Genomic DNA, 64,925 nt, shown 5'->3' with positions numbered 1-64,925 from the left:
GGGGCGAGCTCAGTGCTCAGGGCCAGAGGCGTCTCTGATGCCTGATGCCACCGGGGGTTTGTGCAATGGCAGGCAAGAGGTTTAATCTCTGTGCCTGCAGGTGTCTTTCTGCAGAGCTGCGATAATGCTCCTCCCTGTGTCAGAGATGCTCTGAAATGTCAGAATGTTATATATGGTTATATAAATGGTTGTTACTGTGCAGTGCATGCATTAAAATCTGATGAGGCCATGGTATTAAGAGCGTTTTAAACTGCATTACAGTACTGATGAAGCTGAGGTAAAAGCCATGTTCCTAAGTGAAAGCAATCAAAACTCTCCACTGATGCTCAGTCGGGGGAGCTCTGCCTGCTCAGCACTGAAATTGGAGTGTCTGGGGCTTTTATATTTAACATATTGACCAGGAATGTGCAGAAGGAGCTCCTGGGACATGCATTGCTTATGGATTTTTGTAAGATAATGGAGCCAAAGCATTCCTGGAAAGCAGTGGTGTGCTGTAACTGCCTGACTTTCACTCTGGGCCTGCTTCTTTGTGTGGAAAACACGACTATTTGTTTTTAAGAAGGGCAAAGGAGGCAGTACTCAACAGGATAGGATAGAGGTATATATTCATGCTTAGGATGCCCTAAGAAAGTGCATAGTAGAACAGCAGGGAAAGTCCAGAACTGCTTAAGCTATGGCTGGGCTTTCACTGCTTATTAATTAGCCTAATGAGGATTTAAAAGGATCTCTTGGGGGTGAAAGCAGTGTTAGCCAAGAGGCTTAGAAACCGTGGGCAGTTTAGGGCCCCACCACAGTCTGGGCTAAAAGCAGCTGCAATAGGAGTAGTGGAGGCTGACAGCCTTGATGTGACTTTCCTCTCCACCACCCAGTGCTGAGCTTCCTTCATAAAGGGAGATAAAATGTGCCATGCTCTGCTTGATGGATGTGTGGAGCTCAAGTGTGACAGTGTGCAAACACAGTTTACTCCTGTGTGCAGAGCTGGGGCTGTTGTGTTAGTCAGTGAGAATGGTTGAGCACGTAGGCTGCTGGTAGGGTTTCTGTAGTAGGGCTTTGTGAAGGTTTTGCTCCTGTGAGGCTTGATTTGAGAGTGACTTGATGACAAGATTTTCTCTTTAATCCAGAAGAAGACAGTTTTCATAGGAAAGCCTTTGGCATAACTTGGCCTTAGCATGACTAGCAAAAATCATTAGTGTTAGTAACGCTGCTATTGCTAAACCCTCTAAATAGCATTGAATAATTTGGAGTCTGAATTGGCAGCTTGCATAATGATTGATTGCTTGTCATCTCCTCCTGGGCATGGTGTGTTTTGAAATGGATAGGCACTGTCAGGGCCCAGCTTAATCCTAAAGAATGCAAGACAAAGGGGAAGTTGTTTAAAAGAAGATACTTTCCCTCTGGAGCCTGTCAACTGGCTCCACCTATGGCTGTGATACTCATTTATTGCTTTGGAGCCTGAGTCTTCCAGCTGCATGGAGGAAACCTCTTCTGAAGGATATAGGGATTTTGATGTCTTAAAAACAGTCCTTTTAAAACAGCTCTTTTGATTGAAGCATCTCCTGAAAGGAAGCAGCAAAGTTGAATGGTTGGAGAACCCTGAAACACAGGCTGGATCCCCTCCCTGTGCAAGTGAGAGCAGTGTGAATCCTAGTGCAAAATGCTTGTGCAAATAATGGGACTATCAAATTGGGGAATCGCTGAATCTAAATGTTGGGTTCTTCTGTGTTGATCAGCAGCTTGCTAAGGTGAAACTGGTGATGAATCCTTTGTTTGACTTGAGACCTCCTTGTTCTGCAGGTGCCTGAGCAGTGAGCCATGCTGGGCCGGAAAACAGGACTCCCCCACGAGCTGAACAGCCACCGCCAGCTGAACCAGTCCTACCAGGAGGCTGTGCCCCTGCGGACCAGGGCATCCAAGGAGGCAGATGTCAGTTTGGAGGTGTTCAGTGGCTCTACACCTGAAATCAAACAGGGCCGCAGCAGAGCCCAGCAGATGCGGGATAGGAAAGGTCGCAAAGCTGATCTCAAAGACTCCAATGGGAGAGAGGCAGAAACGATTACCTTTATTTCTGGTACAGCAGAGGCTCCCCCAAACCAGAGCTTTTGCTGTTCCTCTCTGTCTCAGGCCTGGAACACATACAAGGCTGTTTTCTGTTGTATAGTGACCTGTGGGGGCTGCTTTCAAGACTGCAGTGTCTGTATCCCCTATCCAGGGCCCACCGAGACCTCCACTGATGATGGAAAGAATGGAGATTATAATGGGCGATTGCCAAACAGCCCTGCCAACGTCTCTCCCACTGAGAAAAATGGGAACCAGATCAAAAAGTCCAGCATGGGTAGCAGTTTCAGTTACCCAGATGTGAAACTGAAGGGCATTCCTGTCTATCAAAACAGGAGCCCCAGCCACCACCTGGAATCAGATTCGTGCTGCAAAGAGCTGCTGCCAGAGAAGCCCTTCAGGAACAGCATAGAAAAGCCACCCCTCCCCAGCAGCCACCGGAGTTCAGAGGAGTATTATTCCTTCCACGAGTCTGACCTGGACATCAGCGAGCTGAATGGCTCCATGTCCAGCAGGGAGATTGATGTCCTGATCTTCAAGAAGCTGACGGAGCTCTTCAGCGTCCACCAGATCGATGAGCTGGCCAAATGCACATCAGACACTGTCTTCCTGGAGAAGACCAACAAGATCTCAGACCTCATCAATAGCATAACTCAGGACTACAACCTGGATGAGCAGGATGCTGAATGCAGGCTGGTCCGAGGCATCATTCGCATCAGCACCCGGAAAAGCAGAGTCCGGCCCCATATCTCTATCCCAGCCAGCCAGAGCCATGAGGAGAAGTCCAGCAGAGGCAACGCACCAGACAGCGGGAATGAAACCATGCTGGAGTCCATGGTCATCAGCCAGGATGGTATGTGTGGCTTTCCTGGTGCTGCTGCTTCAGAACAAGAGGGTTATTTTCATGGAATCACAGAGTAGTTTGGGTTGGAAGGGACCTTAAAGCTCATCCAGTTCCAACCCCTGCCATGGGCAGGGACACCTTCCACTAGAGCAGCTTGCTCCAAGCCCCTGTGTCCAACCTGGCCTTGAACACTGCCAGGGATGGGGCAGCCACAGCTTCTCTGGGCACCCTGTGCCAGCGCCTCAGCACCCTCACAGGGAAGAGCTTCTGCCTAAGAGCTCATCTCAATCTCCCCTCTGGCAGGTTAAAGCCATTCCCCTTCTCCTGTCCTTACATTCCCTTGTAAGAAGTTCCTCTCCAGCTTTCTTGTTGGCCCCTGTAGATACTGGAAGGCTTTTCATTTTATCAAAGCCATGGAGATGTGACAGTGGAGCAGAAATGAAAGCCGGTGCCTGTCTTCAGGCTGGGCTTTTTTTCCTGGGATGTGTGAATGGAGCTCCTTCTGTATTACTGGAGACCTCTGCTTCTCACCAGTGATTGTGTTGGGGCTTTCTAGATAGTATCTTTCACTGTCAAGGAAGTTTGTGCTGAGCAATAGAAGTTCTGCTGCTACTGCAATGATTCTGCTTTCCTCCTCACCTCTAAGCTGGGCAGAAAGACTGAGTCAAACTTAACTGGTATGACCAGATGAGCTGGCTTGTGCCTGAGGATGTCCAGTTACTCAGCTGCCTCTTTCCCGTGAGCTACCAGTGCTCTTTGCTAATGCCACCCTTAGACTATACTGTGACTGGGAGCCTCCTTGGAGCTGGGACTTCCTCCACACAGTGGGTGAGGAGCTGACAGTAAATATCCCTGCAGAGAGGAGGGAAGGGCTGCTGCCACAGCGTAAGTGCTTCCTGGCTGTTTGAGGGATGCTTTCCTCCTGGTCTGGAGCACTGACCTCCAGAACAGCTTGTAAGAGAGACCTTGGAAAGCTCAGTGTGGGGGGTAAGGAGAGGTCCAGAAATAACGGAGGAGGAAACCCGGGTGGTTTAGCACTAAGGCTGCTGTTGCTTCCTGGTGTTTAAGAACTACAAAGCTCAGATTACCAAGACAATGGTGGAAGCAATCAACGGGACTTTACCTCTCCTATTACCTGAGGGTGGTGCCTTCCAAGCTGAGCCCTGTGTATTCCCTGGCTGGGATCAGTCTTGAGTCACAGCTGCCCATCCTTTCATATCTCAGCCCCTCTTGGCTTTCATTCCAGATCTGGACGTGCAGATATCTGAAGAAACATCAGCAGATGTGATAGCCAGGAACATGAGGCGACACAGCAGTGCAGGTAACATACCTGGCCAGGGTCTTCATTGCAGATATGCATCACAGGAGTGAGAGGAATGCCCTGGATCTCCCATGTTACACCATCCCTCCATTTTCACCCCCGAAGGCTGGGCTGACACCTGTCTCTTTAGGTTACCATAAGGAGAGTAGTTCTCTTGAGCTTTGGGCATGAAGGGAGCTCAGAAGACTGCTTGGGTCGGTGGGTGCTGGAAAAGAATGGAACCCAAGTCTGGAGTGATCTCTGTCCATGCACGATGCTTGGCCTGAGAGCTTTCTGTCTTGGGGTGTCTGTGGGGCTGTATTTGGGGTGTGACTGGCTAAGGTCACAGCTGGGTTACACTGGGAACAAAAGGAACTGTGCAAAAGAGAAGCAGGGCAGGGTGATGGGCTGTCCCCTGAGCTCTGATCCTCCCGGCATTACATGCTCCACTCCAAAGAGCAGCCCAGGGCTAAAAGACAAGTTTTCTCCTGCATAATAACAGATCTGTCCTAGGAGATGGCTACAATACAGGCAGGGTTGTTCCCTGCCTGTGGGCTTTGTGTGGCTTTCTCCTCCCTCATGATACACAAAGCCTTTGTGGCAGATGCTTGCCTAACTGCCAGGCTGCTATAGTTCACGCTCTCTAATGTCACCCTCTCTTCTCTTTCCTCTCCAAGGCTCTCCAACAAGCAGAGATTCCTCTTTCCAAGACACAGAGACTGACTCATCCGGGGCACCTCTGCTTCAGGTGTATTGTTAAGGAAAAGGACCCAAGCAGCAGGCAGGCATTCTGAGGCTCTGCTGCTATCAGTTTTCTCCTCTTTCAATATGGAGTGTGCTATGCCACTTACTTTTTCCCCCCAGTCCACCCTGATCCTTGGTTGAAGCCAAATTTCTCCTGCTCTCTAGATTTCACAGGATTTTTATGTTTTCTTGAACAATATAGAACATCAAGGAAGTGAACTGTGGAGCTAATGAACCTGGGAGGTGAAACATGTGCCCAGGGAAGAGATGACAGACAAGGAAGTATCAAATAACTTGTGCCTTTGTGATTTCCATACTTCATGTTTAGCTTCAACAACCTCTGTGGCCCAGCCCTTTTCCTCTGCTTTTGAGGATCTGTTGCCCAATTCTTGCTTTCTGGCATTGCAGAACTCAGTTTGGGTAGGGAAGAACTGGGTGATGACTCTGTGTTTGTGCTGATCCTGAGTTGAGGACCGAGCACTTGCTCTCCAGGGACCCAAATCTCTATTTAAAGTTGCTGGGTGAGTCCCAAAACCTTTTAAGTCCTTTATCCATGGTGCTTGCAGAAGCCAGGTCTGCCTTTTTCTCCACTGACCACCCTTAGTGGTGTCATCATCTGCTGCGCTTATGAGAAGGTTCAGGTAACGTGGTTCATTTAATCTCTGGCCTCTTGGGGTGTCTCCTGAGATAGTGCCAGTCACAGAGGGGTGGGATGCCCGCACAGGCATCCCCTTTCTCAAGGAGACCACGGGGGTCAGTGCTGCAGTCACTGCCAGGTATGGGTTGACCTGTCAGCTCTTCCTCACTCATCTGCCCAGCCCTCTGCCTGGCATTCACACTGGCTGCTGGGCCAGCCTTGCACTTGGGATATGGCAGCAGAGGGAAAGTTGGTTCATTTTGAATGGGTTTTGTAGTTAGGAATAGGGCTGTTTGCCTATTCTTGCTTTGAGAGGAAAGCATCCCCTCAGGGGGTCTCCAGGGGTCCGTGAGGACCTGCCCTTCTGTGCCTTCTCCTTCCCTTTGCTCCGCTCCAGCTGCTCAGAAGCAGGAGATGGGGCATTGCCACCCCGAGGGCACAGTGCCAGCTGGCCTTGAGGGCTGCGGCGTTGCAGCAGGAGGAAGCTCTATCTTACTGCTGTTACCACTTGGATGTTTATCAGAAAGCAAACAAGGTGAAGCCATGGGACTTGTTTGTCCGTTCAGGTGCCCTTGGACGTGAGCAGAAAACACTTCAGCTGTGTTTACCAGCCATGGCATAAACGCACCCACTGGTTTCTGGGGGAGAGGGAAACCAAAATAGCCCCCGTGCTTTGGTGTGGACCATGGTTTTGTGCCTGACTTGAACTGAACCGTGCCTTTATTTCCTAGCCTGTGACTACTTTTCAAATGGTTTGCTAGGTAGGGAAAGGATTTAATTCCTCCCATGAGCAGCCAGGCTTATTTAACCAGCCAGATCCCTTTGAAATGGTTCAAGTGCCTGTTGGAGCCTGGTTTTGTGACCTGCTCGTTCCTGAGCATGCCTTCCTAACTCATGGACATGACCAAGCCCACACCTGGGGACGCTGACGGAGAGAGCCTTTGAAAATAAAGGGGAGAGACTGAGACTTGGATTTGCCTTCCCCTCCCTGCTTTGTTGGGTTGTGAAGAACCCCATTGATGCAAGCAGGAGCCTTGAAGCCAGGCCAGGACTCCCAGAGGAGCTGTGTTTGGTCGCCTCCTTCCAAATGCTACTGAACGGACCCCTTTTGGCTTCCTGCTTCTGAATGGATTTGTACATCTGTGTTTGGACCAGTTTACTTCAACCTGTGCACTGAGGCATCAAGCATGGGTCACGCTGACATGCAGCTCTGTGCTCTGCGCTGAGCTGTGGAGACGAGGCCTGAGGATGGACTTGCAAAGAGCTGCCAATCACCATTACAGATGCAAGAGCACGTTTTTCATGTTTAGTCTTTGTATGAAGAGTGAATGTGGATGGATTAAGCTTGCAAACACACCCCCACCCCCCCCAAAACCCCACCAAGAGGAAGACTCTCAACTGGATGGTCCCTGAAGCTGGTGCCCCTGTGGTGTCTTATGGGATTCTTTTGCACTCCTTGGCCTTATATGTCTGATTTGGTCATTTTTATAAAGCAGAACGATGTGCTCTTTACCTGTGCTGTGTCTCTTGCATTCCTGCTGGCAGCAGGCCAGGGGAAGCCTGGGCCAGGCCAGGAGCATTGCCCAGAGCATTGCTGGTCCCTGCTTTCCCAGCAGCACATGGACAAAGGTAACTTTGTCCATTGGGCAGTGCGTGCCCAGGGGGATTGATTGTTCAGAGGCTGAACGTTGTGGGCTGGTGCACGCAGGGAAGCTGGGGGCAAATAAAGGAGCTGCTGGGAAGTGCCTGTTTGCACACAGGGAAACTTGGACCTTCCCTGAGAGGTGATGCTGGAACTGAGCTCAGGCATTAATAGAGGCTCTGGAGTGGCTGCTGGGCTGGATGGATCTGCTTGCAGGGGGGAGGTTGGCTCACTCACTGCCCCTGTGACCTGAAGGACCAGTTTTGCACTGATTTCACTGCAGGATCTCAGCTGATGACCTGCAGAGCCCCATTCCCTGGCACTGACCTTCTCTCCCCCTCCGTGGGCAGAGGACACAGGGAGGTGGTTGTGGTGGGTTTTTTCCCCTTGGTGTATAGGACATCTCCAGGCAGAAGAGGGTGGATGGGGTGAAGGATTGGCATTAATCCCTTCTTTTTGTTTTCCTTAAGTGTAGTCTGTTGAGGACTTCTTTGGTCCATGCAGACAGGCAGAAGACTTAACCCCAAACCTGAGTCCTGCACACTGTCCCTTGCCTGTTCTATCCTGCTTCTCCTAAACCAACCCACCCTTAGGCACAGCCCACTGCACTTGTGTGAGATGTGTTTCCTGGAAGGATTTCAAAGCCATAACCAGGTAAATGCTGCTTTCTCTCTGAGACAGGTCTCCAGAGGAGATACTGTGCCTGGAGCCCTTGAACCAGCTGCTTGGGGCCCCAGGGACATGGAGCAAAGGCTGCCGGCGGCAGCTTGCTGGTCCACCTCTAGCAGCCTGTGTGGGGATGTGGCCATGTCCCCATCTGCTCCTAAATTTCCCTGCTAGCTCCCTGGACAAGCCTGGGCCACACTTTCCTGCCCTCTGCCTGCCCTTCCTCTCTAACCCCCTCCAGTGCTTTTCCTGGAAGCAGGATGTCTGCCCTCAGCACTCATTGCAGTGACCAAAGTGACTGAGGAGCTGTAGCACACAGCATTGCTTCTGCTTCTCTCAGGCCCATCAAATCCTTGGGAAGAGGCTGTTCCTGAGGAATCCGAGTCCAATCCCTGCTCAGTGCAGCTCTGCTCTCAGCTCATCCCCTGCCCCAGAACACTGCTGCCAAACTGCTGCTATGGGATCGCTGCAGTTCCTGGTAACAGCGGCAAGCTTTGCGTTTCAAACTACAACGCTGTGGCCAGCTCTCCTGCTTCCGAGTTCACTGCGTGGACCGTGGGGTTTCTCGCTCACAGCCACACATGGAATGAACCCACAGCGGGGTTTTGTCTGCTGAAGGTTGTGTTTGTGGTGACCAAGCTGCCTGGGCTGCTGCTGTGGTGGGTTTTGCTCTGTTGAGTGTTCTGCAGGGACCTGGCAGGGGTTGGTTGCCCAAGTGGGGATCTTACAAACACAAGCGGGCTTTACCCAGCTGTGTGCATGTGAACGGGCGCTTTCCACCCCGGTACTTCCTTCTGGGAACCTGACTCAGCACCTTTCTTTTCCTGAAGACGTTGCTTGAGTTTTATTTGGCTTGGTTTTGCCAGCAGACTCTCCAGAGACTCGGTGTCCTCGCCATGCCATGGCTGTGCTGCTCTTTAGTGGCTTCAGTGAGACCCAATGTACTGAGCAGCCCAAGGAACCCCCCGTCAGGATCAGTAACTGCTGGGAACAGTTCTTTGAGTGCTAAAGAAATCAATCCATCTCCCCTTTACACTCTGCACTATTGATTTTAGTGTGTTTAGGAGTTAGAAAGTGGATGGATTGACACTGATTCTTTACAGCCTTGGCGGTAGCAGAGGAGCTGGGGCTTCTCCTCAAAGTGGTGATGCTCAATAGCCAGTGCCTCTGTTTCCCTCACTGGGGCTTTGCTGTTTCGTTGTTCTTTCCAAAGCAGTCTGGGCTGCTCCCCAGTCTGATCTGCAGTGGTCATTAAGAGAAGCTAAGCCAAGAGCTGCTGGAGAGCAAAAGGAAAGACTGGGAGAACCCTTGACCGCATGGAACATCCTCTGCAGAGCCTGCAGCCCTTCAAGGGATTGCTCTTACAGCAGGTGCGAAGGGGCCAGGCCACTGGAGGAGCTCTGGGCTGTGCTCTGCTGCGGCTCCGGCGGGTGGCAGCACCCAAACGGCTTCTCCAGGTGACTTGGGTGTAGGAAGGCAAAGGGACCTTCCCCACTCTGCTGGGCCTTAGGCAGGGAAGATGCCAGCAGAGATGAGGATGGATTTGCAGGGGTGCTCAGTGTTTCCCTGCTGTGGTCTCCAGTAACTCAGATTGAGATGGGGCTTGCCGTGCTTTAAACCACTTCTGCAGCTTCTCAGACCAGAGCTGTCCTGCCTGGCATGATTTATTCCAGGGAAAACTGTCCTTCGGAAGCAAAAGGGTGCTTTGGATTCCCCTTGGCCTGGGGGAAGGTCAGTGGCAGCTGGATGTTTGCAGACCACAAGGCCATCAGGAGAAACACCTTCTGTTCCGCTGGCTGGAAGGGTTGAAGTCCAGGGGTAGTGCTGGGATCAACCTGGGATCACAAACACAGCGCCGGGCATTCACCTGCAGCAGGTCTGGAGCCACAGTGAGGGCCCTGTTTGCCTTTCCCTTGGCCTGCCTGGAAGGCCAAATGACATTCCTTTACCCCCAAACCCTCCCTCTCTGCTTCCTCTGGGGCTCCTGCCACTGCTTCTTCCTTGTCTTCACTCTGTCTGCTCTCAGGTGCTTCCCAGCCTGCAGCCTGAAGGGGCAGATGTGGATTGTCACAGATCCATTACCCTGACCCCTGCTGAACACACCATGAGCCACGACCCTGCAGGGGCTGAGGACCTGAGGTTTTGGGTTTGGTGACACGGAATGAGCTCCACAAGCAGCACAGGCACCCCAAGGCCATGTACCTGCCACCCGCTGATTCATGCCAGCGAGCAGATCAGGTCAGGCTCAGGGTTTCTGGTGCTGGTTACAGGGCTGAGGTGGTGAAGAGGAAGTAACAAAGCTCAGGCTGGGCTCGGGGTGCTGCCATGAACTGGGAGAGTGTAGAACTGGCCCCGTTTAGTCCTGGATCCTGCTGCAGGGACAGAGCCCAGCCGGCTCCCCTGGATCTCCAGCTGCACAAGGGAGCAGCAACAGTGCTTTGACATAGCTGAGAACAGGGTGAAACTCATCACACCCCTGCCAGCCCACCCACACCCCAGTGCAGCCCAGACACTGCCAGGTACCCTCACCCCAGGCCAAAGCACCTCCAAGGCGCTGCTTTATCACGGCCAAAGCACAGGCAGCTGTAAGATGAACAGTCACAAGGATCCCAACGGCAGCCACCCCAGCCTGGGTCCTTCCTCACCCACAAGGTCACTACTCCACTGGGTGGGTGCCGTTTTGATCCCAAGAGGCTATAAAACTGGGAGATTAAACGCAGACAAGGTCCTATTGTGTAGAAAAAAGCCCTAAACCCGAACAGGCAGGTGCAGTGCCAGGCTGGACTTCGCCCAAGCTGGTTTTCCAGCCGTTTGTGCCCACTCCCTCTGGCTGGAGGTGGAAATGTTTCAGGGAGGCAGAGACAAGAACCACAGCAGCAGGGATCTGGGGTAGCCTGCAAAGGACTTTCCTTGTTAGCTCATCATAAAGGAGACCTGGGGCAAGGGTGGCTTCCTCAGCACAGTCATGTGCTGCTACGTGGAGAGTAGGGCTTAGAGCAATGGGCCTTGGTCAGCCTCGTGTTTAAGTGGAGCCTGGAGTTCATCAGCACTCAGGAGCAAGACACGAGGTTCCAACTGTCTCTCCTTGGCCAGGCAGGCACCACGGTCCAGAGCAGGGAGCCTGGAGACATTGCCCCCTCCCTGCTCACACCCCTGCAGGAGAAACCACAGGCTCTACTTGGAAATAAGCCACGTTTTTTCCTTTATGTTGCACTGCGGTTGAACACGGTAAGAACATGCAGAGAAATGCCACTCGGCAGCAGGAGCTCAGGGAACAGCAGTGCCTGTCAGCAGTCAGCAAGGGAAGAGGCTCTTAGGAAAGAGGAAGGAGACAGAGTCCCAGCAAGAACAGGCCCCCATCCTCTCCCCTGCCCACAGCCACAGGCTCCCCAGCCTTCCCTTACCATAAGGCAGCAGATCAACCCCTCCAGCCTAGAAGCAGCAGGAAAGGAGGAGCAGAGTGTGTCTCCACTGCAATAGCTGGTGGTTTTAGACCGGTGTTTTCCCTTCCCAAGGAGGCAGAAGGAGAATTTACAAACTAAACTGGCCCTTGTTTTTACAGAAAAGCAGGAAGCTGATGAGAAGGGAGTAAAAACTCAGGAGTACCTACTGCCAAACTGCAATGGCAAAGAGTGCATGAGCAGCTCGGAAGAGCCAGGAGACAAAGCTAAGTGATACATCAAGGGTATGTCCCAGAACCTCTCGACTCTGGCTCCTGTTGCTCTAACTCCCTTTTTGCTCTATCCCCTCCTTCTCTCTTAACTGCCCTTTGGGAAGTGTCTCAGATGGTTTCAGTTGGAGCTGCTGCAGCCTTGTGTTCTGCTCAACACAGGACAACTGAGGATGACTTTGTGAAGCTGCCTCCACTGCAAGCTCGGGTGGGGATGCTCAAGTGTCTACTCGCCCAAGGTAAGGGATGTCCAGCAATACAGATCCTGCCCCATTCAACGGGATGACTGAAAGAGGGGGGAGAAGGGGAGGGCTCAGTTGAATTTAGCTTTTGAAAAGTCCATTTCTGGATGCTGTTCCATGAACCTGCAAGGAAAACAAAGACAAGAGCATGAGTCAGCAGGAACCACAGAACAGTTTGGCTGCCGGGAGGACAAAAGGCATCCCTACTTCCTGCACTGTCAAGTTTGCTTTGTCCCCACACCCTGCAGGGCAGGGACTGTTCTGCTGAGCTCCTTAGGGGACAGTCCCACACTACAACCTTTTTCCTCAGGTCAATGGTATCACAAATCCTACCAGCCATTAAGGTCAGCAAGTCCAGACACAGGGAAGCTATTAATTATCAAACACATACTCTTTAGCTGTTACCTCTCAGACAGACACGTAGCAGGAACGAGAGATTGCAGGGCAGAGGGGAGATTGTGAGAGCAGATTATGATTTAAGATCAAACTTGTTAACTTAAGCATTCCTGGGGACACGGGGAGTATCTCCAGTGCTGTGACAGTGAAAACTCATGAAGGAAGAAACCAGAGAAACCTGGTTTCCAGCTAGGTGCAACCTGATTTCACATGTACTGCAATGCCAGCAGGCAGATAGGAGTATTTGGACTCAGGTTGCCACATTAGAAGGTTCTGAGAACAATTCACTGTGCCTCTGAGTGATCAGGAGTAAAGAGTGCACGGAGAAGCTCCTGGCTTTCTCCTCTGCTCTGCAGTTCACCAAGGGACACAACACAGGACCAGATGGAGATGCATAAAGTAAGGGCAGGCCTCTGTCTTCCTCCGTGCTCTCATCTCATGGTTTCCCCTGAAACACCACCACAGCATTTCCACCTTCCACTTCCATGGAAACAGGTGCTGCGAGAACAGTGTGTTTTTAGCAGCCAGATGGGCTTCACAGGCAGAGATTAGGACCCACCTGAGTGTCACTGAGTCTGCTTTGGCCTGAACAACGTCTAAATGTCCTCTCTGCTCTTTGCCAGCCAACCTGCCCAGCTCCAGAGCACTGAACGAGTGACCTTGCCAGCAAGGCATCCTGCATGTGGACTTCCCAGCAGGACAGGGCTACCTCCCACTCCACTAACAACACACAGGCACTAAGGAAGTGTGGCCTCTGCTCCAAAGCAGCTTCACCCTATGCTGTACTCAGGGCACTGATCAGAGCAAAGCTTCTGCCACTACAGATAAGCTAAGGAAGGAGAGGAGTCAGGCCTGCGACACCGATCCTCCTTCCAACCTAAGCTGTGGGTCTGTACTTGCTGAAGAAGTTGCTTGACCCAGAATTGCCTCCACACCTCCCCACACGGCCTTGGGAGCTCTGTAAGTAACCTCCCTGCCAAGGTGCATTTATGCCAAACAGGGCAATAAAGACATAAAAGTGCTATTGGCTTGGAGACAGCATTCTGGTGGCAAGTCTGCAGGGAGGGGAGATTATCTGGGCTATGGAGAAGAGGGAGATTAGAAAACAATCAAGATCATGTTAAAGTTCAGTAGAGATGGGACCTCCAGTCCCTAACATGCTTTCTGGACTTGAAAGCAGATTAGGGTAATTCCAGAGCTAGGCTATTCCCAGAATTTCCCGTTATGCTTTCTACCCCCAGGGGCTTTTATAGACACTGGTGGCTGGCCAATTCAATGCCTGTGTAACTGCAGATGTAAACACAGGTAGGATTGAAAGCCAACCTGCTTTCTGCTCATGTATTTGTGTCAAAGAGGAAGAGGAGAGGAGCTTGGGGAAGGGAAACCCCACAAATGAATGAGGTCTACTCACTTTTTCAAGATGTCTTGCTTCTTCTGTTCATCAGATGTGGGGAGGCCCATGGATTTCTGTCGCTGATCATACATCATTTTCTCCACCATACTGCGAGTTTCGCTGTCCAGGTCTGACAACTACAAGCAAGGGCTTTAATTAAAAGTGGAATAACTTTTCTCAACCTAAACATACACCCTGCTTGCAGAGAACCTGAATACACTGAGGTTACAAATACGGGTTGCCCAGAGAAGCTGTGGCTGCCCCATCCCTGGCAATGTTCAAGGCCAGATTGGACAGGGCTTGGAGCAAGCTGCTCTAGTGGAAGGTGTCCGTGCCTGTGGCACAGGGTTGGAACTTGATGGTCCTTGAAAATCCTGATGATCCTACACACTGACATTGTGCTTTGCTGTGAGCACAGGCTGCAGAAATACTTATACAGACACTAATTTATAAACTCAGCTTCATTCACTTGGAGTTTTGGAAGCACTTAAGTTCATGTAAGAGAGGGCTCCATTCAGTAGAACAAAGGGAGTTCTTACCTTTGAGTTCTCTGGATTAATCTTCTTGGTGTTAATTTCTGGGTCTGTGGACACGAGTTTGTTCCACCATTCCATCTTGTTGATCTGAAGGATGAAGTAGCAAAAGTATTTTATTTCTCCTGGGCTTGCTCTAGGAATTTTATGCCTCAGTCACAGGGAAAATCTGAACATGGATAAAGGGTACAGCTTTCATTCCGAACCACTTTAGGTAGCCTGAATTTCCACAACTGGGAAACTTGAGAGCATGTCAGATGTCACCTTTGGCATGACATAAATGGGATTACAACCAAATTGCCTGGAGAGGCCCAGAAGGGACACAATAATAATAGTGTCTGTCCTTGGGTTTTCATGTCACTAACAGATGTCAAAGCATGGCATTATTCCATTAAGGCACAACTTTAAAATGACTGATCTCCTTCCAGCTGAGCAATGTGATATCCTGGACTAGCATGATGTCAGGCTGAAGACAGGGGGAACCTGCAAAACCCCACTTCCAGCAGTAGCCCTGACCAGGTACCAAGGATAAGCATGGCTCTTGTTTCAGCTGACAAAGCCCAGGGCTTTCACAGGGTTTGTCAGACTCTAATTTCAGGGAAGAGGCAGCCAAGTCTGAATCCTCCCCAATTCATTCTGCTTTACCTTCTCCAGGTGCACAGTGACTGTTTTGCCATCTTCAATCAGCCAAGAGCTCTCCTCCACCTTCACTTCATTGAAAAGCTCTCCATCAATGACAGGCGAATGGCCCTTCAGGCCAACTTTGAGGCGCCGTCTCTGGATATCCACCACCATGTCCTTCCCCTTCAACCTGAAGTTCACCTTGAAAGGGATGGCCAGCTGGAAGAGACAAAGAGCAAATTTCAGGAGCTGAGCAGTAAAGTCTCTCCTCACCCTCTCACGCTACTGTTCTAAGACTTTCTGCCTTGGTTTCATCAGAGTAAGACAGAACATGGAATATTTTCCTCGGGGTACTGAGTGAGTGGGAGGTAAAAGAATGCAAGAGTAAGTTTGGCAACAAGATGGCCAATAATTCAAAGGAACCATAAAAGGGAAGCAGATTTTAATGTCTTGCTAAAACAATACCATGGTTTGGTAAAGTTAACTGCAGCTTCTGGGGAATCTGGTTTAGTTGCCAAGCTCTCTCCCAGCTACTGAAATGCTGCTAAGTACAACTAAGAGTGTCCCACAGATAGCTGAGATCCAGGGCATTGACTCCACTGTTCTTAGAGCACCTGCTCTTAGTCCCTATCTCAGATTCCTCAAATCCTGGGACTAAGGCAACACTTACATCGAGTTCTGAAAGGGTCTGTGTCCATCTGTAATTTGGAAGGTCAGCTCCATTGCCAGAATTGGGTTTAAGTTTTCCTTTGTCCTTCTCATCTTCCTCTTCATCATCTGTTTCCTAAGCAACAATTTAAGGTGTAAAGTGTGGAATTAAGTGTGTGATTCTTAAAGAATGCCAGACTGGGCACACCCCTCCCATTCAAAGAGGTTTCCAGGGTTGTCCAGAAACTTATTTCTCTCAGCCTAAAATAAAGCCCCTAAATGAGCTTTACCTGTTTGTTAGAATCTGAAGAGTCACCTTCTTCCTCCGAGGGTTTCACTGGGACACTGTTAACCTGTCCTTGTGCCTCTTTCTTCTGCTTAAAAAGAGAACAAACACCCTCAGCCAAACGTTGGCACCTTGTGTTACTTGCTGATCTGACACTAGGTGGCCTCAACCTCTTCAGCTGAAACCACAGAGCAGGACTCAAGACCTGCACTGAAGAAATTTTAGCCCTTAGAACAGTGTTACAGGAAAGCAGTGCTGCTAAGGGGAAGATTCCCTTGGTCCTCACAGCTTTGGATGACTGTAGCAGATGTTGTTGCTACAATGCAACAGTTGAGCCCAGGCTGACAGCTGACACTGCAACGGAACAAGTCTGAGCCATTTCAAGCCTTCACTGCTACCAGAACTACACGCAGGCCAGTGAAAATGACCCAAATGGTACCTGCAGGCACCAGACCTTGCTTTTACCTGGTTGATTTCCAGCTGCAGCCTTTCTGCTTCCTCATCTGTAAGTTCCTTAATCCTTGGCTCGTTTGCTTCTTGCTTTTCCTTAGCAAGCTTTGCAGCTCGCTCTGACTTTTCACGCCGCTCTGCCTCCTGACGAGCCTTCTTCTCCTTCCGTTCCTTCTGGGCCAGTTTGTTGTGATGGTTGAAGGTGTCTGTGATCAGCTGAAAGACAGGAACAGCACCAAAGGGGGTTAACCAACCGCTACTCTTTCAAACCTAAATGAAGCCAATTCACTGTTTACTGAGAACATCCGTAGATGTTGTGGCTTTTCCCTTCCTTTTCGCTCCAGTCTTTTGACTGAAAATCTAAAGTGGCAGAAAAAGTATTTCTGTGTAGCCCTTCCTAGTTCTTCCTTACACAGGGATTCTCATGGAGGTAAGAGGGAAATAACAGTTCTCCATTTCTCCTGCCCTTTGTGCAGTTCCAGGATGAGCAGATGCCTAAGCCAGCCATTTGACAGCTACTCCATCTAGGACAGCACAGCTGGAAGAACAGAGACACCAGATCCAAGTTTTTTACCTACTTCTCACCTTACCCATGACTGGGCTTTTCCAGATGGAGACTTGGTGCCATGTTTTAGAGGAGAAACATTTGAAAAGCTCAATGATTTACACTCAGGGGCAAGTTCCTACATAAATCCAGTCCCAATTCTCATGTTGTTGTGACTATGAAAAGCAAAATGTCAAGGTCTCTGATGCAAAAGGCTCTACTGCTCAGCAGGGAGGCTGAGTACATAGGCAGGAAGCCAGAGCAACTGCCCCATGGCTGATAACACCAGGGGCACTGTGCAAAGAAGCACGTATGAGAACTGAAGTTTGCTCCGGAAAACAATGTAGATAGAACCCAAGAAAAGGAACTGGAGAGATTTCTCAGCCGGGGCGGGGGGGTCAGGTGCTGGTTTATATATACCCTAGAAACTTTCAGGAGGGTTCACTTCTTTCCCAAATCAACTCGAAGTATCCACACCTTGGAGTTTTGTAACCAACACAAACTATTTCTGCTTCAGAGGAGCAATTTGTTCAATTCTTGGTGCAGTTCCTGTGGCGTCAGAGATACTGCATTGAGCACCTTTGCAGAAGACCACACAGCATTTTAACAGACACCAGCCAAGGCACAGACAGAGATTTCTATGGAGTTGGCAGCAACAGTAGCCAGGACCTCCAGAATCATGGGCCAGTGTCATCTCTCAAATGCTACTCTGGTTTCACCCCCTGGGAGCATGCCCAGGAATTCAGGGAAAATTGTTCTTTAGGCAAAGAAAAATGACAGCAGGCTTCATCTTTCTTACTTTACAACCATCCTCTTTTCCTTCCTTTTCCTGCTTTCATTTTGTCCCTTTAAATACGAGATACAGTAAGTTACACACTGTCTTAGCAACTAACATCTACCCGGACACCTTCAGCACAGCAGCAGCACCCCATTTGCTGGAGTTCCAGCAGTCCAGGGAGAACAACTGCTATATTGCTAAGTATAAGCAAGAAAGTTTGGCCAGTTCATGTCTGAATACTCTGAATCTTATTTCCCTGCAGGGAAACAATTGAGTTTTTCAGCTCTGGAGCTGGGTGAGGAGCTCAGGCTGCCAGTGCACGGACCCCCAGGCTTGCTCCCCAGCTCCATACAGACAAAGGTGCAGGCGCCTGTGCAGAGATGTGGACTTTGTGCTTTTTCTGAGATGAACAAACAACGTAACGTGGGGTTATCAACACCACGGTGTGTGTCACCGTTAAGTCAGTGTGTCTGGCAGATTTGCTTTCCAAACAAGCCTTTGGCCAGAGCGTGGCAAAAGAACCTGCCACACCATTGGTACCATTTGAAGGAGCAATCAGATAGAGGCAACTGGTTTTAGCTTGCTTCAGCAATGTGTTTCATCAGCATCACAGTGTCCCCAAGCACACCGCAATGCTCTGGGCTGTTCAGGCAGGGAAGGCTCAGTACGGCACAGACAGAAGTGGCATAAAGGATTTGGGGTTTTTTTTACCTTCTCTGCTACTCCGTCTTCTCCCCCGGTGAAGAAATCCGTTTTACGCCTCAGGAAACTAAAGAACGTGTTCACAAGCTGGGAGAAGAAACAGGGATGGGGGGTGGGAGAAGGGGAGGAGACAAAGAAAGAGCAATGAGACCAGATCACACCAAGCCACCTCTTGTCCCTTGAGCAGCCTCTGCTCTTCATCCTCCCTATCCATGTACCAGGATCGTACTTAAATCAGCCCTGCGGCTGTTTCCCAATCCAACAGCTTTTGTGGAAATCCAGCTCCGGGATTCCCAGTGTCCAGAAGAGGTATTTGTGTGGTTGACATGAGGAAAGGGCAAGCAGTTTATTGTCAGGTCACCTTGGAGACACAGCTACTCCAACACCCCAAGCTGTTATGTGAGGCAGGAATTCGGGTGGGTATGTGTATGTATGTGCATCTATACACGTACATAGACTGAAATACTCGGTAGTTTTCTGCTACTTTAGATTTTCAGTCAAAAGACTGGAGTGAAAAGGAAGGCACTGGAATGGGCTGCCCAGGGAAGTTGTGAATGCTCCATCCCTGGCCGTATTCAAGGTCAGGCTGGACAGAGCCTTGGGTGGCATGGTTTAGTGGGAGATGTCCCTGCCCATGGCAGGGGGGGTGGAACTGGATGATCTTAAGGTCCTTTCCAACCCAAACTATTCTACGATTCTATATACACATGTACTGTACTTTGCTTCTTTGCACACTTAAACCTTTAAATTGTGCAAACTCACCCTTCCCCAAGACCTCTTTATTTTTACACCTACCTGGCTGCCAGATACCTCATGGACTTGGCAGTTTTAAACTGGCACCCCCGAACACCCCTATGGACATCCATACTCTTGATGGACTTGGCTTATCTTTATTTCCAAAGCATTCCGTCCTCTCCATATTTCAACCAGAGGTTTCCTTGCAGCACAAGGAGCTGCTCTAAGGAGCTGCGTCCCTAAACGATTCTCATGCGTCCCAGACCTCCAGCAAAGCAGGCTCTGAACGCTGCAGGGGCACACTGGGAAGCATGAGGTGCTTCCCCAGAGCCCTGTCCCAGAGGAGGGCACCACATTCACGTTCAAGTGCACTTCATGGTCGAGTCCAGCCCCTCATCGGTTATCGGGGGGGGGGGCGCTAGGGACTGGGCACGTGGGGGGGCGGCAGGAACCGAGCCTCCTCTCGGGTGTTCTGCTTTGTTGTCGCCCTGCTTGCACTGTACCTCCGTTGGGGTGCGAGGGCGTAGGCCGAAGCTCCTCACCCCACTTATTAACCCCGTTAATTAACGGCCGGCTCTTCCGCGCTCCCCGGAGCTGGCGCTAGGCCCGGGCCGCTCTCGTAGGAGGAAGAGAGAGAAGCACACTTGCCTCCTGTGCACCGCTTGCACCTAGGAAAACCGGGCCCTCCACCCTCCCGCCCCTTCCCACTCTCTCCTCCCGGTCCGTCCTTCCCCCCCCCCCCGTCCCCGTTCCCCTTCGGGAACACGGGGAAGCTCCCGCCGCTGCCTCCCGGTGCCGGCGGCGCTACCTCGCGCACGCCGCCCTGGTGCTGCTGCGCCATGGCGAGCAGCATGCCGTCAAAGCGGTCCTCCTGCTCCGCCGCATCCTCCGCGCTCAGCCCCATGGCGCCCGCCTCAGCCCCTCACACCGGCGACCGGAACCGGAAGCGGCGCCAACGGAAGAGCAAACGCAACCGCGCGCTTCTTACGTCCACCAATCCCAAAGCGTCTCTCTGCTGATTGACAACAGCACGAACCAATCAGTGGGAGGAAGGGTGGGACGCGAGGCGCGGGGTTCGGTTGCTATAGCAACCGCCTGTCCAGGCCTTTCCAGAAAGCTCGGTGCAGGCCCCTGAGCCTGCCTTGGGCCTTGCGCTGCCCTCCCGGGGACGCCGGCTCTGCACCTTGGCCCCCGTCACCCGCGAGCCTGGGTCCGGCCTCACAACCAGCGTGGGGTGGTGGAGAATGATCCTGGCACACGGATAGGGTGAAGAGCAGAGGTTGCTCGAGGGACGGGAGGTGCCTTGGAGTGGTCTGATCCCATCGCTCTGGTTTCTCATCTCCCCGCGGGAGGAGATGGGGTAGCAGAGAAGGTAAAACCCCCAAATCCTCATGCTTTTATGTCTCCTGTTGCCCATGTGCTGGTGTGCCCTCATTGTCACGGGTTAGGCGTGGTCCTGGGGTAATGGCTGGACTCGATGGTCTTAAAGGTCTTTTCCAGGCTCATTGGTTCTATAGCTGTGCCATACTGAGCCTTCCCTGCCCAAACAACCCAGTTCTGGTGTGCTTGGGGGCTGGCAGCCCGTGGTGCCGATGAAACACATCTGAAAGCAAGGTAAAACGAGTTGCCCCTATCTGATTGAACCTTCAGATGGGGTATTTTTTGCCATCCCTCTGTGTGTGTGTTAGGATTGAGGGGGGGGTGTCTCCCTCTGTGCCCTCCTCTCTTCACACACCCACACACCCCCTCTGGAAACCCATGATTAGAAGCTGCTGCTTCCCTGCTTCAATTCCTGCTGCTCAATGACTAAAACCACTCAATAATTCCAGGTGAAAATCCAAGAATTTGCCCTTCTCCTGCCCTGCGCTTCCCCCGAGAGACCCGAACGGATCCCTGTGCCTCGCCTGGGGCTGACCGCCGCAGCCCATGGCTCGCCGCCTCTCTCTTCCTCCTCTCTAACAACCAGAGTCTCCTGAGCAAGGTCAGGCAAACAGGTGCTGCTAAAACAACTTCCAGGTTGGTTGTTCCAAGGCCGGAGCACGCGGGTCATGGAAGGGAGGCCCCAGACGAGTGCGTGTGACCCTGCCGGCAGCGACACCGCCGGCAGCGCGGGGGCCTTGGTGCCATGGTACAGGCTGGGTTAATGACTTTGTTTATACTGTTTGGGGAATGGTGATAAGGTCGCCCAACCCACTGGCCCCTTCCCTTGCTGCTTCATTGAGAAAACGGCCGTTGACACGGTGCACAAACTCCTTTGCCCCGGCCAATCAGCCCGGGTGACAGTGGGTGGTTGGGCTTTTATAATGACTGCTTAATCACAGCGCGGTCAAGGCTGTGGAGGGGTGTTTCACTCCTGGCCTGGCCTTATAAGAGCTGGTTTGAGCGGCTATGGGCTGGCAGAGCTGGGAAGACAGGGAGAATCCAGCCTGCAGCGGAGGGTTCCGGAGGGATTTTATGTCTCTCTCCCATCTGCTGTAGCAGGAGCTGAGTTTTGCTGAGGATCCAGCCCCTCGGCTCGGCTATGACCAGCAGCAGCATGGCCATGGACTGTGAGAGGTGCCAGTGCCACAGCGAGGACAAGCACACCGCCATCCTCTACACCCTCCTCAGCCAGAACCTCAGCCACAGCCCAGTGCAGCAGCGCTGCCTCTGCCACCAGCGCCGCACCGTCTGCCTCCGCACGCCCCACATCACCTGCCAGGCAGCCTCCAACGTGCTGGTAAAGACCATCAGCTTCATGAAAAACCTCCCTTCCTTCAACCTGCTGCCCCGAGAGGACCAGCTCCTGCTGCTGGACAGCTGCTGGGTCCCCCTTTTCCTCCTGGGGCTGGTCCAGGAGATGGTGACCTTTGAGGTGATGGAGACCCCAGCCCCCAGCATGCTCAAGAAGATCCTCCTCAATGGGCAAAGCAAACGGCAGGAGCCTGAGTGGGCACAGCCCACGCTGGCGGCTGTGCAGCGGCTGCAGTGCTGCCTCAACACCTTCTGGAGCCTGGACCTGAGCCCCAAGGAGTATGCCTACCTGAAAGGAGCCATTCTCTTCAATCCTGGTGAGTGCTCAGTGCTCATGGCTCTGCCTGCTGGTGGGAGAGCTCACCCTGCTCCCATCAGCATCTCCATGTGTGCCCCTTGGCTTGGGGACCCTCAGATCATCCCATTACCTCATTCTTAACACTCCCTGCTACCGAAAGTGCCAGGAAGCGGGGAGGAGGGATGTCAGAGAGCTTTGCCAGCCCTGCATGCACTAAAGCACTTCAGGATTGATGTACAGCAGTAGTTTGCCCAGTTAATTACTTTTCCTCCTTCAAACGGCAGCCCTGGCACAACTCGGTAGTGCTGCATACACCTCATTAGTATGGCCTTGGAGATCCCTTCTGAGAAATAGGGAAGGGTGGGATGGACAAAAGCTGGCGTGTTTTTCCAGCCTCCTTCATCCCCATCTTTTCCCCTGTCCCTCGGCAGACGTCCCTGGGCTGAGGGCCTCCCTGTACATCGAGAGCCTCCAGCAGGAAGCCCAGCGAGCGCTTCAGGAGGTGCTGCAGCCCCTGCACCCCGAGGACCAGGGCCGCTTCGCCCGCATTTTGCTCATCACCTCCACCTTGAAATCCATCCCTCCTGCCCTCATCACGGATCTCTTCTTCCGACCCATCATCGGCAACGCGGACATCGTGGAGCTCCTTGCCGAAATGCTCTATGAGATAACGGGCAGGCAGCTGGCTCCTGCGGCGTGCTGAGGAGCCACGCTCAGCCCCCAGCCCCATGGGTGCTCCCCACACCTTGCCAGGCAAGGAAAGTGCATCTGGGAGCAGGGATTTAGCCTTGGACTCTGCAGGGATTGCAGTAAGGATGAGGCAGGAGGATTCTGCTAGGCTGCAGCAGAGCAGGCAGAGAAACAACTCCAGTTCAGCTGGTGTTTACAGCAGCTCCTGGTCTCCGTTTCAGGAGAACAGAGCATGGAGCAGGGCAGGTTAGAGCCCAGCCTGGTTTTTCCTCAGTGAATCCTTGATCCCATTGAAATCAATGTGCATTTTGCTGTTAACTCCAAGAGACGAGGTGTGTCCTCAGCTAACAGCTTGACTGTGGTTTTGAGGCATGTCCTCAGCATCGCTTCCCGATCATAAACATGGTGGGATTAGGTCTGGGTGAAGTCTTGCTCTGTTTATTGTGCTTGAAATCTTAGAACTATTCATGAAAGATCTTCCTAAGGCACCAAAAGGGGAAAAAACAGTATCAGATCTTGCAGAGTGTGCAGATTTCCCTCTCTGTCTGACTCCATCTTTTCTCTTTAACACCATGAAATGCCACAGTGGGTTACTAAGAGCATTTGGGCCAGTGAGCAAACCCCGAGCTGCAAACACTGTGGAGCTGAACTGAGCTACTTTAGCAGTTGAGCCAAAGATTCCTTGTTGGAGATAGAGCCTGGAAAGCTCATTCCTCCTGCCTGCAGCTTCTGCCACAAGTTAGATGTCAGTATTTTATAAGGAAACAGTCTGGAGTTTGTATATAAGTTGTAATAAATTATTTTTTTAATAAAATGTTTTATGTTTTGGAACGTGGTGGTGATTTGTTAGAGCTGGGGTGCCATTTCTGAGGGGGGCTAGCATGGAAAGGGTGCTCCAAAGGAAAGGGCCTTTCCATAGAAATCCATCTGCCTTGCCATGGGGAGGGAGCGTTGTGATGGGACGCAAGGAATTGACCGTTCTCCAGGTGCTGAGCCTCACCCAAGGCTCCCAGCCCACTGGTGGTGTCAGAAGTGGATGCTCTGACTCACCTGGATGCACATGCAGCTGCCAAGAGGCTCAAACGCCCGGCCCAGATGAGGGTTGGGTGAAGCCACACGAAGCCTCCCCACGCCCCGTCCTCCTCCTGCCCATGAAAACACCTCGAGCCCTCTCGCCGGTGCCGCTCAGCAGGGACAGAGGCTTCCAAGGTGATCTCAGCCCCATGACGGCCGTTTTCCATGGGGCAGGGAGGGCATGAGTCACCGGATGAGGCCCACGCCAACCACGGGCAGCCCCGCGCCCGGTGACACGTGCGTGAGTCATGGCATGTGGGTGCCAGAGCTACCCCGAAGCCAGGCGCAGGGCAGAGCCCCCGGTGCCTCCATCCTGCCCCCGGGGCAGGGATCGCTGTGCGCTGCCCCCTCTGCTGTGACACCCCCCCGGTGTCACTGCCCATGGAGCAGGTCTGATGCTATGGGGCACCCCTCCATGGGGGGACACATGGCACTGGAGCTTCAGCAAGAGAAAGAACCCCTTGTATGGGGCCACACTGCATGGCATGTGGGGCTTGGAGACCCCCAGCACCCTCACACCCCCATGGCTTGTGACCCCCACTGCGGCTTGGCCACCCCCAGAGCTTGTGATCCCCCCAGATCCCTCCTGGCCACCAGGCGGCGCCCACTCCGCGCTTCGGTGACCTACGTCATCAGAGCGCGCCGTGCCGGCCGGGCAAGATGGCGGCGCCGGGGGGTAATGGCGGCGCCTCTCGGTACTGCCTGGTGAGCGGCATCCCGGCCGCGCTGCGCTCCGCACAGCTCCGCGCCTACTTCAGCCAGTTCATAGAGGCCGGCGGCTTCCTCTGCTTCCACTACCGGCACCGCCCCGAGCGCCCGCCGGCGGGGAGCGGTGAGGAGGCCGCGGCGCCGCGCACTTGCTCCTGCCTGGTGGCCGTGCGGCCCGGCCGCGCCCGCCGCTTCGTCCGCATGTACTCGGGCAAGCGGTGGGTCGGGCCCGGCGGTGCCTCGCTGCCCGGCCGCTGCCTCATCCGCAGGGTCCGCTTCAGCCCCGGCACAGGTACGAGCAACGGGAGGGGAGGTCGGGTCGGGTTGGGTCGGGTCGGGTCTCCTCTGATGGGCCTGGAGGACCCGTTGGGCTCCCTGCGGGCGCCAGCCTGAGTGTTGAAAGCCCTCACAGGGCTTCCTTAAGACATTAAATCCTTTCTGAGGCAAAAAGAGTCATTTTGGAGCCTGCTTATCCCTCTCCTGCCTGGGAGGGACGTGATTTACCCCTCTGTGGTGGAGTGTTTTCCCTCACAAAGCCGTTCCTTCCCTCCTGCAGGCACAGAGACGTCTCCCTGCTGCGGGCACGGACCGGCTGCAGGTGACTCTATTGCCGAAGCAGACTTGAAGCGGCTGCCTGAGTTCAACCCTCCTTCCTTCATGCCTTATGGGAACGTGGGCACCCCCCTGAAGGTTTTCCTGGAGCTGATCCGGGCCTGCAGGCTGCCTCCCTGGATTATCAAGAAGTTGCAGCTGAATTTCCCAAAGACTGGCTCATGCCATCGGTATGGGAATGTGCCTTTTGAATACCGGAACACTGAGACAGTTATAGAAGAAGAAAGAGTTTACACTGCTACAGGGGATGAGATCACAGAGGATGAGGGGCCTGTGGCAACATCTGAGGTGATTCACCCAGCCCGTGCTGAGGAAGATGAGGAGGGGCAGGAGAAGGAGGAAGAGGAATCGCACTCAGATGATGTAAGTGGATGTTTCTAGCACCATCCAGAGCTGCCCACTGCAGCTGCACAGCTGGGAAGGCCAGTACAGCTCTCAGAGCTTGCTTTTTATCTTTGTTATATAAATTGCTTGTCTAAAAGCAGTGTTAACATGAGGGTGTTCACATCTTGGCACGTGGACAATGTAGGCATTAACACCTCCAAAATTGCCTGTCCAAAGCAGGGTGGTTGTAGGGGTTGAGCCCAAAGGGTTTGGTCAGGGTTGAGCCCAAAGGGTTCAGTCCAGAGGAGCAGGCACAGGAGGAGGCTGGTGCTACAGGAGCAGATCCCTGCCCTGCTGTTTGGCAGGTTGGCCCAGCTCTGCTGTTGCTTGTAAATGAGATTTGGGAGCACATTCATGTGCTGGAAACGATGCATGGAGCTGCACAAATGGCTGACCTTGATTGCTCCTGCACTGAAGGTAGTCATTCGGAGAAAAATGGCTTTCATGACAAAGACTCCTAGAAAACTGGGCTGGACAGGCTCTCCGGAGACTTTCTCCCTTCTCTCCACCTGACAGACGCCTGTCTAGCCTGTTCTCACAGCCCTCTATTATTACAGAGCCAGCACAATCCTGAGGCAAGCCATTCCCGTTCTTTGCTACACCAGAATTAACTTAGATGCTGAATCCTTGCTGCAGTTTTATGCCATTAGGTTCTCCTAGCAACAGCGGACACAGGGAATGCTTTGTTCCTTGCTTTACAAACTTTGTATTCAGTGTTTTCTTCTCCAGGCTAAACAGACTCCTGTAGCTGTTTCTCACAGGCTGTTTCCTGGATCTCCAGCCATTCTTTTGGCTCTTCCTCAGCTGGTTAATGTCTTCATTAGAGGACTCTACCCAGAAGTGGGCAGGCAGCAGTAAAGCTGTCAGTCTGCTCTGTGGCCGTGCCAGTGAGCTGCTTCCCTGGAACCAGCACAATCTCTTTAGGGATCAACATGAGTGGAATTAATTTGTTGCTAGTGCTGACTTTCTGTCCAACACACCTGCTCCTTACATGGGCATCTGTGTGTTCCAGAGGGAGTACACCGCTGAAAGCATGCTCTGAAGTGGGTGTGATGTGGTATTTTTCACCACTTCTCTCTGCTGACTCTGAAGATGGCATTAGTCAGGGGAATGAAGTCATCAGTGCTGGTCGTGTTAGTGCCTGAAAGCAGCAGGCTGAGACGAGCTCTGTCGACAAAGCTGTTTCATAGGGAAGGTGCTGTGAGGGTGAGGGAAACGGGGGAGGCCGGGTGCTGTCTGGCACCCACCTTTCTCCACCTCCTTTGCAGGACAATGATACCTGTGAGGAATGGGAGCGCCACGAGGCTCTGTACGAGGACGTGACCAAGCAGGACCGTGTGGAGGAGAGGCTCTTTGAAGAGGAGATTGAGCTGAAGTGGGAGAAGGGCGGCTCTGGCCTTGTCTTCTACACAGATGCTCAGTACTGGCAGGAGCAGGATGGAGGTAATGTTGGTGTTTGTGTCACTGAGCCACAAACTAACCACCACGAGCTAGGGGGGGGCAGGCCTGCAGGTAAATCACGTCACCCCATAGGAACACTCCACATCAGCTGCAGATGTGGGTATCTTGCCATTGCTTTTTAAACCTTCCCTCAAGCACAAAACCTGCAGTGGTTCAATCCAGTCACCAGAGACCCCAGTGGTCATGCTGGCAGCCCCTTGTGTAAGCACTGTGGTGTGCAGAGCTTCTAATACCGTTTCCTTCCCATTTTGTTAGAGAGAATAGGGATCTGGGCCACCATCAAACAGCTCTTCTGTGTCAGGCTTCCACAACTGTCCCCAAAACTGGTGTTTCCTTTCTCTTGGCAGACTTCGATGAGCAGACTGCAGATGACTGGGATGTGGACATGAGCATCTACTATGACAAAGGTATCTTGAGCTGAACCCCCACACACACTCAGGAAACCAGGGAGGTTGGGAAACTCTGACCCTGCAGAATTTCTGCAGTGAGGAATTCTTTGGCTTTGTCATCCTTTGAAAGCGTCCAAGACGTCAGGGTACATCAAACAGCGTTTCTTCTTGTCTGGCAGTGAGAGCTGCCAAGAAGAACAGGTTCTGCTTCCTTGTTGCGTGCTGCTCTGGGGGAAATGATGGGAGTGAGCAGCTTTCCTAAGCTGTGCTGCTCTGACTCTTGCTTCTTTCTCCCTAGATGGAGGTGATAAGGATGCTCGGGACTCGGTCCAGATGCGTCTGGAGCAGCGACTCCGGGACGGTTTGGAGGATGGGTCTGTTTCAAGGCAGCAGATTGGTGCCTTTGAGAGATACACCAAGGTGAGCCTTGGATACATGCTCAGGAGCTGATGGGGCAGGGCAGGAGGTGGCAGCACTTGTGAGTTAGGGGGAGGAGAGGTCTTAGATGTGAGGAAGGGGCAGAGCATTCTGCAGAAGATATGGGGGGCTTTGTCCAGCAGCTCTGTGATGGTTTTTTTCCTCTCTCCCAGGGCTTTGGCAGGAAGGTGCTGGAGCAGCAGGGCTGGACGGAGGGGCTGGGGCTGGGGAGCAGCAACTCCGGAATGGCTGAAGCTCTGGACAATGAGGGTCAGAACCCCAGATGTAAGAGGGGGCTGGGGTAAGTACCCAACCATCACTTGCTGGGTGGTGTTCAGAGCTTCTGCCTGAGCAATCTGGGCTGACACAGCAGCTAACTGGCTGCAGAAGGAACAGGGATCTGCCTTTGTGCAGCTGGTGGCAGGGCCTGCCACAGCACCCCAGAGCCAACTATGCTGCTGTTCCTGATGGGTTCAGTGCTCCTTACAGGGGTGTATGGTGTTAAGAGTAGAACTGGAAATCGTTTGTAGGTTTCTACAGCACACAAACACAAAGGGAGAGCTGTGCTTGAGGACTGAGAGTCACCTCTGCTATGGTACTCTAGCAGGGAGAGCCCCAGCTACCTGAGCTGTAGCCATGCACCTCAGCCCTGCCTTCTCAGGAGAAGGCGCTGGAGGCTTTGTGTGGTGGTGTGCTTCACTGTGAGGGCTGGCTCTTGTTCTACAGTTCTCACAGCCAGGAATAGGATAAGAATGCTTATTACAAGGACACCTCTCCTGTGCAGGAGGTGAAGGAAAGGAGCTGGGTTTCACAGGGGTGCCTGTCTGCCTCAGCAATGTGGGACCAAACATTTCCTGCTTCCTTCTAGGTACCACGGGGAGAAACTGTCAACTTTCATCAGGGTGAAAAAGCCCCGGCAGGACTCTCCCATCCTCATCTCAACCATCTACGATGACCCTGACCCAAAGGACAGTGGTGACCAACTGCTCAGGCGCCAGCCACCCACTGCCATGAAGTACAGGCAGCACATGGCATTTGTCCGGGCATCCCATGGCGCTCTGCAGAGCTTCAGTGCCCAGTCCCACTGAGCAGAGACTGTCACAGAGCCTTTGGGATGGTTCCACTCCTGCTGAGCACAGGCTGGCTCCTGGTCTCAGGTTTGAAGCAGGGTGTTTTTATATTTATTTTTGGAAGAAATACACACTTGTAACAAATTGTGTCGGTGGGGTTTTTTTCCCCTAATTGAACCCTCCAATGAGGGAAAATAGCACTGATCCTGTCCAGTGGGAACTGGGAAGGGTGTTGCACTTCTGACTGGTGGTTTAAAGTCGCTACTAATGCCTGAATCAACCAAGCCTGTGTGCTAGGTGAGCCTAACAACCCAGAACTCATAGTTCATGGTTGCCTGAGACCCAGGGAAGGACAAGTACAGACAGGGTGAGCCGTGGCACGGTAACTGTCCTGCTGAAAGCTCCCTGCTGGCCCGCAGCTTCGCGTTGCTTGGGTGTGGTGATCCCACACTCCTGGGAGAAACTCATCGGGATGAAAGACTTGTCCTGGCAGCCTCCAGAGGAATTCTGCGGGAGGCGTTGCCCTGCGGTCGGGCGTAGCGGGTGCTTCCTTCCACAGCTCTCTGAACATGCTCTGCCCCGTTTTCCTGACGCAGGCACTCTTCTTGGATGCCGAGGGGGATGGGAAGCCTTCGTCCTAGTGACCCAGTACTGGAGGGTTGAATGGGGATTGGTGGGCACTCCGCAGGCGGGCTCCCCTTGACCTTCCTTAAGGCTCTCGCCGTGTCGGGTGGGATGCAGGGAGTGATTTCCCCTTCTCTTGGAGGCAGACGGAGGGTTTGGGTTGTGCTGGAGGGACAAGGGCCGGCGGCGGGACTCGAACCCGCGACCCCACCCCCTGATGCCGGGATTCAGATCCGGGGTCGAGTCCCGGCGCTGGAGGAGCTACGCGTCCCTCCGGCCGCTAGAGGGTGCTGTGTTGGCAGCCGCCGTTCCTACCCCGGAACGCAGCGCTCGGGGCCCGCGGACACCCGGACCCAGTGCCCGGAGCACCGGCGGCGGCGAGCGGCCTACGGGCGGCTGTGGGGGCCATGGGCCGTGAAGGGAGCTGGGCAGGGGGTATGGAGGAGAACGGGGGTTACTGGGGAGAAGGGGGAACGTGGTGGGGGATAAAGGGACGTGGGGAGAAGAGGATGCGGCTCATGGGACGAGGGGGAATGGCTTTAACGTGCCGGGGGGGGGGGATTGGGGTGAGCTCTGAGGCGGAAGAGCTTCCCTGTGAGGGTGCGGGAAGGAGCATGCAGGAGAGGGGATGTGGAACGCTATGGGGAGGAGGGAGGGCGTGGAGCAATGGAGGGGAGGGAACCGGTGCCCCTGCCACATCAGGAAGGACCCCGTTAGGGTAAACCTCACCCCACAGCGGGCAGCAGGGAGGGATCTGCCCCCTCAGGCACAGCCCTGTGGGTCTGGTTGGGGGGGGGGGGGTGTTTGTGCTTGTTTCCAGCCACAGCATCGCCAGCTGGGGGGTGACAGGGTAACGTCCCCCCCGGCGTGGGGCTCAGCAGTGCAAGCAGGGACACAATGGCCCCTTCCCCTTCCTTTCCACATGCTCCCTTCGGTGTGAATTCCAGCAGCTCTCCCGTTCGTATCAATGCAAATAAAACGGTAAACGGTGGATTTTCCTTCTGCAGCCGAGGGAAGGAGATGAGCCAACATGTCTGAGGGCAGCAAGGGGAGCTCGCTGGCCTTTGGCCAGGTGGTAATCGGCCCTCCGGGCTCTGGCAAGACAACGTACTGCCATGGCATGCAGGAGTTCATGGGCAGGCTTGGGCGCAAGGTGACGGTGGTGAACCTGGACCCTGCCAACGAGACCATGCCCTACCAATGCTCCGTGGACATCGCCGAGCTCATCACCCTGCCCGACGTCATGGAGAGCCTGAAGCTGGGGCCCAACGGGGGGTTGATCTACTGCATGGAGTACCTGGAGGCCAACTTCGACTGGCTGCAGGAGAAGCTGGCTGCGTTCAGGGGTCACTACTACTTGTTTGACTGCCCGGGGCAGGTGGAGCTCTACACCCACCACGATGCCCTGAGGAACATCTTCGCACAGTTGGTCAAGTGGAATTTCAGGGTAAGTTTGAGGCTCCACAGGGCCCCGTGAGCTTGTGCAAAGGGCTCAGAAGCTGCACACTTCATAGGAAGAGCTTTTGATGGTGGGGACTAACAAACTGTGTTCTTTACTGACCTGTTTGGCATCTCAAGTGAAATGGCTTTATCAGGGCAGGAGGGGGATTTCACCCCATTTTACGCTCAGAGGATTTGCAAAAGAGTGGCTTGTTCAGGGCATTTAATCATAGAATCCCAGACTGGTTTCTGTTGGAAGAGACCTTAAAGCTCATCCAGTCCCAACCCCCTGCCACGGGCAGGGACCCCTTCCACTGGAGCAGCTTGCTCCAAGCCCCTGTGTCCAACCTGGCCTTGAACACTGCCAGGGATGGGGCAGCCACAGCTTCTCTGGGCACCCTGTGCCAGCGCCTCAGCACCCTCACAGGGAAGAGCTTCTGCCTAAGAGCTCATCTCAGTCTCCCCTCGGGCAGGTTAAAGCCATTCCCCATGGCCTGTCCCTACAGGCCTTTGTCCAAAGCCCCTCTCTATATTTCTTGGGGGCTCCCTTTAGGTATTGGAAGACTGTTACGAGGCCTCCCTGGAGCCTTCTCTTCTCCGGGCAAGACTGCAGTAGGATTATCATGACCAAAGGCATGGGTTCCTTCCTCACACGCTCACACTGTGCTCCAGGGTCCTCTCCACAGACCTTGTGTGTTATATCAGAGCGGGTGCTGTATTTCAGAGGTCGATGGGTGCACTGGGCAAGGAGGGATCCTTTACCCTGCACTGCTCACTGTGTCCTGTGCAGGAGCCCACCCTGGCTCTCCTGCAGCCCAGCCCCAGTGCTCTGCACGTTGTAGTACGTGCTCTGTGCTTTCTTGCACAATGGACGATGCAAATGAGGAAGCACAGGTGAGAAGAGTCCCACAAGCAAGCGAACTTGCTTACGTTGCATTTGCTTTGCATTTGGGCCAAAGCATGAATGTGCAAACCATGTGTGGTGTGAGCAAGAAGGGCAAGTTCATTTGCTTGAGAATGTCACTGGGAATCGGCGCATTAGAGATGATTTTGATTTAAATAAATGTGCATGCAATTGGGGTTGCTAAAAAAAGAGAGTTGCATTGCTGTGGTGATGCTGGCCCGAGTGCCTGTCAGCTTGAAACTGACTCTTTTCTGCTGCAGAAGCATAGCTGTGACTCAGCCACACTCAACTACAGAGCCCTGGCTTTGAGTAACGTTGTGTAAGAGGCAGTAACTTAACAGAGATCTCAGACCACATTGTTACAGCTCCACAAAACGCCAGGAATCAACCTGCTCATTAGTGTAATTATTAATTATTATTGCAAACCACAGGGCAATTGGTTCTCCCAGCAGAACGTGGTGTGCTGCAGTCACTGCTCCTGAGCATTCCTGAGGGGAAGGTGGACATCTGGAAGCAGTCGTGGTGTTCAGGAGAGTTAACCCCAGCTCCCAGTACCCAAAACCCTGCTGAGTCCAGACAGGCATGGAAACTTCAGCTGCAAAGGAAGTAAAGGGCAGCAGTTGCAGATTTAAGTGTTTTTCAGTAGTGCTGGTGGGGCTCAGCACCCCTCTAACCATCCCTACAGCCCTTTCTGAGCAGCAGCACCCTGAGTTCTCAATCCCCAAGGTGGGATGGGAGTGTGGTGGGATAGACTTGCTATATGCATGCACTTGTATGTGAGGATGTTTTCTATTCAGGAGGTAGGTGATAACTTTCCCTGTATGGGGGTCTATGTGGTTATAGTCAGGTCTTGAACAGGTTGTCCTATAGCCACTCCATCATGGGTCTGACCTGGTGCTGTCCTTCTGTGCCTTTGCTGTCCAGTTGGCTGCAGTGCACTTGGTGGATTCTCACTACTGCACAGACCCTGGCAAGTTCATCTCTGTTCTCTGCACCTCCCTGTCCACCATGCTGCACGTGGAGCTGCCCCATGTCAATGTCCTCTCCAAGATGGACCTGATTGAGCAATATGGCAAACTGGGTAAGAGCCTGGGAGAGAGACACACATGGAATTGGGCTGGGACGGGTACAAAGGAGGTGTTGAGGGATGCATCGCTGGGAGATGGATGGGGAACTGGTGTAAATCTCACTGGGTTCTTCAATTTACAAGCTGCCTTCAGAGCTTCTTGGTGTTTCCATGCAGCTTTCAACCTGGATTATTACACAGAGGTCCTGGACCTCTCCTATCTGGTTGACCATTTAGCTTCTGACCCCTTCTTCAGAAACTACCGCCGCCTCAATGAGAAGCTGGTGGAGGTGATTGAGGACTACAGCCTGGTGTCCTTCGTTCCACTCAATGTCCAGGTGAGGAGGCAGGAGTGGGGCAGAGAGAACAGGGAGCACTGGGTGTTTGGCCAGCAGTTTGGTAGCAGCCAGGTTGTGTCTGCTTAGAGCCATGAGAGCTGAAAGAGATTTGGGGAGGGAGGAGGAGCTGTGGAAAGACTTGGGAATGGAGGAGGAGAGTGAAACGCTTGTGAGTGATCTGTGGCAGCCAAGGGAAAAGAAAAGGCTGATGAGCTCAGGGCTGTGTGGGCCTTGTGTGTGTCCTGGGGTCCCGCTGCATTCAGCTCTTCTGTGCCTGTGCTTCAAATCTGGACAAAGTATTAACCTAAAACGTTAAATTAGGGAGCCTAAAATAATTAGAAGACTGGGAGGAATACATTTGGGAGGAAGGGCTGCAAATGTTCATCTGGTAGTTTGCAGCGCTGCCAACAAGGGCAAATGGGCTGAGACAAGAGGTGATGAAAGGGAGGGAGAAGGTGGAGGGTGTCAGCCCATCACGTATTCGGGCTCAGCAGTGGGTGCCCCTGTTTGTCCTGTGTCCCTTTGCGCCCCTGGGGAAGGAGCTGTCTTGCCCCAGGGGAAGGACCAGATTCCCTGTGTGTCATCTCCCTCCCTTCCAGGACAAGCAGAGCATGCAGCAGGTGATGCAGGCAGTGGACAAAGCCAATGGCTATTCCTTTGGAGACCAGGAGCACAGGAGCCTCGAAGCATTGATGTCGGCAGCAGTGGGAGCTGATTTCCACTTCACTTCGTATCCTTCACCACTGACCCTCTGTCTGTTGAGTTTTTCCTTGGGGAAGGACAAACTGGAGGTGTGGCTGGCAGTTTGCAGGCCCTGGTTGTTCCCAGCATCATCTGATGCTGTTTGGGTGAGACCTATGCAGCGAGTTGGTAGGGCTCAGCCCTGACCTTACAGACAGTTGTCCATGCCAAAGCCACCACAGTCGTTGCTAATTGATACTGTGAATGTGGGAAGACTCTTTTGACAACTTCCCTGTCTCTCACACCAACCTGGAGTGGTTCATTCCACTCATCCAAACCATACAATTGATTCTCCTGTACTTGTCAGGTCTGGGATCAGCCAGAGCCAGAAATAACTCAGGTGCTGTGTGCTGCTGCCAGTACTGTCTTCCTGCCAGCCTTGAGGCTAATATGGGGCTGGTTCCTCACTGAGAACGTTAAGAACTCCTTGCAGAAGGGAGTGTTTGAACCCAGCCCCTTGTTTTCCTTAATTACTGCCTTATCAGCACACTTGCAGTACAGGAGAGGTATGTGCAATCTCAGGACAAAGCTGTGGAAGAAGAAGTGATGGATCTGTAACACACCCACCCCTTCCACGGCTGCTCCCTGTTTTGACACCTCTCCTTTTCCTACCAGGAGCTTAAGGGATCTCCGGGCCGTGTGACTCAGATGAAGTGAAAGCTTTTCCAGGCAGAGGTCTGGCTGCTGGACTCCCTCTCTGTAAGGGTTTGACCTCTCGTGCTTCAGCCCTGCTGCACGGAGCAGTGTTTTTGCAGGAAGGTGATGGAAAGCCAAGTCTTTCCTTAGGAGCACGAGAGATTTAGGCAGGTGAAGGCATGGGCAGCAGGAGAAGAGAAGCAAGATAAGGAGACTGACCTCAGCTATGTCTTCTCCTACCCATCATGACCAAGAGAGATCCAAAGGAGGAAAAAATCAGATTGAGATGTCGCTTCTGCAGTGAGACTTGAGGCAGAAGTCTGGGGTTTACTGCGTAGGAGGAGCATGCACAGGCCTCGTGCTCAGAGTAACCAGGCTGAGAAGCCTCCAACCTGTCCCAAGGAGGACAGAGAAAGGGTTGTTTTTCTTTTCAAGTAATGATGGACTCTTTCTTAATAAAACACTCCTTCATCTCGCTTTCATCCCCGGAGTTGGCTGAACCTGACTAAATAAAACCAAGAGTGCTCCAAAGCCCGAGGCTAGAAAGCCTCTGGTGGGAATGTCCAGTTCTCAGGTAGATCATCAAGTGTTTGCTGGAGGGAGGGAGGGTGACTGTGGGATGTGAAAGCAGGTCATTCCTGTGCTCTGCCAGGGCGCTGATGGTGCCACACAAACTGCAAGCTCTGCTCTTGGAGGCTTTCGATTAAGACAGACCCTGTGTGATTCAGCAGGAGGTTGGAGCACGTGCTCTGCATGTAGGGCCTTTCCCAGCAGCTGCCTTGTCAGCCCTCAGCCACCTCCTGCGCTTGCTTCACGTCCCAAACCCTGGTGCTTCGCCTCCTTCCCGTGTCATTCCTCCTTGCTGGTCTGCTGCAGCTCTCGGCCTCCTGCGCCACCTGCTCTGCATCTGCAGCAGCTTGGGTCCATCAGGACAGGGAATTGCAAAGGTTGGGTGATGCAAAGTGAAGCGTCCGCACTGGGCAATGCTCCCAGTGCCTCCCGGATGGGAGCGAGCGAGACTCCCGGCTCCCAGCTCATGTGCAGACTCAGCATCACCTCTTGCCCAAGACCTTGCATAAAATAAGCCAGCTCTTCCTCACAGGACAATTCGGTCCTTAGCAGGGTGGTTGCAGACTCAAGCTAAATGTGAGCAGCGTCTGGCTTAGGGACTGCAGCCAGGCAGGGAATTAAACCCAGGTTTTGCTGCAGCTCACAGCTTTGGGGTCAGGATTTGGAGACAAGGAGGAGCTGAGGGAGGAGAAGGAGGGCAAAGACATTTGCTTGCATGTGCACACGCACAGTTCATAATGAAAGACTCCACTGACATTTCCAATATAGAAGTCCAATTCCTCTTGGCTGGCAGCACCTGAGCTCTTTTCCCAAGAGCCCAGGGGCTTCCCTGGGTATTCCTGGTTGCAATCCAGCAGCTGCATTTCAGTGCTCTGTGGGGCTGACGTTCTGGAAGCCGATCCAACCCTAACCAGAGCTCAGATTCCACCCTTGCCTCGTGGCCCTGCCTCAGCTTTGAGCCCAGTAAAGGGGTGAGAGATGCGATCATAAAAATGTGAGGTTTTATGGCTGCTTTTTCAGGGCTTGCGGAGATTTGGTGGCTTAAAAGGGGATTCTCAGGTCAAGCTGGAGTTATGCCAGAGCCATCAAAGCCTGGGTGGCTGTTCGGCTGCTTTATGTTAATACCCAGGCAGCATCTGCAGCCCCAGCCTCGGAGAGCATGGCAATCAGAGGTGGCAGAAACCTCTCAGCTCAGGAAAGCTTTGCCGTGTCCAAGCCAAGAAACGCTGAGGTCTTAAAGAGCCTGAGAAGGGCCGGGTTTCAGCACCAGAGGGCTCTTTGCAGCCTGGGGTTGGAAAGCAGGGGCTGAAGCAGGGCTGATTCTCCCTGGTCGGGGTGAAGCAGAAAAGGGCTCTGCAGCGGGCGGGGATGCACGGAGGTCCCGGGCACAGGATCCTGCACCCACGTCCCCACGCTGGGAGGGGAAGGGCCTCGCCGAGGCTCCCAGGGCTGAGGGAGGTGACACTTTGGCTCCTGTCGTTCCCGTTGAGCAACGAGCTGGGGCGAAGGGCCAGGATTAGTCACCCCATTGAGGCACATCCCTGGGGGGGGCAGGCTTTCTGCAGAGCTGGTCCTACCTGTGCCAGCCCCTCCAAGCCCAGCGCCAGGGGAGGCTGAGCCCACCCTGACCACGTGTGGGACCTCCTGGGTGAGCCTGAAGGCTGAGGTCCCGTTCGATCAGGATGGAGGGGTTTGGGCTTTGGTTGCAGCCCCAGAGATGGGGTTTTCCATGCCCCCATCACCTTCCAGCCCCAATTCCTGCCTTGTGGCCAGGCAGCCACGCTGGAGCCCTGGTTGTACATCCAGAGCTGGGTCACCCCATGGCAGCCACAAGGTCCCTCTCCACAGCCCAAAACGCAGCGTGTGCATCAGGACAAGTGAGCCACCAGCCGGGTGTGACCGTGGGTACCAGGATGCGTGCTTTCGGCAGCCTCGCAGTGTGGGTTAGGGCTCGGCCCCTTGCTGGGGGCTGTGGGATGGATGAGATGGGCTAAAATCCAGAGGCTGAGCCCAGTGTGACCCCACACCCCAGCCCCAGGGAAGGTTGGGGCGCTGCTGGCTCCATTACAGCACTCAGGAGGCCAGCGCTGTCAGCACCCAGCACCGGCTCCCTTGGGTGCTGCCACACCAGGGCGGTGCTGGTGGCGGCTCAGCATCAGCCAGGAGCCGGCCAGCCCTGGCCCTGGGGCATGAAGCCCTGTGGGGAGGTTGTGAGAGCCGGGGACAAGGGACAAACCCAGCCATGGTCCTGCAGCCCTGGACCTGCTCCCAGTGCCTGGCTGCGGGGGGGGGGCTTCAGGGTAGGGGACAGTCCCGTGTCCCTTGTCCCTTTGCTCCACTTGTGTTAAAGTCAATAAAACATATAAGAGCTTTGCTGTGCACCCGTTCCAGGGATGCTGAAAGCATCCTCCGATGATCCTCAGCCATGGGACAAGGATGGGGATCAGAGTCCCGATACCTGGCAGTGTTCAAGGCCAGGTTGGAGCAAGCTGCTCTAGTGGAAGGGGTCCCTGCCCGTGGCAGGGGTTGGAGCCGGAGGAGCTTTAAGGTCCCTTCAACCCCAAACCACGCCGTGGTTCTGTGATCTACGTGAAACCGGGCCCAGGAGGACCCCGGGGAGCTCCTCGTGCTCCGCAGCAGCACAACCCCCTCACGGGACCTGCCTCGGGGACCTGGGGCCTCCCTCCCAGCCCCACAAAGCTGCCGGACCGGCTGCGGCCGGGGAGCATCGTCCCACACGGCAGCAACCAGGGCGCTGTTGAAATCGGCTCCGTCTCGGGAAGCTGGCGGGAGCCGCGCTGTCCCCCTGCCCCCGGGAGCCCCAGGGGCAGCCGGGGCAAGCGGCCACCCCGTTCCCCCCCCCCCCCGTCCCTGGCACTGGGTCCGTGCCCCTCCAGCTCCCCCCCCCCCGCTCCGGTTCAACCAGCCCGGGCTGCCCGTGTCCCCGGCGCCGGGGGTCAGGGGCAGCGGAGCCCTGGGCTCGTTCTTCACGTCGGGTTGGGTAATTACAGGCTGGGGCTGGTTCCCAGGCTGGGAGCGCTCGGGGCCGGGCGGAGGCCAAGCGTGTCCCGTGTCCCCCCCCCCCGACACCGCCGGGCCGCCCCCCCCCACGCCCCACCGGGACCTGCTGTGGGGCCGCTGGCCCGGCCCTTGGTGAGGCCGAAGTGATGCAGGGATGGGGATGGGGACAGGACCAGGGCAGGGGGATGGAGGGGGGGGGTTTAATCCCTTTGGCTGGGCTCTGCTCCAGCTGATGACGAGCTCCCATCCAGGGCAAACAGGTTCTGGTTTGTGCAGCTCAACCTCCCACAGCAGCCAGCGCTTTCCCACGGCAGAGCCCCGATGAACCTCATCACACACCAGGCCGGGCCCTGCACCCGATGGGGCTTTGTGCTGGGTCCCCCCCCGCAACCCCTGCACCCATCAAAGTTTGTGTGTGTGGGGGTCACTGGTTGTGCCTCAGCTTCCCCAAAGCCCAGGAGCTCCCAGCACCCCAAGAGCTGGGGTTTGGCCGCGCTGCCATGTCCCTGCCATGTCCCCCATGGGGGACCCCGCTGGACCGGGGCGCCTCATCCTGAGTCACGGCACGTTTCCTCCCGGCATCCCGGCGTTTCCCATCAAAGGCCGGCTCCTGCCCAGCCCTGCTGCGCTGGATCTGATGAGCTCATAGCCCAGGGTGCCGTGCCTGCCTTGCACTGTAATTACTGCTCATGCCGGGACTCGCACCGGCGGCGGGGAGGGGGCAGGATTGCGCCCCATGAGCTGCACCCAGCGCCGTGGCCGGGCGCCAGCGCCACAAGTGCTGAGTTTTCGCTCATCCCAGCGCGTCTGGGCCTTGGTGGGGGCGTCCCCACCTCGGTGACACCCCAGGGCTGTCCCCACGGTGCTGCTTTTGGGGGGCCCCTCCTTGGACAGAGCAAGGGGTGGGGGGGTGACACACGACACACCTGGTGATGGGGTTTGGGGCACCGCGGGTTTCCAAGGGGTGGGACACCTCGCTGTGGGATCAGGGACATCAGTGCACTCCGTGGGGCAAAGTGGGGCTGCTGGAACCCTCACCCAGCCCCCCCCCGGAGCCCTTCCATGGGCTGTGGTGATGCAGCCACCAAGGGATGGGGCTCACTGGGTACACTGAGACCCCATCATGGGGCTGGGGGGGGGAATCGGGAGCAGCCGAACGGGTGCTGCAGATCCCTTGGGACCCGACTGCTCCCTGGTCCTGGTGGGGCAGGAGGTGAAGCAGGAGCTGCCCGGACGCGTGTGCAGGGGAGAGACGAGGCAGACCAGAGGCAGGGGTGCAGGAGACGGTTTATTGGAGGCTTTGGCAATTCACATCACCACCCCTCCGGGATGGGGGGGGCCTGCCCGGACACCCCCCCCCCCCCCCCCCCCCCCCGGCCCCTCACCTCCTCCCATCACAGCTCCAGCCCTCCAAAAGAGGGGGTTTGGAGCCAGCATAGACCAGGCTGCCCCCCGCAATGTTAAAAAGAGGGGGGCTGCGATGGAGGAACCCCCTCTCCCTCCCTTCCCGCACCCCAGAGCAGAGGATAGGGGAGAGGGAAGGGGAGGGGGGGGGCCATGCCAAAGCCATCCCCCGATCCCGGCATCCAAGCTGGGGGGGAGCCGAGATTCCTTCCCTCCTCCCCCCCCAAAATAACCACAAAAATAACCAAAAACAAAGAAAACCACGAGGCGACGCCCAAGGGACTGGAGGGGTGGGGTGGGGGGTGGGGTGGGGGGGGAAGGTGGGGGCCAGTCCCCGGCTCCATGGGGGCTGGTTCAGTTCTTGGGCTCTTCGCCAGCCTCGCCGCCGTCTTCCCCGGCGCACTCGGCTGTCCATAGCGTGAGGTTGTCCCTGAGCAGCTGCATGATGAGGGTGCTGTCCTTGTAGGAGTCTTCGCTGAGCGTGTGCAGGTCCCCCATGGCCTCGTCGAAGGTGGTCTTGGCCAGGGAGATGGCCTGCTCGGGGGCATTGGCGATCTCGTAGTGGAAGACGGAGAAGTTGAGGGCCAGCCCCAGGCGGATGGGGTTCGTGGGCTGCATCTCCTTTTTGCTGATGTCCATGGCCTCTTGGTAGGCTTCCTGGGCGTTGTCTATCGTCTTCTTGCGGTCGTCCCCGGTGGCCACCTCGGCCAGGTATCGGAAGTAGTCGCCCTTCATCTTCAGGTAGAAGACCTTGCTCTCGGGATCGCTCGCCTTCTTGATGAGATACTTGTCCAGCAGGGCCAGCACGTTCTTGCAGACCCCGTTCAGCTCCCGCTCCACCTTCTCCCGGTACTCGTTCACCAGCTGCGCTTTGTCGTCGCCCTCTTCGGTTTTGTGCTCGATGCTGGAGATGACCCTCCACGCCGAGCGCTGGCAGCCCACCACGTTCTTGTAGGCCACGGACAGGAGGTTGCGCTCCTCGTTGGACAGCTCGTCCCCGTGCTCCACCACCGCCTTCATGAAGTCTGCCATGTCCTCGTAGCGCTCAGCCTGCTCGGCCAGCTTGGCCTTCTGCACCTGGTGGTTTCTTGCCATGGCTGGGACGGGTGCGCAGCGCGGACGCTTGGGCAAGGAGCGGGGCCGGGAGCCGACGGAGCCTCTGCCGAGCCCCGGCGCCGGGATTCGCTTTTGGCTGAGCCCCGGAGCCTCGAGCGAGAGCGGGAGGAGCCAGCGAGGGGGGGGGAGCCGGGAGTGGCCGGGACCGCCTCCTCCTCGGCTTCCTCCCCGCCGAGCTCAGCCTTAAAAGGCGAATGGCGGTGACTCACCCTGGGGAAGGGGCGAGGGGCCCGGCACCGCCCCGCGCGCCCCATGGGTGCAGCACCCATGGGTGCCCCCCTTGCACCCAACACCCCCATCCCCGGGGTTGAGGGAGCACCCAGCTCAGGGCTGTAGGCGCTCGGGAAGGGGTGCGTTATCACTGCGGGGGTACGCAGGGATGGGGTGGGTTCGTCTCCTCCATCCACACCCAAGCAGAAGTGGGCCACGAGGTGTGCCAGGTCGTAAAGGCGGTTTCCTCCTCTTCTCCCCCCCCGCTGTAAAACTCCTATCGCTGCCGGTGATTAACGCGCCAGTAATTGCGAGGGCTGGACCGGCAGCTCCGTATCCCCACAGCTGGGGAAAGTGGGGCAGAAAACCTCAGCAACGCACCCAAGGGACAGCCCCAAAGCAGTGGGGACCAGCCCGACCCCTTTCCCCCCCAGAACACCCCATGGTGCTGTGAGCCCGGCTCCATCCTCCACCATGGAGCACCCCCCCCCCAGCCCCACCGGCCGCTCCCCTGCACCCCAGGGCTGCATTCTCCAGCTCAGCCTCTCCCCGAGGCCTCTTCCCGTGTCCCCTGCTGTAAATGAGGGGTTCGGGTCGGGGGTTTGGGGTCAATTTGCCGGGGTTTTGGGCCCAGCCTGGCCGTGGGGCCGCGGGAAGCGCCGCCCCGGTTGGGATCCGCGCTCCGCGTTGCGCTGCAGCTTCACCCCGCTCCTGTCCCGGCTTGTCGGCGCTCGCCGGGCGCTGCCGGGGCTCCGGCCTTATCGGCGTGCGGGAGCCGTGCGGGGAGCGCGGGGTGGGGTGGGGCGGGCGCCGGCGGCAGCAGCCGCAGGTTGGGGCCTTGGTTGGGTTTTGCCATCACCGAGACTCGGGGCTTTACTGACCCCAGCAAACACCCCCCGGCGCCACCATCGCTCCCCCGCCCGGCTCCCGCAGGGTGGGTGATGGAGGAGGATGCTGGTGATGGAGGACGCTGCGGATGGAGGGTGCGAGAAGAGCCAGAGATGTTTTCTAACCACACACGGTGAGCTCCCTCCCACCCACCCACCCCAAGGGGGATCTGGGGCTTCCCCCCCCCCCCCCGCCCCAGCCAAGCCTCGGGGCACACGGTGGGGCTGGGGTGCCCCTGCCCATTGAGGGGCTCATGTGGAGCATCACGAGGGTGCTCGGTTCCTCCAGACCCCCACAGCCCCTTTGTGCGCCCCCCTCGGCTCTGCACCATGTGCAGCACCTCACCGGCAATTACCGCTCCTTCCCCAGCTGAGCAGGATCCACCCTGGGAGCGGGTTACGCCCCAGAACTGGGGAAAGGCGTTTGCCAAAGGAATGGGCACACAGGAGACCATTGCCCCTCTTCCCCCTGAGCAGACCCATCTGTCCCGGGTGGCAGAGGCACCGAGAGCTTCAACCGAGCACAACAGTGCCCATAGAGGGGCTGGGGGGCAGCCGGATGGACCCAGCCCTCTAACACCTCCCCCCCGCAGTAACAAGAGTCAGGAGCCTCCCTCTGAGCCCACAACCCCTTGAGCAGCAAAGCCAAACGTGGTCGGGGTCTGCAGCGCCCAGACCCGGCTCCAGAACCTGCCCCTGCATCAGCCCGGTTGCCCTGGGGCTGTTTAATCCCGGGGTGGCTCTGCTCGAGAGGTCCCCAGGGGGGAGACCCCCGGCAGGACCCCCCTGGATGGGGCGTGCGATGGCTCAGGCTTGGCTCAGGCAGCCCCCGCCGAAGGGGCTGAGCCGCTGCCAGGTTTTGGCTGCAATGGGCTGAGAGGAGGCTGGAAGCGCAGTTCTGCTCTACCGGTTTTGTGCGAGTCCCTGGGCGGGTGAAGGGAAGAGCCTGGGATCACTGTGAGAGGCTGCAGCATCACCCCGCGGAGCAGCCATGGTGAGGAGCAGCACCAGGAGGTGAATCGCCGCGCACCGAGGGGTACCCAGGGGAGCCCAGCCCAGCGCAGGCCCCCGGTGCCCTGAGCAGAGCCGGTGGCGCTGCCGCAGGGTGCCCGAGGGGCTCCGCGATGGAGGCAGGAGGCAGAGGATGCTCAGAGCCCCCCCGGGCACCTCCACCCCTCCAGTTGGACGCTGCCAGCTCCCAACGCTTCATCGTGGGGTGCATTTTGCCAACGGGTGCTCCTTGCGCCCCCAGGCCCTGCTCCTTCCCCCAGGCCCTCAGTGGGGCTCCTGCCCTCCCCACTGCACAGGAGGGTGCAGAGCTCTGGGAGGCTGAGACTTGCCCCAAGGCCATGCTTAGTGCCACAGCTGAGTTCAGGGAGCTCCCAGCTCACGGTGCTGTGGCACCGGGGTGCCAGCGCTTCGTGGCTCTGCTCAGCTCCCCACCCCATGCAGCAAGTCCAGGCAGGAGCTGCAGGCTCCGTTCCCTCTGCCCGCGGAGCAGCAGCGACACCAGCGTACAGGAAAGAGGAGAAACCTTTATTTTGGTACAAAAGTCAAAGGCAGAGATAGATGGTGAATCCGACCGGGCTCTACGGTGGGCTGGGGCAGGCAGCTCCCAACCTGGCCTGGGCTGCAGCCCCCATCAGGGTGCTGCGGAGCTTGGATCCCTTCTCCTAGAGCCGGAGCCGTGGTCAGATGAAAGGGGCAGGGGGGGATCCTCCACCCATGGACACGGCTCGGAATGGGGCTGCTGGGGGTAGGAGGGGGGCGATGCCACTGACTCGGCTGTAAACGCTCTGGCACGAAGCCTGCCCGGTTCAGAAGCCCGCTGGGATGGTAACCGCTGCCTTCCAGCATCTACAGGAGGGGAGACACCGTCACTGGGGGGAAAGCTGGCGGTCAGCGGGAGCCGCTGGCCATGCAGCAGCAGGAGACGGCAGGACCCCGTTATTGCACTCGGCTGTTATGGCTTTGAGCTGCGGGCCCGCGGCACGGCCTTGGGAAAGCTTCGTTCCCCCGGGCACGGCCCCGTTCCCCCCTCGCTTGCGGCGGGAGGGGGGGAAGGCGCAGCCCTGGCGAGCAGAGGCACTCGTGGTGGTCATGGCTGTAGTGTCGGGGGCTGCCCGCAGTGTTCTGGCTCCCCACGGGAGGTGGAGGGCTCTGGGCTGCCAGGGCTCTTGATACTGGGTCAATGAGAGGAAGAGGAGAAGGGAGGAAGAGAAAGAGAGGGTTAGTGCTAGAGATACACGTGTGAGGAGCAGCAGGGAGCGGAGCAGAGCAGGCGCAGAGGCAGAAACGGGGGGCAGTCAGGATGGAGAACACTGGTGGCCACAGGCAGGGAGAAGGGACTGCAGGGGCTCGTGGGGTGCTGTAGGAAGGGAGAGGGGCAGCGCTGCTGCCCACAAGTGAAGCAGGGCTTCATTCCAATGTGCTTTGAAGGAACTTCCCATGGCACGGTAAAGGAAAGCAGAGGGGAAGGTTGGGATTGCCTGAACCCCAGCACAGCTCAGAGCTGGGACTAGAAATGTGCTCCAGGCTCCTAACACTAAATCTGCATCAAGTGGGGGCTTCCTCCAGCCCATCACGGCTCCACCGAGCACAAACCACCTCCCATGTGCCTTCCAGCAAGCACTGGGCCTCATCAACGCTCAGCCCCAGCATTCCCCAAGCCCCACCATGCACACGCCTCGTACCAAACCCAACCCAAGGCTGGCTGGAGCCATCCCTCTCCTCCGGCCGAGGCTGAGGGCAGCCCCTCTGCACCAAGACAGCACTGCCCAGGGCTCGGGGTCCCTCCCGCCGGTGGGATGCCCATGGAGGGGTGGTGGGATGGACACGGCCCATGGATGTCTACACAAGCGGAGGGTGATGGGCTCCTGGAGAGAGCTGCTCATGCAGTGATGAGATGGGTGGCTCGAGTGGATGGCAGGGAGATGAAAGCGCTTTCTTACCAGCCAACCCTCAAGGCAGGGCTAACGTCCGGGGAGGGGGCACGTCCCGTCAGGCTGTGCAGGAAATGGCAAAGTCCTGGCAGGCGTCCTCCTGGGGAAGACACCAGAGATCATGAACCTCAGCATCCCCTGGTCCGGCCTGGGTGAGACACAGGGATCTTGGACCACAGATCCCGAGCGAGGTGGGGTGGGAAAAGGAGATGGCTCCTGCAGGAATGGGAGCAGGAGTGGGTGAGACCCTGCCCGGAGACACGGGCCAGAATAAAACCCCTCACTCCAGCAAGAGGCACGGCAGCACCACTGCTGCTGAGCATCGCTGAGCATCCCTCCCAGCCCCGTCCTGCAGGATGGGCCTGGGCCTAATAAAGAGTCCAGCTGCCACCTGATGGCTGTTCGAGGCTCAGACATCTGCCCTCTTCTGTCTTAAAGGAAGAAAATCACCATGCAAGCAATTAACTCTTTAAAAATATACTTTTATTGAGTAACAAAGGAAACTGGTTTAAATTAAACCAGGAAGGAGCCTGGCCCCGGGTCGCACCACCCGCACTGTCCTCACTCCCCAGCACCAGACCAGCCTGGCCCCCCTTGCCCCTCCAAGAGGCTCTTCCAAGGCCCCGCTGGGAACATCCCTGGGGATGGAAGGGCCTCTCTGGATGCAACGAGACGGCAGAGCAGCACCGGGAACCTCCCTGGCCATGCACTGGGATCCAGCAGGAATTCAGCAGCCACCACCTCAGTGGAGGGGAAGGCGGAGCTGGTGGCCACAACGAAGCAGCACCAAGATCTCCTTGCAGCCAGCCAGAAATGTGAGGCCAGGGGAACCTTGTGCCTCTGCCGTGCCCCAAAGCTGCAACACACAAGGCTGGTGAGACTGAGGGGGGGGTCCAGAAATGTGCTGCCTCTGCCTGAGGTTGAAACACCCACACGTGGCCCATGGAAAGCTGAGCAGGCAGCTGGATGCTGCAGCCACTGCCCTGGTGCTAACATGCACAACGCTACCTGCCCCCAGTACAAAATGTTCTACATAGAAAACAACCCTACAAATTGTGCAAAAATATCCAGCAGCTTTTAATCCCATGATTCAAGTATTGCTCACAAGGCCTGCGATTCCCCCCTGCAAGCTCAGAGTCCCACACCTCCCAGCTGTAGCCTTGGCAAGCAGCATCTCACGAGGAGAGCCACAGAACACTGCGTGTTTCTTCCTCCCCATTGAAAGGGGACTCATCTGAACTTGGGTCCTGGCTGCAAAACGTTGTCTCACTGAGTGGCAGGGTCAAAACACAACGAGTTCTTCAGCACTGCCTCAGTGACCAGCCAGGAAACACGATCGAGAGCAGGCGGGACACGCAGCCAGCTTCCATGGGTGCTGGGAGCCAGAGTCCTCCCGGCTCCACAGCCCCAACTTACCAAGGCACAGCAGCTTCTGGGAATGAAAAGCTGCCCCAGCAGTGGCCGAGGGGAGAACCTGGTCACTGAGAGACACAACAGCCCTTGCATGTCGGCACAGGGGAGCAGGACACGGATGTAACAGGGATGCAAGGGAACTTACACCTGCACCATTCCAAGAGATGAGGCGTGACAGCCCAGTGGGAACCATTTCCCTGTCCCACCTCATTCCTTGGGGCAGGAAACACAGTGACCCCCTGGAGCAGACACTCCAGGCTCAGAGGTCTGGGGGCTCTCCAGACCTATCTGCTTCCCAGGGGCAGCAGGGACCCCCTGCTTCCTGCACGGGTCCTGCATGCTGCTGGGCAGCGTCAGTCCAAGGTCCAGAGAGGCCACATCACAGTGAAACAAATCCACCCAAAATAATAAATAACGCTTCAAAAAAGGCAACTTTTGGCTCGAGTGAGTCTCTGGCAGCTCTGTGGCACAGGGCTTCCCACCCGAGGCTGGGGAGGTGGGAAGAGGGAAGGTACTGGTTGGAGCAAGGTGCAGGCGCAGCAGGCACTGGGCTACACCGCAGCACGGTTAGGGGATGCCTCCTACCATGCTGGTGTCAGTTTTGGCTCCAAGGGATGGGATTTCACTCTTAGGACTGGACGGGGTCCCGATATCTGGCTGGATAAATCCTCTTCTGTCTATCAAACTGGAAAACAGGAAGGGAAGGGTGCAAGGGAGAGGAGTGAAGGAAATGCAGACTCCACAGAGACTCAGAAGCCACAGGGAGGGCTGTCCTCGTGGGAACAGCTCACCAAAGTGTCACTGGATAACACAGCTTCCTGCCCATTACACAGACCACAGACGTATCACACAAGCCACCAAACAGCCATGAGGCAGTTTTGGGTCACCACAAACCCAAGTGGAAAATGGCAAAAGGAAACAATGTGAATGAGAAAAAGAACTGGAGTAAAACCCTGTTCTCCCCCCCCTCAACCTCCCAGCAAAGAGCCTGGCTCCCTGAATCCACAGATTTCCCATCTCCGAATGGCAGCACTGGCATTTAGGCACCTCTGAATCCAACAGAGAGGCTGGGGGCATTTCAGGTGTAAGTATAAAGCACTTTGATTGTAGCTGCATACCCTCAGACACCCTCCCCTGCTGCTGTGCTACACTGAGTTGGCACCTCCGAGATGCTCCATGTAAATCCAGATTGGATCCACTCACTAAACTGGTCCCAAGGATCCCTACATGCCCCAGGAGGCTGAGGGCTCTAAGTCAGTGTGCAGGCTCTCAGCTGCAGCACAGCACAAGGGACACGGGCTTGACTGCCCACTTGCACCCTCTTGTGACAAAGCAGCGATAACTCTGTGCTGCAGGTACCCGTGTGTCAGGCCCAAACCTTCCTGACATCTGCCCACCTTTGCCTGTGGTTTAACCTCGGTTCTGGTTAAGTCCAGGTAAGGATTTGGTAGGATGCTGCTCAGCATTACAGGTAATGTAAGTGTTGGTGAAGGTCAGGGTCTCAGCACAGCCTGCTGTGGGTCTCTGCTGCCTGCTTGGCAGGATGCTCCTCAGAGGACAGGAGGAAAACCATGTGCTAAGAAGTGCTGCCCCTCCTGGTATTTGCCCTCTGCTGCCGTTACTCTCCCCTTATTGAATCACAGGATGTGTCTGATCTGTGAGCTCCATAAAACAATTACAGTGACCCGAACTCACCAAGCTCAAACACAGGAGAAGCAATAGGATCTCCCACTTATACACATCCCCAGCCTTCCTCTGCAGAGGCTGGGGAACTGCCTCCTCAAAGCAGATGTGTCTGTGCTGTCACAGTCTCCCTGAACAGTGATGGATCTGTCCTTTCCAAGACCCCTCTCACAGAGCAGGATGCAATTCCCAACGCCTTGGAGGGCAAGGGCTCTTACCTGGGATGGAAGGGTCCACACAGCACCGCACAGCAGTTTGTGAGGATACTTTTATGGCTGTAGGGATTGGCAAACTCTGAGCCCCTCTTATTTGACCAGGACCCTTTGATCTGAAAGGGAAGGGATACACGCAGATTAAGGTAGGAAAGAGGTGACAGCAGATGATTAGAGGATAATGGACTTGCTTAAGAGGCAGAAGAGGTTTGCCTTACTGCAAGCAGGGCAGCTGCAGAAAGGCAGCCAGAGGAGACAGCAATACGCTGCTCCTGCCTTTGCCAAGGCTCGACCTTGCAGCTAGAAAGCTCCAAAGCTGTGCCCTCCCCGTGCTGCAGGGCACCCTGTCAGTGCCACCAACACCAGCCTCCTCCTCTTCCTCCTCACTGCTCTCTCCTAAGCTGAAAGCTCACCAGAGCAGGGCTCTGCTGGGCTCCTCAGGCTGAACAAACAGCAAGGGGATCCCCAGGCCACGCTGCAATGGGAAGAAACAATCTCCTCTGCCCCCACCCTGAGCATCTGCCACTGGGACTCTCAATTTCGAAGCCCTGGTCCCATCAAGCACAGGCAGACACGGGTGGGCAGATGCTGTACCCGGCCCCAGGCCCCTGCCTGCAGTGAACCATTTACCACCACGTTTCCTCCTTTTGTTTTTACTTCCTCTCCCCAGCTGCAGCATCAGGCTGGCAACGTGGGCAACGCAGGCAGAGAGCCCACGGGCCACGTGCTTCAGACCTGGTGCTCTCTGCACTAGGGTGCAGGCTCCATTAGCTTCACCCCCATGGGCTTGGGCAGCCCTGTCAACACCTCTGAATGTGGCAGAAGGGTGGAGAGGAAAGGGGGAAAAGAAGTAAAAAAAGGATGCAAAGATGCCTTCTGCAGTGCTGGGAGCCTCCAGCTGGTGCTGCTGGTACAGGTACTTCTGGCCAGAAGGGTGAATTTTGATTCCAGGACCAGACAGATCCTGCTTTTCTGTACAATCTGCCTCGCTCAGGGTGCTCATTTGGTCCTTGGAGTCTGCAGGCTTTAAGGTAAATCTCATGTCTGGAGATGCCTGTACATTATTTGCCTACTAGACATGAGGAACTGATAGAGACAAAGGGACTTGCCCAGGCTCTCAGAGGAAACCTGTGGTTATGCAGGATGCTGAATTAAGCTCGCCCATGTCCCAGGCTAACACCCAGATGAATCTCTGGGGCCAGCCTTCCTTGTTCCATCTCACAACTCCTCATTTTAAGCCAGGCCACACAGACTGGAGAAAGCACACACGTGACCTTCCAAACAGCGTGACCCCCACAGCCTGACACTGCCAAGCAACACGGGTGGCACAGACCCCTGCTGCTGTGTGCTGCTTTGCCCTTAACGCTTTGGGCACAGGCTGTTTGCTCTGCAGTGGATTATCACAGGCAATGCAGGCAGTGTGCCCTACCGAGATACTGCACTGAGGCAGGCAGCCAAGGATCCCCTGGAAACCTCACCTCTGCTTCAGGAAGGACCAGGGCTGGCCCTGCAGAAGGACACACATCCAGGTACTTACATCTTCGTTCGTCGTCAGGTTGGAGGCAACTAAATAAGTGTGAAAACCTGAGAGGCCCAAAATAGACCAGACTGAGAAAAAGCAAATCACCAGCTCCAGCACAGTGCAACAAGAGTCAAGGAAGCCTCAGGGAACAAAACCATCCTGCAAAGAGGGGCAGATGACTCTTCTGGGAGGTGTGGGCTGCGATCACAGACACCGGGACAAGAGAACATCCCAGCAAGGTTCCCATTCCCCGTGCCATTCTGCAGGCACCCATCCACTAAGGCACAGCCTGCTCCAGCTGCTTCCCTTTCCATGTAAAGTTGCAAACTGGGAAACAACTTTGCCACCCATCCCAAGGCAGGGGTGATGAATTAAAGGTCTTCCCATTTGGTAATGCTATCAGCATGCAGATGAAGGGGTGCCTGCCTGCCCCAACCACATAGCGAGGGGACTAAATTAAGTTGTGGGAAGTACACCAGGGTGACCCCACAAAGAGCTCCCTGCATCCCCTGTTACACGATTGGTGCTGCTGCACCAGTGCGCAACAGTCGGAGCAGCTGATGGCATCAGAAGGATATCTTGCAGGTGTTGTCTTCAGAGTGGTGAGGAATCCATCTCTCTGAGAGCCTGCAAAGCAAAACAGGACAAGGAACAACATCCCATCAGGCAGCCTTGCACCTCCAGCCAACACGTCACTCCTGAGCATGCAGGCACCCCACTGGGGCTGTATGGATCTGCCTGAGTCTGGAACTGCAGAAATGGCAATGCACAGACACAGCTCCAGGAGATGTGGGGCTGTCACCATCCTGGTTCACCCAACTTCCCAGGTTAGGAGCAGATGCACCCTTCAATTCCTTTGCTCTGGAGGGAATAACCCAGTCACAAGCTCTCCAGGTCCCTCTGCAGTGCAGCGCAGGGTGGGTTTGAGGCTCTCTGCAGTTTGAGACCCCCGTTATTCAGACCACCTGCACCAAAAAGCCTCATCTAAATCAACCAGACCCTTCCCACGCGCTGCCCAAGAGGAACAGGGACCCAGTGCTGCCTCAAGTCACTCGTGGCCAGGAGCGTGGCACGTGGCGCCGCTGGTACCCGTGGTACTTACGCAGGGTGAGGTGGGTGACGACACAAGCGAAGATGAAGGCTGTCAGGAAGGAGAGGGAGAGGATGAAGGCATAGAAGTAGCGATAGTTGCGCTTCCCCACGCAGTTGCCCACCCAGGGGCAGTGGTGATCAAACCTCTCTGAAACAAAGGGACAGGGTGAGAAACTCCTGCCACCTTGCAGGAACACAGCAAACTCTGCTGAACCTCTGAAATGCCCCATCCCTGGCAGGGTCCAAGGCCAGACCGGACTGAGCATTGGGTGACATGGTCTAGTGTGAGGTGTCCCTGGATGACCTCAAGGTCCTTTCCAACCCAAACCATTCTTGAGTCTATGAAAACCAGAGGCTTCCACCCACCACCCTGAGACCAGAACCTCCCTGCTCAGCAGGAAGTTTCAAAGAACACTGCTGTCTCCTCACATACCCTTTTCATCATCAAAGGCCAAACCTTTCCTCTAGCCAAACCCTGCACAAGCACAAGCCTTGTGACTGGTAGCACCTAGCATCACTGGAACTGAAAAGGAACAGGAAAAGGGCAGCAGTTTTTCCAGTACCTACGGCACCGGGTGCTGCTCCCTCTCTGCCCATCGGCTTCCCCTGCCTTCTGCAGGGCACAAAACCATTTTCAAAGTGATAAAGATATGCCTCTAAACCCACAGGAACGGCCTGGGAAGGCAGGGCAGGTGCAGTGTGGCTGGAAACACTCCCCATGAGACTGCCTTCTAATGAAAGGGCTGCGTTTCAGACTAACTGCTCTGCATGGGACACCAGCGCAAGCAAAGCCTGTGGCACATAAAGCAGGCACATGCCTGCTCCCCTCCTCTTCCACCAGTGCCTCAGCCACCGCTGCTCTCCAGTGCAAGGAAGAGTCACAGCCACCCATGGCTATGCTCAAACACAGGACACTTGGAAACACCCAAACTATGCCCAAACTGGAACCTTGGGGTCCTGCAACTGTTCCTCAGGCTGCCCTGGAAGACAGCATAAACCAGCCTCTGCCTCCACATGATACTCGACCAGGAGCAACTGCACAAGGAGTAAACTCTCTGGGCATGCCCCTAAACCACATAGCACCCTGCTGCCAGCTCAAGTTGCTCCAGTGCAGTCAGGCAGTGCTGGGAGTCCCCCTGCAGCTGCTGCATGCCTGCATGGAGCCATCAGGGGCTTTTCTCTAAGTTTTTGTTCATTCTCTCCTGCCCCACCATACTCAGAGAGGATCCAGAAGAGCTCAACCAGCATCTACGGTGGTGCCTCTGCCAGCCTGGTGACAGCAAGGCCACAGACAACAAGAAGCCAGCAGCAAACCTCGTGTTTGGTGGAAACCTTAGTTGCACTGGTGCTGCTTTCATTTTAAACAGGAAGAAGAAAGAGCACTCCGTAACTAATCATAGAATCATAGAATAGTCAGGGTTGGAAAGGACCTTAAGATCATCCAGTTCCAACCCCCCTGCCATGGGCAGGGACACCTCACACTAAACCATCTCACCCAAGGCTTCGTCCAACCTGGCCTTGAACACCGCCAGGGATGGAGCATTCACAACCTCCCTGAGCAACCCATCCCAGTGCCTCAGCACCCTAATCCTTTACAAGAAGCAAAAGCAAGCTGTCCAAGAACACAGAACAGGCTCCCCCAAAAGCCACCAGCACTTTTCTGGGCTTACCAACACAGTTGTCACAGACGCTGCAGTGAGAGGTGCGCGGAGGGCGGAACATTTTGCAGGTGTAGCAGTACTTGAGCTTCACCACGTACTTGTTTATGACCACTTCCATGGTGCGGGCGGGCGGGCGGTACGTGGAGGTGCCCATGCTGTCTGCAGGGGCAGGGAGGCATGGTCAGAGCAGTGCAGGTGAAACCCAAGCCCCCAAACACCACCCAGCAGGCAGGGTAAGGGATCGGCATCTCTTGCTTTTAAGCAGAAGCGAAGAGGCAGCTCAGCCTACAGGGTTTGTTGCAGGGTAGGCAGCCAGAAACTCCAGTCAGCTCCTCGCAGCATTATTTATGTCCTTTCCTGGTCTGTTCAATAGCAGGGATGCCAAGAGGAAGCAATATCTGCCCAATGCTTTGAGAACATAATAAATAGCGAGCATCAAAGCAGCAGTGCCCGGTAACACCAACTCATCTCTGCGTCTCTAACGGATCACAACACAAGGAGGCAACAGAATCTGTTAACACACCCGTGGCTCCTCCTCTGCTGCAAGCACCCAGGTTTCAGGAATCAGAGTAACCTCAGCAGAAGCCTCCCCTGCCACCACCAGCACACAACTTGCCAACCCACAGCTGGAGCCAGCAGCTCAAGAGACTCATTTCCATTGCCACGGGGGAGGACAGTGAGCAGGTCTCCAGGGCTCCAGGCAGACTGCACTGCAATTTGACATGTGTGTGTCAGCAGCACAAGAGGATTCCGCCTCTAAAGTTCCAACTTGAGGGGTTTTAGGGACACAGCACGTGTGTGTGCTGGCACTTCATTATTCACAGGGGACTGGCAGTTGGAGACTGCTTCTCTGCTCAGCTGAAGAGTGATGCGGAAAACCTCTGCATCACACTTGCAGTGTTGGAGGTTATTCCTTTATTTCCCTCTTAGAAGAGCCCTTTTCCAACTCAGGGGAAGCCTTTGCAAATAGAGATGTAACAGTGAGTGTTAAAAGGATAAGAAGTGGATTATATGAACAGTAACAGCTGGCACATCAGGCAGCATCTGCAGCCAGATTACTGCTTGAGGCGCTTATAAATAGAAACATGGATCACCACTCTGAGATTTTAAACCCATTCTTTTAGTCAGCTGTAGAATTACTGCCTTGCAAATGTCTTCAAAGGGGCACATTCAAGCTGTCTCACATTAGCTTTGCTAAAGCATTTGATACTCCAGGTCACACCGACAAGTTCTACGGATGCTGGAGGCAAACACCTTCCTGGCCACCACCAAAGCAGTGTGACGCTGTGGTTTTCAGATGGGGACAAACACTAGCGTACTGTTAGACACCATCACAATCAGATGACCTTGCAGCACAGCAGGCTGAATGCCAAATCATAATCTTAAGAAGCATTCATGCCTGAATTAATTATCCCACGTCCTCAGCACTGGTGTTTTGCAGGGGATGGTACAAGGACAGATTCCTCTCAGGTTGGACAAGGTTCAAAGGAACTGCTGCCCACTCTGGTGTTGTCCTGAGGGCAGGAACAGGCACAGCCATGAGCTGCTGTCCAGGGATTTGCCTGGGGAAGTGATGGAGCTGAACAGCAACAAACCCCACTTCTGCTTCTCTGCAGAAACTCTCTCTGAAGCACTGCCTGCTGTGCTACAAGAGCTTGGTGCACCTCTCTTACCAGGACTCCTAAGACACCGTCAAGCCTTACAATGTGATACTCTGCTCTCTTCTCCCCCTGGACAACTGGTCAGGAGGCAAGGGACAAGAAAGGAGCCCAAAACACACGCGTGCACACAGGCATGCGCTGAGCAGACAGAAGAGAGGGAACAGGAGTCTCACCGATCCGCTTTTCCAGGTCTGCAGCCTCACTTGGCGTGGCTCGGGGCAGGATACCTGGGTCTCTGAAGCTGGTCTGCAGCAGGCAGCTGATGACAAAGAAGAAGAGGACGGCTGCAATGATGGGGATGGCCAGGGTCAGGTGAGTGGCAAGGAAGGGGCAGCTGTTGGGAAAACAAACAGAAGTTGCATTGTTACGAACCATCAGCACACATCTGGCCCTCAGCTATCATGGGGTAATGGGCTGAAGCTCTGCTGCTTTGGGGAGACCACTGGAACAGCAAGAGCCAGCCCAGAGTGGCACTGGAAAGACAGGGTCTTCACAGTACAAGCCCCTGCATGCAACCTCTTTGCCCTTCACGAGTCCCAGGATCAAAAACCTGACCCAAAGCCTGGCCATCTTCTACACCAGCAGCATCAAAAACACTTGGAGACACCCCCCCAAGCTAAACACGGATCAAAATCAGCATGAACACGATCCCATTTGGTCCGACCGTGAAGCTGAGAGGGACCTTGGCTTCGATTCAGCACAGCTCGGCTGTCTCTGGATAACTCGCGTGCCCTTCGTGCTGTGCCAGATGTTTGGATGAGGACACCTTCCAGCACTGACACCAGGAATTTAAGCAGATAATGCCTGCTCCTGGGCTTGCTTCACCATGAGCTGGGGCTGGTTTCCCACAGATGGGTACCAATAGGATCACACTGCATCAAGGCAGCTCCGTTACTCACAGCACAACAGGGGAAGGCAGCAGAGGAACACAACTCTTCGCGTGGCAAGTGCTGGAGACCCGGCCTTGCTCTGCAGAGGGATTTGCTATTATAAGCACTGATAAGTACCCAGAGTGGAGCCCAGGCAGGCAAGCTGCTGGAGCCCTGGCGCCTGCGGGCAGTGCTAAGGCTCAGTAACGCTGAGAGGCAGTTTGAGAGGATTAAACAACTTTTGTTTCAACTCCCAGGCTCAGCTGTTCAGAACAAAGCAGCCACCAAGCAACAAAATCCCTTCAGCTCCAGATCAACGCTGCTGCTGCTGCCCAGGCCCTCGATCACCTCCCTGATGGAAGAACAGAAAGGTCTCTGGAATGAGGGACGGGAACTCCTTGCCACCTCTTTCCTGGGAGACTCGCTAGAGCCCATTTCCCCTGGCAGGCAACAAGAATTCACATAAGCCTCATGAACTATAGATGCAGGCAAGATGTATTTGCTGTACATCCAGCAAACTGGAACCCATGCGACAGAAGCAAACTGCTAAAATAACAGCTTGGAAAGCCCCAGGGCATCTTTAACCAAGAAAGAGTGACTAGGCACGAAGGGAGAGGAGAGCAGATGTCCTCTGCTTGGCCCCACACAAAGCAGTCACTGTGCTAGTGCTGCCCATTAGTTTCAGATGCAGCAGAGAGACCTGTCAAAGGGGCACAGATGACACCGAGAAAGGAGCTTTCGCGTTGGGATGCCATTACCGCCTCCCACAGCTGCCTGCCTCTCGCAGCTCATCTGACTTCTCAGAGCCTCTAATCCGATCAAATAGCTTCATCTCCCCACCAGCAGGTTTGGGCAGCTTTACTCCGCGACTCACAGGGATAACGCTGTGATGTGAAGGCATGGATGAGCCCCCTGCTTCGCTCGGTGGCAGGAAAACCAAGCTCCCTTCCCTCCCGAGACAGGACAGAGGCAGGATAGCAGCCCTCAGAGGTGTCAATAACCAACTGCACTCCTTCCCTTTCTCCTCCAGGCACCATAGCACTTAACCGGGTGCTCCTGGCTCTCCCCTCCCTTAGGGTCCAGGAGCAGGGAGCTTCCCCAGGCCAGCTTTCCAAAGGGAAAGGGGACTGGGGGGAGATGCTCCCTCTTCCCCAGACACCCCTGCACAACAGGGGCAGAGCTCCAGTGGTCATCGCGGTGGGATCCCAAAGGATTCCACTGTTCATTGAGCGCCTTTAATAGAAACATTATTCCTGCTGCCTCTATGGACAAAAATCAGTCCAGGAGTGCAGCTCTGGACCAGTCCTCTCCTCGGTAGCAGGAGGTGCATTTAGATACCGGGGTGGTGATGCCGGGAGGATGTTAAACCTCTTCCCACGGACAGGCTGAGGGGCCCCACATAAACACAGCTGGGGACAGGCAGAGGGGAAGCAGTGACTGCCTGAAAGCGGGTCTGGAGCTGCACAGAGAGGAACGGCTCAGGAGGATAAAGGATGGGTAAAGGATGGATAAGGGGTGGGTAAAGGACGGGTTAGGGATGGGTAAGGGATGGATAAGGGGTGGGTAAGGGACAGGTTAGGGATGGGTAAGGGATGGATAAGGGGTGGGTAAGGGACGGGTTAGGGATGGGTAAGGTATGGATAGCGGCGCTCACAGGGGGAACCCCCCCCCCAGCCACGTCCCTCTGCCCCAGGAAACGGGTGTGACGGCACCGAACCCACGGCTCCCCCCAGCAAGAGCGGGCTTAAAGGAGCTGCTCGGGGACCGGCTGTGGGCAGCGGGGACCCCCGCAGAGGGTGGGGAGACGGGAGAGCCCCAGGGCGGTGCCCAGAGCCCCCGGCCCGGCAGCGCGGACTCACTCGAAGGCGAAGAAGAGCCCGCTGGTGGCGAGGATGAGGCCGAGGGTGAGGGCGAAGACTCCGCTGTGCCGCGCCAGCATGAGGCGGCCGCCGCAGTAGAAGCGGTTGCGGCCCGGGAACACCTCCCACTTCCGCCGTGGCCGCCGGGCCGCGCCGGGCCGCTCCGTGCCGGTGGGTGGCGGAGGCGGGGAGGCGGCCGTGGCCGGTGCCGGTGCCGTGGCCCCGGGCGGGATCTGCCGGTACTCGCAGTCCTTCATGGCGCCGGCCCGGCCCCCGCCGCCCGCCCGGGACGAGCCCGCCCTGCGCCGCTCCGCAGCGCCCCCTGCCGCCCGCGCCGCCCAACCGGAGCGCTCTCGTCCCGGGAGCACCGGGGTGGGGGGGAGCGAGGAGACCCCGCCCGTCCGCTGCCTGCTCCGTGTCCCAGCACCGCGGGTCCCGGTTGGAGCCGGGGAAAACGCCTTGGAAGAGAAGGAACGGGAGAGGCCCGAGCAGGTCCTGCAAGGCAGCAGGACCCTCCCTGCCATGAAGGGCGCAACGCAGCGGTTTCCCGATGGATGGGAATCTGATGGACACAGATCCTCGCCAGAAATAGTTGCTCAGCGGCAGTATTTCCCCTGGAAGACAGGAACCAAGATGCTCTCTCCCAGGAATGCTGGCTATCAGTACTAACAGCGGAGAGGGGGGTGGGATGCTGCAGCATCACAGCAAAGAGAACGTGCCCGGTTTGCACACAGCGACGGCTCTGCACGCTCCTACTGAGGAGTAACTCCTTTGTAACCGAGACTACAGCATCACTACACGTACACCAGGGCTTTCTTCAACAAGTGGGTTTCAGTTGTGACCAGTGCTGCTGCCCCGCAACCAGCCTGCACCAACGCACCCCGCGCTATGTCCACGGCAAGAAGTTGCAGTGCAGAACCAGCCCCAGCAGCCAGTAGGACAGGAAGAATCCGAGGATGCATCTGCTGAGCGGGGTGATGGATCTGCAGCTCAGCAGCAGCCTCACCACGGGGTTCGCACAGGAACCAGATTTACCCTGAAGAGATTCCTCATAGCGAGGTGCAGAGGTTTGATCATCAGTCCCTTCACTCCGGAGTAAAGGTTCGTATTCCTGAAGGAGGTGAGCAGAGAACCAGTACAGAATGGGAGAGGAGGAGTGGAGCAATCGGGTCAGCACCTGAGAACAAGCAGAGCACAAATCACATCGCTGCAGGTCTCTGCCTGTGATCAGCCACCAACCTGCCTCAGACTTCTGACAAGGGGCCCTGAAATACTCATGGTGCGGAGGTTTAGTACACTGAAATCAAACATCTCTTAGCTCAACCTGCTTTAACTATGACAACGTTAGTGTAAGCAGCCAAGCGGTCCCCAGGGTTTAGACTCTTTGCCACTCCTTGCTGAATAGCTCGGAGCAAGGGCTGCAGCTTTAGGGGAGGCTTGAACCTCACTCTTCAACTGCTTTTTCACTGGAACACCCACCCTTCAGTGCCGCTAGCAGTGTCCTGAAGACTGACAAACACTTCACAGGGACTAGTGACAGGTTCTGGCTCCTTTCATTGCCATCCATTAAGCTCAGCCCAACACAATGAGCCTTGTCCTCCAGCAGTGGCCTTACACACACATGTCAAATACCACCCAACACCAGCTGGACCCTTTGATCCCCATCCCAGTGTCCTCACGACACTGAAAACCTGGCAAGCTTCCCTTGGGAACTCTTGCTTTGGAAACTCCCTGTGCAGGCAGCTCCTAAAGAGGAAAGGCAAAGCTTTTGGTCTGCATTGCCCTGTGCTGCCCTGCAGCTGGGACAACCTTGGGCTGCGACAATCACTGCTGCAGCCCCCATGGTACATTCCCCTCGAGAAATCACCCCTGTGTGTTGCTACCACCGTCCTACCTGCACGTGCATGCAGAAGAACCCGAATGCCAGCAGGACCGTGGCATGGACCACATAGACAAAGACAGCGGGGCAGCAAAATCCAGCTCTTGGTTTATCCTCCTCTTCGCTCTTTCTTCTCTCTAAACCAAGAGTCAGGCAGTGCCGCGGGTTTGCACTGATGTACGTGCAGGCAGCCCATGAGCCCAGAAGCGTGACAGGCAAAGCAAGCAAGAAATTAGGTATCTGTCTGAGCTCAAAATACCTTAGAAAGCCAACATTCCAGTAAGTGTCTTGAATATAGGAATAGGCCACAGGGACCTGCTGGGAGCACCAAGGAGGTTTAACCCCATTTGGGGCTGCCAGAGAATAGCCCTTGTCCACAGCCAGCTGGACCAGTGGCTTAGGAACGGTCTGCTCCAGGCTGGTTCCAGGATGACAGAACCTCACATAGGCATAATACTGAAATAAAGCAAAAGGTAGAAAAATCCCAGCACACATCAGAACCACGGAAGATACCATGCTGAGGAGCTGCTTCCACAACAGAGGGAGCTTTCTTACTGACCCTGAACCCACCTGGAGCTGGAGGGCAAAGCCTTTACTGCAGGAGTAGAGAAAGAAGCCAGCATTAACAAGCCCGTTGGCACGCACTCCAGCCGCAAGGGAGAAGAGCAGTCCACTGAGCCAGCTCTGCCCCTTCTCCAGTTGCCACATGGCACTGAATGCCAGGAAGGCAAACATGCTCTCTGAGTAAGCAGCTGCCATAAATACATTGGCAGGGCTGACTGAAAAGAGGATGGCAGCGAGGAAAGCCACCCTGCGACACTGCAGCACGAGGCAGCCCAGCTGATACAGGCCAGCGGCTGCCAGGGCAGAGAAGAGGGAGTTGAGCAGCACAGCTGAGAGCAGCAGGCGGCTCCGCACACACAGCAGCCACTGCAGGGGCCACAGAGCCCCCTCGGACACGGCTCGCAGGCTCAGGGGGTACAGTGGGAAGAAGGCACAGTTGTGCTCGTACAGGTAACCGCGCTCGGCGATGAAGAGGAAGTGCTCTGCGTCCCAGCGCGACAGCCCTCCCAGCAGCTGCTCCACCAGCACGTCCCACAGGCCAGGCTGGGCCAGGCGAGGCGGGGAGAAGGCGTCTGCAGCGTGATCGGGGATCAGGAGGTTGAAGAGAGCCTAGAAAAGAAGAGAGGATTGAAGTCCAGCGCAAGTTTTGCACCCGACTGAAAGCACTGAGCAGGACAACCCCCGGGTTCCAAAGAAGGGGACAGGAGCAGCAGAGAAGCCAGGCTGAGGGGCTCTGTGATGAGGATACCTGTGAAAAGGTGCAGACACAATCTTTTGGGGCACTTAATCTGACCTGAATAAAGTTCTGGAACATACCCAGCATGAATCCCCATGGAAATGGACAGGGAAAGATGCTCAACCCCATGCTCAGGTACATCTAACTGCATACCTGCACCCCAGGTACTTCTGCAGCACTGGGGAGCCTCCTGTTCTACTGCATGTGGCATTATTGTCCCAGCTGACACACAAGGGAGAGGAGACAAAAGATTTTTCCCAGAGCAAACTGATGCAGAAGGCATCAGATGATTCCCAGCCCCCTTCTCTAGTCTCTAGATGCCCATCTCCTCTAAAGCTTGCTGTTTGCTTTTTGGAGCTGAGGAAGCAGAATGCACACCCTCTGCCTCCAGGAGCTTGTGGTACTGGCCATGTTTTAAAAGGTGAGAGAAAAACCCAGAAAGTCCATGAGATAGGAAGCATCTAACTTAATGCATTGTAATGTAGCGCCAAAGGAAAACATGCTTCGAAACCCCCAAATCCCCCAAAACCTCAGATGATAAGTTTTGTAGCTTAACTACGTGTAGATTGGGATGAGTCCCCTGCAATGAGTTCAGCCTTGGCAGAGAAAAAAGGCCACACTGAACAAATTGGGACTAAAAGACATACAAAGGCACTGGTTTACCATGAAGCACACATCTGGTCTAACCAGGGCTCTGGCACTGTAACACGGAGTGTTGCAGCTGATGGTTCCACTCCGTCCTACTCTGTGGTGAGTGGGGCTGCCACAACCTGCCAGCTGGCTGGGAGCCCTGCTGCTGCTGACCAGCTTTAGTAGAATCAGCAAACAGTTTGGGTTGGAAGGGACCTTAAAGCTCCTCCAGTCCCAACCCCTGCCACGGGCAGGGACCCCTTCCACTGGAGCAGCTTGCTCCAAGCCCCTGTGTCCAACCTGGCCTTGAACACTGCCAGGGATGGGGCAGCCACAGCTTCTCTGGGCACCCTGTGCCAGCGCCTCAGCACCCTCACAGGGAAGAGCTTCTGCCTAAGAGCTCATCTCAGTCTCCCCTCTGGCAGGTTAAAGCCATCTTTCTCAGGGTGATGTTGTTTCAGGAGGGCCATGGCTGCAGCCTGGCTCCACTGCCTGTCTTGATACACACAGGTAAGATGGATGGAGTGAGCAACCATGCTCTCTCATGCTCAGAGAAGGATGTCTCTGGAAAGCAGACTTAGAAGGAACACACAGGAGGAGATTATTGTTCCTTTTCTATGGGTAAACAGAGACTGTAGCCTCTTGTGCTGCCAAACCAGCCTCTTGCAACAGCAGCACGAAAACACGTTAAGTTACATGGATGTCATTTTACTTCACAGCAACCTGCCCCTCTGAATGCAGCTGGTCTGTGGGTTCTCCACAGGAGGAGATGGTTTCCCAACCAGGCAGAACCAGCCAGCTCAAAGCACACTGAAAAGAGAAGCCTGGGAGCAGCAAACAACGGATGTCACAGCAGCTTTGGCTTGGGAACAGGAGACTTGCCTGCAGCAGAAGGGTCAGGGCTCTGCAGCGCACTGCAAACCACACCACCTCTCGGAGGTGGGGATCTGTCCTGCTCACCACCTCCATCCTGTGCTCTGAAGTTGCCTCAGTAGGGCACGGGTGCCATGGGAATGCTCCCTCTGGGTTTGGAAACCTGAGTTGATAAACAGAGGACAGACACAGAAAGGTATTTCAGCCATGTTAGTAAGTGATGTGCCTTTAGTTACTGTTAGGGACTTCAAAGAGCTGCAAATCTATATGAACAAGTCACTTACGAAGGAAATCACAGATCTGGGAGATGATGCAGAAAACCTCTTTGATATTGTTCCTATTAAAAAACCCCAACCCTGACTTCTTACCCTTGGCCAGGATGCAGAGGAGAGAGGTGACTCTTGACTCTCTGCCCATTTCTTACAGGCCAACGTAAATCCCAGACACAGACAGGCCTCCTCAGCAGCTGCCTTAGCAGAAACACCAGCACCTCACGCCAGGCCCCTGCCAAGCGTCTACACGCACATGCAGGCTCCAGTGTGCTGAATGGGATTTAAACCTGGGCTTGTGTCGGGGCTTTTCTCTGGAATAGAGACAGAATTCAAATGTGGCCTCTGAGCGCAACATCTGTGTGAGCAGCTGCTGTGTGGGTGATGCCAGACACGCTCTCACCTCCTCCCGCTCCCTGCCCTGTGTTTGCCCTGGGAAGCCAAGGACAGCTTTATCCAGCTGCCTCCATGGCACCAACACCACAAGCTCCATCGGGGCAAGGCTGAGGTGCTTCCCCCCAGCCCTTCCATCCAGCAGCAGCAGCATCTCCAGGACGTGACACTCGCACCACTCCACTCTCAGTATTCCAGTACTTTGGCAGGGGTCCTGGACTGTGGGGTGAGGGCATCTGCTTATTAAGCGAATCACATGTGCTCAGGCAGCTCTTGTCCACCTCTTCCCTACAAACCTCACCTGCAAGATTTAGAGGGCTTTGTGGAGTCTCCCTGCTTTCATTGATGTTATATTCTGGATTGCTGTCATGGGACCAGCTCTGAAAGCACTTGGCCCAGTGCCATGGAAGGCAGTATCTGTTTGCAGCTCTTTAAGATAACACATTTCTTCCGTTAGTTCCCCAGCCACCAACTGCTTTTCAGTTTGAGAAACAGAAGACCCACATCTCGCTGGGTTCCAGTGACACCACATCCTGCACTATTTCCCACCTGCCATCCTTTTGATCCAGGGCTTTACAACACATAAAGACCCCCAGACAAATCACTTGATGATCCAAAACCACTCCAAGGTTTTCCTATTACCATTTCATCAGTGAAGGGAAAAAAAAAACCCTAGCAAGTTAAACACTGCATGAGAGAGCAGAAAGCAAATCATCATCAGCGCTACAACCAAGATCTAAACACGCTTTTTGGTAGTTGCAGTCCCGAGCCACAGGATTATGCTTCCTATTTAGCCACACACAAGCCTTTGGGCTTTGCTCGTGTTCTCCGTTTGCTGCAGAGCATCCACAGCTACAGACAAAGCAGCTGGTGGGAGGCACAAGCTGCAATGTTATTTTAAGAGAGGGGATACCTCGGCCCAGCTGTAAATTCTATTAAAGCACATTCACAGCTGCAAAGCCTATTGAGGCACAGCAGCACAAATAGTCCCAGCGCTTGAAACACTTGTTAGGGAGCAGAGAGAGAAGCCTCCTTGCATGAGTGTGCCAAGGAGGCTCAGGGCAACCAGCTTAGAAAGCCTGTTCCTACCACGACACAGCGCACCTTGTACTAGCACGGGGGGAAGGCTACAGAGAGCTGCAGCCCACAGTCAGCCTTCCGCTGGCGAACGGCGTCAGGGCTGGAATGGCTCTGTCCCAGCAAGCGCTGCCTGAAGGAGCACCTGCATGAACGGAGAGAGGACAGCGAAAGGCAAAAGTGGGTTAAAAAGGTGCAAAACCTTAACGGAAGCTGTCTCTGCGTTCCTCTTCGCTTTCGGGTGGGGAACCGCGCTCAAAGAAAGGACGCGGATCCCAACGGACCAGGCGCTGTGTCAATGATGTACACGGGGGCCGTGAAGCGCACTGCAGGCCGCTGGCCAGCCGGTGGCAGCAGGCACTCGCCCCAGCGGCGCTGCCTCCCTCCGCACACGCTGGGGCACAGGGCTCCTGCCGGAAAACGTGCTGGAGCACCGAGAGCGCGAGGGTTTGGGCACGTCCCGGTACTTCTCCAAGGCGCTGCAGGGTCAAGGGACGCTCCGGTTATCGCTGTAAACCCGTTCTGATGCACAGAAACACTGCTTGTTTCAGGGGGTCTGGGCCTGGAGGCTTCACCCGCATCCAAAGGCAATGGGGGCAGTTCCACCCCTTCCTCCTTTGACAACAGCTCGTGTGTGTGAGCAGAAGCGGATTAAAACCAGGATCTGACCGCTCGGTGCGGAGCCGCTCTTGGGAGCTGGGTCAGGCCTAGGCATGACAACGCATGGCGGCCACTTCCCTGTGTGCTCGGCACCTCCTGCCTGGGCCATCGCACGCGGCAACGGCACAAACCGCACTCAGGCCAGCTCCGGGACTCCTGCTCCGTCCTTCCAACGGGACGAGGCCGCTGCAGCCGGTAACCAGCATTTAACCGGACGGAACGGAACCGCAGGGGCCCTTCCCTTGCTGAGGGACGAGCCGGGCCTGCACCGTGCGGCCTCCGGCTGAGCTTAACAGCGGCCGAAGGGCTCGAGTGGAGATGGGTGTGTGTGTGTGTGTGTGCTCCCCTCAGCACGGGTGGGACCCCCCGGACCCCGGTGCACCGAATCAACAGCTTGGACTGGAAGGGACCTCAAAGCTCCCCCAGCTCCATCCCTGCCGCGGGGGGGACACCCTCCACCACCGCAGGGTGCCCCGGCCCCCATGGCGGCGCTGGGCCCGGCCCGGCCCGGCCCTGCCCTCAGGGGGGCTCCAAAGGGGGCGGAGCCTTTATGAGGGGAGGGGGGATGAGGCCCCGCCCCTTCCCCCCCACCCTCAGCGCGCGCGCGGCCCCGCCCCTTCCCCCCCAACCTGAGCGCCCGGCGCGCGGCTCCCGCGCCGGCTCCATCCCACCGCCCGCTTCCGGCCCCGCCCCTTCCGGGGCTGCGCGCGCCGCGTCACGTGGCGGCAGGTAACACGTGTGTGTGTGTCGGGACGGGGAGGGCGGCGCCATCTTTGTTAAGGGCCTGTGAGGGTGCTGAGGCGCTGGCACAGGGTGCCCAGAGAAGCTGTGGCTGCCCCATCCCTGGCAGTGTTCAAGGCCAGGTTGGACACAGGGGCTTGGAGCAAGCTGCTCCAGTGGAAGGGGTCCCTGCCCGTGGCAGGGGTTGGAGCTGGAGGAGCTTTTAAGGTCCCTTCCACCACAAACCACTCGGTGATAGCGCGGTCCCGCCGCAGCAGGCGCTGCCTGCCAGCAGGAAGAGGTGTTAGAGCTGGAGAGGCACCAACACAAACCGCGGCGGCTGCAACACTGGCACGAGCCTTTTGCCAAGAGGCATTAAGCAACACATCACAGAACAATAGGCTGGGAATAAGTGCGTGTTATTACATTAATTACTTACTGGTACACGAGGGTGGGCAGGTTTCCCTCGGGATCTCCTCCACGTGCTGATGGAGGCAGTGTTGCTCTCACCCCAACTGCATGCGTTGTGCT

General features: G+C 55.5%; 8 protein-coding genes across 10 annotated transcripts in view; 4 read left to right on the top strand and 4 right to left on the bottom strand.

Annotated features, from left to right (window-relative positions):
* KDF1 (keratinocyte differentiation factor 1) overlaps positions 1-7,092 on the top strand; it is a 7,833-nt gene extending 741 nt beyond the window's left edge. Inside the window, exons 2-4 of the mRNA XM_061449909.1 lie at positions 1,795-2,908; positions 4,146-4,220; positions 4,877-7,092. Of these exons, the coding sequence (XP_061305893.1) occupies positions 1,813-2,908; positions 4,146-4,220; positions 4,877-4,959 (1,254 nt within the window). The 5' untranslated portion in view covers positions 1,795-1,812 and the 3' untranslated portion in view covers positions 4,960-7,092. The remainder of the gene's footprint in view (positions 1-1,794; positions 2,909-4,145; positions 4,221-4,876) is intronic.
* Positions 7,093-11,063: 3,971 nt separating this feature from the next.
* On the bottom strand, positions 11,064-19,849 carry NUDC (nuclear distribution C, dynein complex regulator). Its single transcript, XM_061450003.1, has 9 exons — positions 19,695-19,849; positions 18,161-18,238; positions 16,143-16,343; positions 15,682-15,765; positions 15,414-15,527; positions 14,768-14,962; positions 14,129-14,212; positions 13,608-13,726; positions 11,064-11,923 (listed from the first exon to the last, which is right to left on the bottom strand). Exons 1-9 carry the CDS (start codon positions 19,788-19,790, stop codon positions 11,872-11,874), a joined length of 1,023 nt encoding a protein of 340 aa, XP_061305987.1. The 5' UTR covers positions 19,791-19,849; the 3' UTR covers positions 11,064-11,871.
* A 1,301-nt stretch (positions 19,850-21,150) lies between these two features.
* Positions 21,151-23,187, top strand: NR0B2 (nuclear receptor subfamily 0 group B member 2). Its single transcript, XM_061449908.1, has 2 exons — positions 21,151-21,936; positions 22,349-23,187. Exons 1-2 carry the CDS (start codon positions 21,408-21,410, stop codon positions 22,618-22,620), a joined length of 801 nt encoding a protein of 266 aa, XP_061305892.1. The 5' UTR covers positions 21,151-21,407; the 3' UTR covers positions 22,621-23,187.
* Positions 23,188-24,302: 1,115 nt separating this feature from the next.
* GPATCH3 (G-patch domain containing 3) lies at positions 24,303-29,727 on the top strand. Of its 2 annotated transcripts, XR_009742801.1 has the most exons (8): positions 24,303-24,681; positions 24,946-25,364; positions 26,654-26,828; positions 27,194-27,253; positions 27,534-27,655; positions 27,826-27,953; positions 28,521-28,823; positions 29,591-29,727. XR_009742801.1 is itself a non-coding variant. In XM_061449907.1 (7 exons), the coding sequence occupies exons 1-7, from the start codon at positions 24,342-24,344 to the stop codon at positions 28,738-28,740; spliced, it is 1,464 nt and encodes a 487-aa protein (XP_061305891.1). In that variant the 5' UTR covers positions 24,303-24,341; the 3' UTR covers positions 28,741-28,866. The 2 variants fall into 2 exon arrangements, 1 of the variants encoding a protein (XP_061305891.1); XM_061449907.1 differs by lacking the exon at positions 29,591-29,727 and having other exon boundaries at positions 28,521-28,866.
* A 542-nt stretch (positions 29,728-30,269) lies between these two features.
* GPN2 (GPN-loop GTPase 2) lies at positions 30,270-34,953 on the top strand. Its single transcript, XM_061449906.1, has 5 exons — positions 30,270-30,793; positions 32,615-32,771; positions 32,934-33,094; positions 33,694-33,824; positions 34,321-34,953. Exons 1-5 carry the CDS (start codon positions 30,377-30,379, stop codon positions 34,391-34,393), a joined length of 939 nt encoding a protein of 312 aa, XP_061305890.1. The 5' UTR covers positions 30,270-30,376; the 3' UTR covers positions 34,394-34,953.
* Positions 34,954-39,770: 4,817 nt separating this feature from the next.
* Positions 39,771-40,801, bottom strand: SFN (stratifin). Its single transcript, XM_061449728.1, has one exon. The coding sequence runs from the start codon at positions 40,559-40,561 to the stop codon at positions 39,821-39,823; it is 741 nt and encodes a 246-aa protein (XP_061305712.1). The 5' UTR covers positions 40,562-40,801; the 3' UTR covers positions 39,771-39,820.
* Positions 40,802-43,601: 2,800 nt separating this feature from the next.
* ZDHHC18 (zinc finger DHHC-type palmitoyltransferase 18) lies at positions 43,602-56,883 on the bottom strand. Of its 2 annotated transcripts, XM_061449904.1 has the most exons (10): positions 56,594-56,883; positions 54,039-54,199; positions 52,214-52,363; positions 50,554-50,691; positions 50,030-50,078; positions 49,467-49,569; positions 47,936-48,045; positions 46,620-46,719; positions 44,631-44,721; positions 43,602-43,862 (listed from the first exon to the last, which is right to left on the bottom strand). In XM_061449904.1, the coding sequence occupies exons 1-9, from the start codon at positions 56,848-56,850 to the stop codon at positions 44,680-44,682; spliced, it is 1,110 nt and encodes a 369-aa protein (XP_061305888.1). In that variant the 5' UTR covers positions 56,851-56,883; the 3' UTR covers positions 43,602-43,862; positions 44,631-44,679. The 2 variants fall into 2 exon arrangements, with proteins under 2 accessions (XP_061305888.1, XP_061305889.1); XM_061449905.1 differs by lacking the exons at positions 43,602-43,862; positions 44,631-44,721 and having other exon boundaries at positions 45,675-46,719.
* A 519-nt stretch (positions 56,884-57,402) lies between these two features.
* On the bottom strand, positions 57,403-64,404 carry PIGV (phosphatidylinositol glycan anchor biosynthesis class V). Its single transcript, XM_061449903.1, has 5 exons — positions 64,304-64,404; positions 63,042-63,159; positions 61,285-61,438; positions 58,488-59,645; positions 57,403-57,770 (listed from the first exon to the last, which is right to left on the bottom strand). Exons 3-5 carry the CDS (start codon positions 61,369-61,371, stop codon positions 57,480-57,482), a joined length of 1,536 nt encoding a protein of 511 aa, XP_061305887.1. The 5' UTR covers positions 61,372-61,438; positions 63,042-63,159; positions 64,304-64,404; the 3' UTR covers positions 57,403-57,479.
* Between the last annotated feature and the right edge of the window lie 521 nt (positions 64,405-64,925).

Source organism: Pezoporus flaviventris, unplaced genomic scaffold, assembly GCF_033815535.1.
Source record: "Pezoporus flaviventris isolate CSIRO_AGI_PZ_B2104156 unplaced genomic scaffold, CSIRO_AGI_Pfla_v1 ptg000008l, whole genome shotgun sequence".
NCBI lineage: Eukaryota > Metazoa > Chordata > Aves > Psittaciformes > Psittacidae > Pezoporus > Pezoporus flaviventris.
This window is presented reverse-complemented; position numbering and strand designations above follow the sequence as displayed.

What these genes read in the sequence shown, in the direction of transcription:
- GPATCH3 (XM_061449907.1), top strand. Translation starts at nt 24,342, where the DNA reads ATGGCGGCGCCGGGGGGTAATGGCGGCGCCTCTCGGTACTGCCTGGTG. An exon ending in AGGAATCGCACTCAGATGAT is followed by an intron (nt 25,365 to 26,653) that starts GTAAGTGGATGT and finishes CCTCCTTTGCAG; the next exon opens with GACAATGATACCTGTGAGGA. An exon ending in GAGCATCTACTATGACAAAG is followed by an intron (nt 27,254 to 27,533) that starts GTATCTTGAGCT and finishes CTTTCTCCCTAG; the next exon opens with ATGGAGGTGATAAGGATGCT.
- SFN (XM_061449728.1), bottom strand. Translation starts at nt 40,561, where the DNA reads ATGGCAAGAAACCACCAGGTGCAGAAGGCCAAGCTGGCCGAGCAGGCT.
- NUDC (XM_061450003.1), bottom strand. Translation starts at nt 19,790, where the DNA reads ATGGGGCTGAGCGCGGAGGATGCGGCGGAGCAGGAGGACCGCTTTGAC. An exon ending in TGCAGCTGGAAATCAACCAG is followed by an intron (nt 15,766 to 16,142) that starts GTAAAAGCAAGG and finishes CTTTTTAAGCAG; the next exon opens with AAGAAAGAGGCACAAGGACA. An exon ending in CTTCAGATTCTAACAAACAG is followed by an intron (nt 15,528 to 15,681) that starts GTAAAGCTCATT and finishes ATTGTTGCTTAG; the next exon opens with GAAACAGATGATGAAGAGGA.
- PIGV (XM_061449903.1), bottom strand. Translation starts at nt 61,371, where the DNA reads ATGGAGGTGGTGAGCAGGACAGATCCCCACCTCCGAGAGGTGGTGTGG. An exon ending in CCCTGACCCTTCTGCTGCAG is followed by an intron (nt 59,646 to 61,284) that starts GCAAGTCTCCTG and finishes CTTCTTTTCTAG; the next exon opens with GCTCTCTTCAACCTCCTGAT. An exon ending in TCTTCTGCATGCACGTGCAG is followed by an intron (nt 57,771 to 58,487) that starts GTAGGACGGTGG and finishes GCTTGTTCTCAG; the next exon opens with GTGCTGACCCGATTGCTCCA.
- ZDHHC18 (XM_061449904.1), bottom strand. Translation starts at nt 56,850, where the DNA reads ATGAAGGACTGCGAGTACCGGCAGATCCCGCCCGGGGCCACGGCACCG. An exon ending in AGACCTGGAAAAGCGGATCG is followed by an intron (nt 52,364 to 54,038) that starts GTGAGACTCCTG and finishes CTGCCCCTGCAG; the next exon opens with ACAGCATGGGCACCTCCACG. An exon ending in TGTGGACCCTTCCATCCCAG is followed by an intron (nt 46,720 to 47,935) that starts GTAAGAGCCCTT and finishes CCTGTTTTCCAG; the next exon opens with TTTGATAGACAGAAGAGGAT.
- NR0B2 (XM_061449908.1), top strand. Translation starts at nt 21,408, where the DNA reads ATGACCAGCAGCAGCATGGCCATGGACTGTGAGAGGTGCCAGTGCCAC. An exon ending in AGCCATTCTCTTCAATCCTG is followed by an intron (nt 21,937 to 22,348) that starts GTGAGTGCTCAG and finishes GTCCCTCGGCAG; the next exon opens with ACGTCCCTGGGCTGAGGGCC.
- GPN2 (XM_061449906.1), top strand. Translation starts at nt 30,377, where the DNA reads ATGTCTGAGGGCAGCAAGGGGAGCTCGCTGGCCTTTGGCCAGGTGGTA. An exon ending in TGGTCAAGTGGAATTTCAGG is followed by an intron (nt 30,794 to 32,614) that starts GTAAGTTTGAGG and finishes TTTGCTGTCCAG; the next exon opens with TTGGCTGCAGTGCACTTGGT. An exon ending in TCGTTCCACTCAATGTCCAG is followed by an intron (nt 33,095 to 33,693) that starts GTGAGGAGGCAG and finishes CCTCCCTTCCAG; the next exon opens with GACAAGCAGAGCATGCAGCA.